The sequence below is a fragment of the Melitaea cinxia genome, chromosome 8 (genome assembly GCF_905220565.1).
Source record: "Melitaea cinxia chromosome 8, ilMelCinx1.1, whole genome shotgun sequence".
Lineage (NCBI taxonomy): Eukaryota > Metazoa > Arthropoda > Insecta > Lepidoptera > Nymphalidae > Melitaea > Melitaea cinxia.
The window spans coordinates 5,831,926-5,904,014 of NC_059401.1; the positions used below are offsets into that span (position 1 = coordinate 5,831,926).

The 72,089-nt window shown below is 36.4% G+C and overlaps 2 protein-coding genes across 2 annotated transcripts; one reads left to right on the top strand and one right to left on the bottom strand.

Moving 5' to 3' along the window:
• Positions 1–20,716: 20,716 nt before the first annotated feature.
• Positions 20,717–45,191, top strand: LOC123655874 (cadherin-86C). Its single transcript, XM_045591620.1, has 13 exons — positions 20,717–20,837; positions 21,148–21,392; positions 22,153–22,236; positions 23,365–23,490; positions 23,704–23,968; positions 39,296–39,488; positions 39,695–39,938; positions 40,024–40,609; positions 40,699–41,053; positions 41,148–41,295; positions 41,387–41,517; positions 41,866–42,192; positions 42,337–45,191. The coding sequence occupies exons 1-13, from the start codon at positions 20,732–20,734 to the stop codon at positions 44,804–44,806; spliced, it is 5,280 nt and encodes a 1,759-aa protein (XP_045447576.1). The 5' UTR covers positions 20,717–20,731; the 3' UTR covers positions 44,807–45,191.
• Positions 45,192–46,216: 1,025 nt separating this feature from the next.
• On the bottom strand, positions 46,217–54,303 carry LOC123655827. Its single transcript, XM_045591581.1, has 2 exons — positions 51,844–54,303; positions 46,217–46,372 (listed from the first exon to the last, which is right to left on the bottom strand). Exons 1-2 carry the CDS (start codon positions 54,301–54,303, stop codon positions 46,217–46,219), a joined length of 2,616 nt encoding a protein of 871 aa, XP_045447537.1.
• Between the last annotated feature and the right edge of the window lie 17,786 nt (positions 54,304–72,089).

Sequence of the window (72,089 nt, forward strand, 5' to 3'; positions counted from 1 at the left end):
TTTTAAATGCATAAGTGATTACAAGTCAAGCAAGATAAGCTGTCCTAAAAAGTACTCTATAAGAAATCGAGCCACCAATATCTTCGCTTCTATTTTGAAATAATCTACATTCCGTATCTCAAGCTCATCGACAAAAAACGCTAACAAAAAATCACTTAACACAACGATAGTTGCTGGTAATACGATAATACAAGTAATCCTCGACATCCGGGACTATCCCCTGTCATGATTCGAGTCCTTTACAATAAAAATGGCAGCATATTTACGATGAAATTTATCTTCCTTTATACATTTTAAAAAACGATTAGGGATTAACAACAAACATCCATTGAATCCATTCGAACTCTTTTAACCTGTATCTGACATGCTTTCAACCCTTTTTCGTACCTCACACTTCACACACAACACAGTGTTTATACATTTTTGTATCAAATATCAGTTATTAGTTCAGATAATGTTGAGAAAATCTCGCCCGGAAATATAGACAATATCCATACAATATCCCTTTATTATACGGCGTGGGTCGGCCACAATTCAAACTCGTTTAAGACATTCCTTAAACGAACTTAACATAACGATATCGGATGAATTACTGACGCAAGTCCTTTAATAAGTACACTTTAATGATCTACTAGTAACCACCGACTAATCATTATAAAGCTTTTCTCAAATTCCGAAGAGCGTGTGGAATGACACAAAATATAAATTACGTCGGACGCCATTTCAATATTTTGGAACGTTATTAGATCAAACTGTGAACCATTAATGTCATCCGAATGAGAAATGTAACTCCATTCCATTAACTAAAACATTCCCACGAGGGTTTGTATTAAATGTCAAATAAAATTAATGGAAGTATACCATTCGAATTTTAATTGGTATTTCAGATTAATCCCTTAGAAATAAATATTTTAATTTAAATTTCTTTTTAATTTACCAATTTATGTCTCACTAAACTAAGCGCAGTAACACCTACACCGATGTTAATGATTCTTCCCCTACTTCCTCTTCAGTTTTTATCTACGATCTTGTTTATGTAAAATACCTTTAACAATAGGCGTTTTACTTAATATATTTTGGTAAAAACATTTTACTGTACAGCCTTGTACGTAATCTGTGAAGAAAAACTTTCATGTTTTAGTTTTTACAGCCAGTACGTGATCTAGTGCCTGATCAAAACGGTGTCAGTTCATAAAAGCTTGAATAACTGTTATACAATTGATAAAAAAAAACGAATAAATTGCTTCATGATAATATCGACTTTTCGGCTTTTGAAATAAAGATGATGTATGCATGTAAGATGTACATCTCCAATTAGTTGTTCGAGAGTGTAAAAAGTATCTAGTTAGCATCCCATAATTGAACACATCAAAGAGCCATTGTAAGCGACCGGCCTACCCTCGAAAACGATTCCAGCATGATTGCGTGTATCGATTCTATCACAAATAAGTTACGCACTGTTTGCTCTTTTATTCGAGTAATTTCTACGTTTTATTAAATTTTTTGCTATTTAGTTTATTCTAGTAACAAGCTCGAGGTTGTTATTAATTTTAGGTCAGTAGGTACGATTACATATTTATTTTTTGTGAAAATTTATTATTAAATATTTACTACGTGTTATTGTTATATTTTCGCAATACTATGTTGGTTTATATAAAGTAACTTAAATTAACTTAAATTGATTGTTATTGTACTTTTCATACTGTTGTATACGAGTACGTCTTGTACAATTAATTAAACTTTATTTTTTAACATTTAGTCAGCAGTAGGATGTTTTTTTTTTTTTTTTTTTTTATTTATTTATTTATTTACAGAAGAAAAAAAAGATACAATTTATGTGATAAACAGTGCAGCAAAAACAATGAATAGTTTAACAGTGCACTGTGTTTCTAAAGTAATAATACTAAAGTACATACTATATTATTTACTAACATAAAAATATTATATAAAGCTATACAAATATAGATTATTATACATGTGAATATAATTGGAAAGAAAAAAAAAAATAACATTAAGTGGTTAAAAAAAAAAGTAATAATCATAATAAAAATAATAAATGTGGTCATGTCAATCTATCTCTTTAAGTTGTTCTAAAAAGAATTTTTTAAATATGTTTTTATAGTTATTTTTTTGAATTTTTTTTTTAAATTCGATGGCAGATTATTTATTAGGAAAGGAATAATATATTCAAGCGTACGTTTTCCATAAAAATTACTATGCCTAGGTATTTTTAATGTGTGATTTGTAATATTTCTTGTTAGTTTATAGTGACTCATTTTTATTTGAATGTTTGAATTAAAATATTGTTCTATTAATAATGTATATTTTCTTTTAGTGTGTATTGGCATTACTTTGCAGTAGTTAAATAATTTCAAGGCGTTGTTTTTGTATTTATTTCTTATGTATATGGGTACGATTGTTTTTAAGATTCGTAATTGGAGATGATAGATTCTATCGAGATGTGATTTAAATGTAAGACCGTAGGTGCTTAGTCCATAAGATATAATAGATTCACCTAAAGATTTATAAAACATTAATAGTACTGAGAATGGAATTTTGGATTTAATTATGGTTAATTTGGCTAAAAGGGCACGTAATTTGTCACAGACATTGTTTATATGTTCTTTTTTTTTCTTTTTTTCTATGTTGTAGGCTGAATTCCAATATAAAAGCTTGGAATTTACTAAGAATATTTTCGAATTAATATTCGAATAAATATAAATGAAACCCTAAAAATACACCAAGAAAATTACTTTCTTTTTCTAAGTTATAACTTAACTTGAACATTCTCCTAAATACTATGGCAACGTGTAAGGTGCTGAAAATATTTGCTTTATTATAAGAAAATTAAATAGGTACAAGGTCGTAATATATAAAATAACCCACGTACCTATGATTACTTCTAACACAAAAAAAATAGTAATAACAAATCCGAAGAAAATTCTTAAAAGTTGAATAATTGTGAAAATAACTCACAAATAAATAGTTCTGTATTACTATATATCTCTAAGATATGGTAAAGAAGTTACAAATAAATAGAGAATCTTGTTTCAACGGCGTATTCTTTGCATAAATACATATATGGTATTGTTTGTCTTCTGTTCCAGCTTAGTATCAATAATGCACCAGTACTGAAGCGGTACGGAACCATGAATAATAAGTGTCTTACTTCTCTATACAGTTACGACATACATACAACTGTAAATTAGATTACTCGTTAGATAAGCAAAAACGTAAATACAAAATGGACAAAGTTTTCATTGTTTCTGATTCGAACAAAGCGGCGTCTGAGTGGGCAGCGAGCAAAAAACCTTACATAATTATATGGTCAAACTGATTGTGTAACTGTTTAGAACTCGTTTAGTTTTATAGAATTAACACGAAGTGAAGAGGAATTCTGTGCGAACAGTGCGGGCGAAGCTCGAGTAAATACCAACTATGTACTCGAGAAATTCCTTAGTAAAAAAGACAATTTAATCAAACAAGTCAAACATCGTTATGATCCTAGTACTTGTAATGTCTTGCTCACTCTCCATTATGTTACATACATCACATTACGTAGTACATTGAGATATATTTTGCAAAACGCAATTATAAGACAAATCTACACTCATTCATGTCCCCAATAGTGTCTGGACCTTTTTATTATTAATTTATTGTATTTGATATATTTGTACAGAGCCAGAAATTAATTTGTTTTGCGTCGACATTATCTGTTATCCATTTTAAATCACACAAAAAAATAGTTTTAGTGATATATAGTGTGAGAAAATCGTAAATAACATCAAAATAACATCAATTAACGAAATAAGCACCTCGATTTCCTTAAACGGTTAAACGAACAGAAAATGCAGATTATTTTTGAGATAAAGATTTTTAATTGCATTTAATTGCAGCTAAATCATTCCATTTACCGTAAGTGTAAAATTAATTGGTGCAAGTATAAATTATTACAAATCAATTTAGTTGTAATTACTATATCATTTATTTATCAAGTTTGGCAAATATAATTACAATAATTTTGCGCTACCGCTATTGTCATTTTGAAACTTCCAATATTTCAGCAACGTTGCGGTCGCCATTGTCTAGGGTAAATAATAAAGAAATAAATAAACGCTTAACACTCAACGGGAATAAGGATTTTCTCCTATGTCGGAAGTCCGGGAACACACACAATAAACAAGTACAAACGCCCAGACCACGACAAAAATATATATGGCCAATACAAATATCTGTCGTGAGAGGGGATCGAACCCGCGGCCTCCAACGCAACAGCCAGTATTGTGACCGCTGCGTTAACGTCTAATCAAAATAATAGTCGCGGTAAGTCCCGTACTATCAAAAGTGTTCATAGTGATCGTGAAATTTCTAAAAACTTATTCTCTGCCCGAAAATATTAACAGCGAAAAGAATTATTTTGCTAAGGGTTAAGGTGCCGCTTTGCAGTTATTCGTTCATTAGCACGTCTTCAGTATTGTATTTTTAGCATCGTAATGGGTTTCGTTTTAAAATGTTTCTGATGTAGCCATTATAGCAACAGCTTAAAATTATAATTTTGTTTATAAAAAATTAAAGTTTTAAATTTCAATAACTTTTACCTATTGTTTGACTTTTGCTTCAAATTCCTCTAGTATATATATGTGTCACGTATTAGGGCAATTTTTAAAAGTTAGTTATACATATACTCGTAATCATTTTATTCTTAGTCGTTACCTCGTGTCTCTGCTGTTGTACAATATCCTTATTTATCTTATTTATTGACTTTATAAGATTTGATTTCATCTAGATATCGGACGTTAAAGAAATTTTGTCAAATGTCAATAAAACAATCAATTTTATTAGAAACTAGTAAAAAAAAAAAAATAGCGTAGCTATTACTTCAGTTAGGTATATTATTAACATTACACAAGCAGGGCATTTTATCAATAACAGTTATTAAAATTATTAAATTGCTTTATACGGTTTTAGTCACGTTAAAACTTACATATTTTGAAACAGCATGTTTTACACAAGAGTGTAATAAGTGGGTCGGTCCGTTCGTGCAAAATAAATCGTCTAATCAAGAGGAAACATTCCAGGTAGCGTACGCAACGTACGTCGTATTTAGAGAGACGTCATTAGAGAAAGTGGTCCAACTGCATGCATACAGCAAAGTAACAATGGTCATCTATACGAATACTAGGATATTAAGAGCACCATTTGCTTGTAAAAATAAATTACTGTTCTTTATAGATGTATGGCGAAAGACCCGTATCGTTGGTCAGTATGTTACATTTAAACGAATGCAATAGTTTACTTTGTAACATGTGCTTTAAATATATTGCGTTTCCATAAAATTTTTACATTTTACTTGTGATGGTCATTTTTGTGGTTTAGGTACATATAATCATCTAATGTATAAAAATTTCGTGTCACAATGTATGTTACCGAAATCCTCAAAAACGCCTGGACCGTTTTTTTTTGAATTTTCTATACATATAGTAGATCTGAGGATAGGTCTTAGGTTTATTTTGTACCTCAAAGTGACGCTTGTGTCCAAATCTGTATGGCAGAATAACGTTTCCTGGATCAGCAAGTAAAAATATAATATTTATAGCATAATCTAAAACTATAAAATTGTGATATGTTACGAATTTTTAATTTATCAAAAGTAACATTCAATGACCAATAATGATCTAAATATACATAAAAACAAGAGTAAAAACATTTTATCTAACAACTGGAAAATATTTTAATTTGCAAAAGAACTTATCAAATGTGTATTTTTTTTATTTTATTCAATTATACTTTTTATTTTTATATATACTATACCATCTAAATTTTCTGTTTAGATGCTACTATTTAACTATCATATTCAATTGAATATGATCTGTTAGGGTACAGATAATCAGAAGTAAAATAGGTGGCTATGAAGTAACATTCAAAAGCTGGTCATTATTGATGATAGGCTTTTGTCCACGATAATTTATAAGAACGATCGCTTCCAGCACAAATCTAGAAAGTAACAAGGCAAGACAATTAAGAGATCATATCTCGGAGTTCGTGACAAAACTGACGAAAGTTGGGCTCAGTGGGATAACCAGTTCGTTATATCAAGATTATTCTAAAATTTGCCTACTACGTATGCGTAGTGTGCGCTTTATTAAAGCAGACTTTTTGTAACGTAGCTTAAGAACCTCCTTATTAGTTTTTTTATATACTTTCTTATTCTTATGTCTAAATATGCTTGAAGGCAGTTCAAAGAGGTTGTTGTGTACTGTCAAGATAGACATAGACACTTTAAAAGACGTGAACGCCATTGTTGGCATTAATGGAGTAAAATCGTTTTGCTTTTGTTTTTTGTTATTTGTTATTTAACTTTTACTTAGTTTTGAAAAATATCACACAATTTTAATATAGCTTAATTACCCCGATTTATTTGAATATATTTAAATGCAACGGCCTACTATCGTTGTACTTTTCTCATTTCCTCCCTGATATTTATGTTAACACTGATAAGACCTTTTATTTAAACTTTAGAAGAACGAAAATAGGACATTTAGCAAACAATGCAATTAAATAGTTATACCTAACTTACGTTTACATTATTATAAGAGTCATAACATAATAACAAAAAGCATTTATAAAAGTTTCGAACACACTCATTATATATTTTTATTATTAACTAATTTATATTAAATTAATTTTAATATAAATTAGTTAGAGTTAAGTAATTTCAATTCATTTATATGTCTAGACTAATAACTCTATCAAATATTTCATCTATTTATCAATAGCAAAATAAAAATTACAATTTTAAAATAATAATCGTTATATTCAAGCGATCATAAAAGTCAAAATTGTTTAAATTTTATTATACAAGCAATCAAAGATTTATAAAACTGCTGGCTCTAATACGAATGATCGAAAAACTAAATTAACTGGATTAATAAAAAGTCACAGTTAAATGCAATTAAACAACCGTTTGATTTAGTATTCATGTACATTGCATTAACTTTGCATACAAATATTTAACTTAATGTTATTGATCCCATTTCCGGATGAATATGTAAATGTGTATTTTGTTTTTTCCTAAATAATTATTTTATTGACATTTCTTTATCACACTCGTAATTTAAAAACGTCGTTAATGACCCATTTGTGGTCACAAACTTTTTCCGCTACGAAATATATGATGACACGCAGTTTCCGCCACGTTTTATTACGAAATTTTTAGTAGGTAGTTTATCGTTACCACACTCCTTTTATCGGTAAATAGTTCTAAGCAAGACGTTTATTATAGGTTTTCTGTGGATAAATCATAGATTTTTTTTTTATATCACTAGTTCAGCAAACAAGCGTACGGATCACCTGATGGTAAGAGATTACCGTAGCTTATAGACGCCTGCAACACCAGAAGCATCGCAAGCGCGTTGCCGACCCAATCCCCAATCAGGAGCTCTGGTCACCTTACTCTACTACTATTTAGCTGTGGTCTACTACTATTTAGATGTGGTGTGGTATTTAGGTGTGGGTGTGGTGGTGGTGGTATTTAGGTGTGGTGGTTAGGTGGTTATTTCTACTATTATTTAGCTGTGGTCTTCTGTAAGGTCGAGGTACTACCCCAGTCGGGCTGCTCCATATTTTGAGTAGGAAATTCCTGCTGTGCCCTACCTCAGTTAAACTATACACAGAAATAGGTTTCCAAAGCAGAAGTAACTAGCACTAGTTGCTCGTTAGAAATTAAGAGAAGAGAGCTATTCAGTATTAAGTAACAATTATCCTTCGATCTAAACAAACATGAAATTTAAAACGTAGAGCAAAGATAATCTAAGTTAAAAACACACTTCTTATGGTGATAAAATTTTCGGTTCCGTAGCTTCCATCCGTAACCGTAAAATTGGAAATGTCACATAAATTAATCTATTTAATGCATAAATTGGTATCCATCATATTTGATCGCTAAACTCGAAGCCGTCAAAATTTGCATAATTCTCATTTAATTCAATCCGTAGTAACGCCAAGCCGACTATAAACTACCGTGCCTAATTCTAAGTAATATATAAAAGCCGTCTGGTTTTTAGAAACAATCTTGATTAAACTTTTTAAATTGCGTAACTGTAACACTGGAGGTATTATCGAAGATTGATATTATATTACAATGGACCCTATTTACATAAATTCGATATAGTTGAAGTGGCGCCGCTACGTAAATACAATTAACAAGGTTGTGGATAATAAATTATTCTTTTTTTTTAATTATGTTAAGGTTGATTAATCAAGTTTACTCAATCTATTCGCACTTGGGTTTTTATTATTCATATGTTACCTGCTGTTTATAAAATCATTCGCTGCATCAAAAACAATAATTATAGGTTTATTTACATAGTTTGTTCGTGTTGTTTACTTAACTCAGTAGTATATTTGAAATTACAAATTAATTTAAAAATTAATTCTTATCGCAAAATATGACCTCAATATTTTGTATTATACATGAATTTTTAAACTAGGTTAGAACAAACAACAATACTTCAAGTGAACGATATGAACTTATTTCAAGATGTTATAAACGATTGTAAATTAATTTGTCAAATAATACTTAACAAAACACAGACACATCAATTCACGTTATCAACAAAAAGATTTAGTACAAACGCCATAGGTGTTTATTCAGGTCGACTTTGCCATATACGTTAGCCTCAACGTAACAGAGTCGAAGGGTCAGATCGCGTGATCCTTGCTATAAAACTAAGTTTTTGTACGGATTTACAGCGCCACGATACCACCGTATAAGGGTCACGAAGTCAAACCATGTTAATAAACCTTAATAAGTCTTTGAGATCGAGATAACAACGGCTACTCTATAAACGATATCTAGCTAATTATCTCGAGCGGAGATAAAGAAACTACGAGGAGACGAGAATTAACAACAATTAAAATTTAACCTGGCCAGTGGTTAGAACACCTAAGTAAAAGACGTCAGGCAGACACGGGCTTAAATCCAGATTTCAGATTATTCCAGATATTAAATACAGATAAATAATTTAAAGTACATTACGTCTTCAGCAGAAAAAAAATATTAAATAAAATAAATCTAGGTCAAAAGAAGGAAATTTTGAAAAGTATACTGTAGCTGTAGCTGTCAACCCAAAAGTTATTAAATAAAATAAATCACTTTTCTTATCAGAAATGTAAAACAAAACTGATTCATAATATTCCTTAGAAATCATCAAAAGATTTCCTATTTATATAATCCATGTAAACTTCAATATAAGTAAAAAAACCGAACGTATACATGTAATAGAAATATTTTCAAATCTGTGCAATATATTATTCAAAAAGGTTACTAGTGCTACTACAAAATTAACAAATATTTTAAATACATTGACTTTTACTTCGCTTGTATTATTAATTCGTACTCGCATGTAGCCTACATACGGCAAAATTGACGGAAAATCAATAATGACCAGCGGCTATACGCATAAATACAACGATTGAGTTTTTTTTTATTCGTACTATAACTTCAATTTAACTACTAATGCTAGATGCTACTATGAAGTAAGAAAAAGATTAATGATAATTTGCTACCCGTTATTTGTGTATATTGTTTCTTTTTTCAAAACTATGTTTTTGAAAATATTATTCGAGAAATGACACATTGTTAAGTGACTTATTTTTATATTTCAATGTATAAAATACGAGTACAAGAGTTGGGGAACGTCATATAAAATTAAAAATAAATTTGTTACACGTAAATATATACTATTATACTGGTGCCGTTATTTACTTGGGAATTTAATTTATATTTATGAAAATGAACTAAACACTTTTTAAGATAATATATAAAAATTACTTTCAACTAATTTAACGATTTCGTCAGTTCTATTTTTCATATCAATTTTGTTTAATGGAGTGTCAAAAAGAATTTTAATATAATACTTTATTACACAATACCGAGTTTTTGTAATCCTATCCAATATGGGATTAAGTTAATCTGCCGTATAAAACGATATCTGGATTTCTATGGTATCATTAATTATATGTAGAAATTAAGAAAGCTATAAACAAAAATTCTAATATCGAAAAAATGGTATACCTACACAATCGGAAGTTTTATGGGCTAAGCTACGGTTAGTTATGGAATAAAGCTGAGGAATAGTGTCTCGAATTGATTACTTACTTTACCGTGTCATATCTGACCCGTAAATATACGTGCCCAACATAGGAATTTATAACATTATTTTCTAATAATTAACATAAGAGTAAGTTTTGTTTTTGAATGTTGTGCCCCACCAAACTTTGTTTTCAAAATATTTATAGGCAAATAATTTCTCGAACCAAGTAAAGAAAATGTTATTTTTAGTAATAAAAGTATTTTTACTACGAACACCTAGCTGCATATAATGTAAGGAAACAGGTGCTTTTTATATTTAAAGTGTAAACCTCTTCGAAATGCATACTTGAGTGTTATCCACAAAAAATATTTTCAAACATTAGTGGTCAAATGCTCCCACGATGACCTCGTTTTTAACATTATGATAATAGAGCCGCGACCAAAGGAATGAGGTTTCATTATATCTTGGTTCTGGGGTCAAAGCGACATCGTGCAAAGATCATTGCACCATATCCCGCTGTTCAAGCCCGCAGAAACTTCCAATCACAGAAACTTCATAGATTCGACACTGATAAATACTACGATCATAGGAAATGTAAGAATATAAATGGACCTCACAATGTCTGTTGCCCCTGTTAGTTTGTTACTCAAGTTACGGTGTTGCAGATTACACTTTTGTACTATGACAGACAGTTGGTGTGATTTGCGATTGTTGTACGAGATCGATTATACGTCGAAATGGGTTTTGAACATTATGACAACTGAATGTTATAGTCCGATAGAAAATCATTTGTATATAGAAATAAAATATACCCGTTTATCCTTTGCATTCAAATTTGAACGTAATAAAATTAATGTTCTAATTTTAGTAGTTTATTTCCTTTGAAAGTAGTACATTATGCACAAGATATAAAAACATTTTTGATCGATAAGGACGTCGCTTAAGGCTTAAGTGCTGCAAATTTAAAACCCTCCTAAAATAATATCGCGCTTATAGCGCTAAGCGGCTAAAACAACAGTCGATATTTTAAGAATCGTGTTTGACCGGGACGTTAGGATAATAATTCCTTAATTACGTTCCCTTGGTTTTCCGAATGATCGAATGGCAGTAATTGCTTTTCTGTCGGACCTAAGCGGGTTTAATTGGCACTCTTGCTGGAAATGAACGTTCATAATTTTAGACCACGATATTTTGATGGTATTACGATATGAGAACGTTTAATTTTAAATTAAAATTTGACATTAAAAACTAAGGTATTCATATCTTAACAAAGTTCGGACTGGATTTACTAATATGTTAGGCGAAATTGCAATATTTTTATAATCAGAAGTACCGTTTAAGACATCGACTTGTGCGTATAAATGAATTTAGTCGAAGCTACACGCAAGAAGATTAAGTGACTTGAACGAGTTTTGGGTCATGGAAATATTTTAGCTGGCGCCAAGCGGACCAATTGTTATGAGGGAAAATCGCAATAAATAACGCCACGGGATCAATCTGTATTATCATTACATTATCATTGCAGTATCGATATTACGAATCTAACTAGATTCAAGAATTTATAACAATTGTAAAACTTTACATAAAAATCAGTTAATGAAATAAATAATATTTACTTTGTAAAATAGCTTTACTATTTTCAACTTAGTTTTAAAACTCAGTTTAGCAAAGTGAAAAAAAGAAGAGGACATTGAGACGCATACAGATGATTCCACGAACATTTCATCGTCAACAAATTCAAGTATTTTTCCTTTAATTAATCATTATTTATAAAATAGGGCTATAAAATAGGGGGATAGTGACTGTTATTCCTTCAACAGTTCAAATAGAAACTTTAAAGAGTAAAAAATTTATTACACCTGAATTGAAATCGTAAAACAAACAATTATATGATATCTAATTATGGGATAGAATTTCAGCAACTTGTGACGTTGCCTGATAAGTGTGCTAAAGTAGTACTTTCCAACTTGGCATTCTAGTGCCAGTGAACTTGTTACTTACACAACTGCGGGGTGGGAGATAATAGCCGCGGATTTACCATCTGGATATTATGCTCAACGCCTTCGGCATAGATCACGTTTGTTATCAAAGATAACTACAGTATACGACCTGTTTTCACATCGCTCGCATGGAATAATAAAATGCTCAACAGATGAAGTGTTTGTTTGTGCCGGTGATACAATCGTGAATTTTTGTTCTGCACCTTACTTTTTTTTTGATAAATAAAAATTGTTTTGTGCATACATTGTCTACATAATGTATAATATATATTTCACGTGTAATCTAACTTTAGAACTTTTATATACAAACTATACAATATACTGAGGGTTACATTTTAGCGTTAAATATTTCTAACCTCTATTGTTTACTATGAACAAATAGATCACCTAACATTCTTCTTACCAATATTTTTCCGAAACAATTAAGTTAGATAACGTAAAGCATAATCCGAAGATATTAATAAGAGTGTATAATCAAATGCCCAGTTCGTGCCTTACTTTACGAAATCAACGTCTAAGCATGCCAGACTCGCTTCAATGAGCTATTGCACGTTTATATGTAAAACCGATACCCGAGGTGTCAAGAGAACTCGTGACAGGGTTACCCAACCTTTGGCCCGGAAAATGTGCAAGCGGTAGTACTAGTTTAATTTTCATTTCATACTTCATGGTTTTAGTTATGCGATCGAAACGGATTTCATTTAAAATTCATACCGGTTTTATTGTTGACAAATTGTATCTTGTATTGTATGGTAATATATATTTAGAATATTACCAGTTTAACACAAGGAAATTATGTTACTGGTTCAAGGAGATCCTTTGCATATTTTTTAGATACCAGAACAACAGAGGGCTATCTGCTAAATAATATATTGGGTGTTTTATGTTAAGAGCCATTTCACAAAAATCGGTAACAATCCGCGAAATTGTAATATTTTGACGTCGTTAATCTCAGTTTTGGATGCAATAATGTAATTTATATTCTTGAAATATAATAGAGCAACCTTTGTTGTAGTCCATAGTCAGATCAGAATTTTGATTTATATTATGTGTATAAAATTATTAACCTTTTCATCAGCCTCCTCCCTGGGTAAACGGTCGCAATGTATGCTTTGAAGTCCTACTTTTCAATAACCTCTACGTTGAAACCATTTTAAAAAAATATCATAATATGTGGAATATAATTTTGTTGTCCACTATCATAGATTTTTATTCCATTTGTATCTCTAATAAACGATAAAAAAAAATTTAAAGTTACGAATATTTTCCAAATAAGTACAATTTTAAAAGCGATATTTCTCTTAGAAAACTAAGAAATTTTAACGAACTATCTTCATCAAAGTAAACTTCCATCATTAAGGAATACAAAAAAAATAATTAAAAGATGTAATTATTTTTAATACATTTCATATTAAATAATAAAAAGATAGTATATATTGCCACGCATCAAGCCCGGTAAATCAGTCGAGCGCTAGCGCTCTTAGAGGTAAGGCCCACGCCAAATTCTGCGCAGCCGTCTCTTTCGCTCACACGCGCCAAGCGCCTGTTTTTAGAGCGGATAAAACGCATTTGATACTTTCATAATAAAATATAAATAAAATAAACATATTACGAAAATGACTGTAAAATAATATAATGTAAAATAATATAATGTAAAATAATTAATTTCTGTAAACAAATATATAATTTAATTTTCTTTTCTCACACTATCAATACAAATAGGCATTTCAATCTGTTTGTCTTGTTATTTGTTAATTAATATGTTTGTCGGTGTCGATGTCATTAAATGCTTTTTTATTCATATCGTAAATATTAGATTCATTCGTAAACTTGAAAAACTAAATCAATTTAAAAAAATTGTTTCATAAAATTGATTTTTTTAATTTTATTTTAAATTTATTGACTGTTGTTATATAACATACTTGAAATTTTTAACAAATTAATTATGTAAAAAACATTTTATACCATAGTTATAATTTTTATTATACATCAGAAAATGATCACGATGGTCTTTTGGTTGTCACACTATACGTACTAGCACAAAGATCGCGCGGCTCGTACGACTCGCGCGATGCGACCAAATTTACCTAAACTTGCAGAGCGTAAAATTGTGAAATGGCTCTTAATTGTAAGTCTTTGTTGTTATAAAAATTAAGACCCGGACCCCGTCTATATAATAATGCATTAATCGCACTCCTACAATATTATGTAAATAAGATAAAGTTTTTATTTGTTACATGATTAAATTTATAGAAGTAATAATTGATCAATATATAGATATATATTTATTATATTAGATTAAAACTTCTTCATTTCTAACACTACAGTTACTACACTTTAATATGTTGCCATAAAACATAATTACAAGCTATTATTGATGATTTCACTTCATTAATTTTAATTAAAACGACTTATTTGATTTAATGAAACCAATAAAACGTGTTCAAGGTTAGTTTCGTAATGATTTACTTTAAGGGGTCGTAAAATGGCGATGAACGAGTCAACATACACACATTTAGTGTATAATTTCACACACGAAATTCATTAGCGGGGGCGAATGTTCCTACAAAATTGAATTTTAAAACAAGTTATTACTGAGCTATAAAGTGGACGCTTCCTGGTCGTAACAGAAGCTATTTCGTAATGATTTAGCTTTTCGCAACTCGAATTTGTGGTACGCCGAGATATGAGCAAATTACAATAGATTATGGGTGTTCTGTATTACAAAGGAATTTTTAAGTACCATTTTCTGAAATGATTTCATTATAAAGATAGTACAATAAACGATACGTACATGAAAAATATGGTACTATAAACTATGATATATGAATATCTGGGGGCACGGTAGTGCCCCCGCCAAGACGAAACAAAAAAAAAAAAAAAAAAAAACGAAAAGCACTACCTATCTTTTCTCGAAGCGCTTCGTCGTTTTTTTGAACCCTCATAACTTGGGTTTGGATTATACCAGATAAACAAAATTCTGGGGATATGATGTCAATAGCGGATTTATTAAACATATAAAGTTTCAATTGCATAGCTCTTATACTTTAGATTTTATTGATACCTAAAAAACCCCGATTTCATCACTCACTGATGATCATCAAAATTCATAGAGTACTTCCTGAAGTCCCAGAAAGCTGAAATTTGGTATGTAAGCTAGTATTAGTACACAAACAACAAAAAAATTCTAAAACTTGGAACTTTTACCCCCCAACCCCTTAAACTAGGAGATGGAAGTTTGTATGAGACTTCCGCAAATTTTGATGCTAGAGGTCTGAAAATTGATATAGGGACTCCTTGTTATTAATAATAATAATAAAATATATAAAAAATAAAAATCGGTTATTAGTTTATGTCGAAAATTTACATTTTGTAATTTTGCTATTTAAGTTTTGGCGGAGGTCACCGTTTGCATATCAGTTCAACATAAAATCAAAAACAGCGTGCTTAAACCGAATATTGTGAAGATTGGATGATATTTATGGTATAAAATGTGTCGAAGCTAAAATGCAGCTATAATATTGTTATAAGCAACTTACAAAAAGAAGTGAAATCCCACCAAAAACATTTTCATGTAAAATGTTGCCAAGACGAGATCATATGGCTCGCACTGTCAAAAAGTTATCAGATCTCATGTAGAACCAAGCTTCTAACTCTACACGCCCTAACTCTGCAAACCCTAACTTTACAAACTCTACACCTTAGTCAAAATATGTGGCTTGGCCGTTTCGTTACTACCGGCTGCCGATGTTGTAGATGACGACTTTCCTGTCTCATTTATATATATGTATATTTTCTTTTTATTTTTTATTATATGTATATCAATTATTCTTCTTCTTTTTATTTTTTCTTTAATAGAACTATTGTATAACAGAAACGTAATAAACAGTGAATAAATTTTTCACCTTACGCCCATGTGACGGTAGCGAAACGGCCAAGCCACATATTTTGACTAAGGTGTAGAGTTTGTAAAGTTAGGGTTTGCAGAGTTAGGGCGTGTAGAGTTAGAAGCTTGGTTCTACATGAGATCTGATAACTTTTTGACAGTGCGAGCCATATGATCTCGTCTTGGCAACATTTTACATGAAAATGTTTTTGGTGGGATCTTGAATTTTTATAGACAAAACGGAAAAGCAGAAAAAGTAACGGATTTAGTTACTTATGTTTTCGATTTATTGATAACGATTTGGTTTATTAAAAAAAAATATTAAGATGGCTTAAATCACAATTTTAATTTTTTTTTTAGTTAAATATCTGCTGTGTGGCCACGGCAGTGTAGAATATAGCCTCCCAGTCTCTTCCTGTGGGTGTCGTAGCATGCGACTAAAGAATAACAAAGTTCCAATACCTCCTTGGTACCAATGAAGCCGACCGATGACGGGATAGCCATCCAACTGCTGAATTTCAAATACAAGACCAAAGTCGGGCAGCGGCATCTTCGGTGCGATAATGTTACCAACCCCCCAGCCCAGCGTAGTGATTATTAGCAAAACCCTATGAGTTCGCAGCAGAACTTTCGCCCTCAGTTCCGGGCAGCCCCACTATTCCCAGCTAAGATAGTGGTCGCGGTAACGGTGAAGCGGAGGATGCTAAGAATCACCGGGTTACGAGAGACTGTCATCCAATACTATACCTGACAAAACTGGCTGGCTGGTGATGGTCATCACCTCACCGAACTTAAGGTAGAGCTAAGTTACATTAAGTAGAGCATACTGGGGTTGTCTGAAGTCCGAAGAGAGGGCGAGGACACAATGATCCTGGACTCCATGCAACTAGTTCTACATCCATGAAAAGCTTTCCCAAGGTGGCGTCGGTTTTCTGGTCCACAAGACTTATACTAGCAACGTTATGGAAGTGTATAGAACTAGGCAGCATACCTTGTAATTAAACTCACTGACAGGTACTCACTTAAGGTGATACAGGTATTATATGCTCCATCCTCCGAATAAAGCCTTTTGTGAGAATATAATAGAAGTCGTACATGGCACTACATCGGCCTTCTACAACGTTGTTATGGGAGACTTCAACGCTAAAGCGGGAGTACAAGACCGCGACGAATCGAAATTAGGGCGTAGTAATCGCAGGGGGCAGACGCTTGTTAATTTCCTCAAGTCGGAGGGATTATTTTTAATGAAATGGACATGGCAGAGCCCGTATCCTGTGACGAGAAACGAGATAGAGTTCATCGTAGCGGATAAAAGGCATATATTTAGAGATGTCTCAATTGTAACCTACTAATAGGCTTAACACCAGCAGCGACCATCAGCTACACTCTGATTTAATGCCTCCGTAAAGAGTTGGCCGGCCCTACTTGGTGAAATCTATTCTCCGACCGACGTGGCGGACGAGTAGCTTTTAAAGCTTTTATCCATCGGGAAACCACGCCGGAGTCGTAGTCCAGGACGTGTGCAATCTGTCGTTGTTTTAGGCGACTACCTGCAGTACTACACCGGGGCAGTTGTTAAAAAAATGTAAAATTAAATATTTAATTAGATCTTTGTTTGACAGAACGTCTTAAATACAAAAAAAAAAAACCATAAATAACGTTATTACGTTGTGATAACAGCTTATTTTTACGAATTCAATTTATTACATATATAATTATTTCAAATAATACATTATTTATACCTTGATAGAAAAATTGACTGTAATAACTCTAATATAAAGCGGTGTATACATAAACAGGAAGCTATAATTTTAATATCATAATTGGTAAAATATGGATTAAAAGTAATGTTTGCGATGACACTATCTTTTGTTTAAATAAGCGTAAATCGCTTGCACTTGTATCGTAGGTGGGCAGGACAATAGCCTGGCGGTTCAAAGATCAACCCCGGACACGATTATAATCTAACCCTTAACTTTAGACATTACACTTACATAGGTTCAGAATGGCCAGCGCTGATAACGGTCACAATGAATTAAAATTATTTACATTTTTTGTTTTGTTTTAATGGTTTATAGTAGTCTCAACGTTTCAGTCATTACTTAAAAAAGTAATAAAAATATTTAAGTGAGTTACGTTAGCATAATTATGTGTAATTATGGTGTTCTTATTATTGACTAGCTCTTTGACGCAGTTCCTAGTGTTCCTGCTTTTTGCTCCGAGTTTCGCCTGAGACTGGGTATAAACTTTGCATTTATTTATATATGTTTTATTTATATATATATATATTTATTAAAAAAAATAACTATTACAGTCGGTTGTTAGCTAATATACTCGTATAACACAAGCATTAATTTGCTTACGGTAAGAATAGATGGCCGTGTGTATGTTAGAAGGTATTTATTCATTCATTATTATTATTGTAGTAAATTCAAGGTGTTTTTGTTCACAATTGAGTTAAGTCTAGTCTTAGAACATACTATAGGTATATCAAAAATCAGTTATATATCAACCACTAAGACCGCATCTCGTTTTAATAATTTGTTTTAAAAAGAACTTAAACCTTAACTGATATAACTACTGGATTTATGCATAATTTTATTCTTAACCTGACTGTGTGCATGTAGTATGATTGACTATGTACACCCCGCAGTTTGTAGATATAGGTAATAAACAGCTTCGTTACGATTTTACTACAGTAGTTTATAGGAGTAGTAATTCCATTCTGATTCACATATCAAGATTTAAACTTAGAGCAGAATTTTCGTTTGACTTCAAGGATTACATTTGTGAAAATCACATTTAAAAAATTTAAGCAGATATTGCATGATTCAACAAATTAATATACATAAGTACAGAAAAACAAGCAGAGAGACAACAATTATAAGAAATAATTATTTTCGCTTCTAATGCTTTTGTAAAAACTTTTTTATTAATTTTTAATAGAAAGTAAGACTAGTAATACAACGTAGGTAGACGAAAAAATAGTCAAATAAATACGCATTATCAAAGATTACTTGGTTGATGTATGATAAAGATTGGCTTTCGATTAAATTAAAAATCATCAAAATCTGTACACCCAGTAAAAAGTTACGCGGATTTTCAAGGGTTCCCCCTCGATTTCTCTGGGATCCCATCATCAGATCCTGGTTTCCTTATCATGGTACCATACCTGGGATATCTACTTTCCAACAAAAAAAGAATTATCAAAATCGGTTCATAAACGACGAAGTAATCCCCGAACATATATTTATAAAAAAAATATTATAGGTACCTATACGGTCGAATTGAGTAACCTCCTCCTTTTTTGAAGTCAGTTAAAAATATGTAAAAAATGGTTATCGAAAGCCGACGCATCATAAAAAGAGGTTATAATTTATATTTTACGGTTTACAACGTTGTGCATTAATGTAAATAATCAGTCGTAAAACTCGATAGTATCATGTCTTAACTCAGACTCGACGTCAAGCCGCCAAGGATTAAAACTATCTTCTAGTACAATATTTGTATTTTTGTAACATTAAATGTTTTGTGACTATAAAGTCTAAGATGTTTACCTAAATGTTACATTCTTTGATTTCTTTCTATAATTTTATGGTATGATATATTATATTCTTATGGAAATATAAACAATTATACTTACATAAGCATTATTTAATTGTAAAAGCACCAAAATGTATTCAACAAATACTGACTAAGATTTTGAAAATACTAATTGAACTGAAAAATAAAACTTTCCTTAAATACTTTATGAAACACATTTTTATGTTAGTTTTTCACATCACACATTCACATACGGTTCATTTAAAAAGAACTTTTTTTGCAACATTAAAACAATTAAGCTAATTTTATATTATGATTGTTTACATAATCACTGAACTACTGCATTCCTTATGCATTTTTGTATGTTAGTCCTTTGACTTACATAGTCGTATTTACTCTCAGACGCTCAAACTTGTTTCAACGAAGATTCCACGGGTAGGCAGTCCGTATTAAATTAATAGTTATCTCAAGAGCAGTAATAAAATTTAAATATTGTATCATTCACTAAATTAAATCATCTAGAGCGAAAACCGTGGGCGCTGGTAAATCGAAGAAATAATCTTGTTAATGTTTGTGTTCTATCCACTGAGCCTAACTGGCCCTTTCAAACAGATATGTAAATTTTAACAAAAGGTCGCAAATTTAAACCAAGGCTTATTACAAAAATCTAAAACGTATATAATTCGCCGATCCGCTACAAATGACACTGCTACACACTAATAACAGAAGAGGTATTTGTTCGGTACTGAAATATATTAATATTAAAACATAACTGTTTTAAAACATACCGAAGAATTTAAGATTCTAAGCAAACTCGTCTTACATAATCGATTTTACTAATATATATTAAAATATATTAAAAGGAATAAAAGAAAACGTTTATTTAAGTATAATTATTAAAGTTGGAAAGTGTGGCCTTTTTGGGGCTGTCTCCAAAAAATCCCACTCACAGCTTGTGCTGCATATGTAACGCAGTAGCGTTCTTCCAGCCATGTGCTTAAACTTGGACGACCCACGCAGATTTTATTTTACGATTACGAAGTATTAAATAAATTTGAGAAAAAAAGAGCCTTAAATATCATAGAAAAATGTTATGAATGATTGTAATTATTTTGTCAACCAGGATGACGTTCGCGTTGGCACTGGTGTTGCTCGCGTTGTGCGCGGTGGCGCGCGCCGGCGACCCGGTGTTCGACCCGAGCACGCTGATGCGACTAGTCCTCGTGCCTGCGGATGCGGCAGTTGGGTCCGTCGTCTACCGCGTCCGAGCATCCGACCCGGACTTTGACTATCCACTGCACTTCGAACTTATTGGTAAGTTACACAATCAGACACCATGTTAAAAATATAACTGCTAAAGTTTGAAGTATTTATTCTTTCTATATTTTTTTTCTAAGAATATTGCTCCCATTGAGATGACAGATTATTTTTAGCATATTTCACCCATCAAAGAGCTATAACTTTTATAACAGTAATGTCAAAAAAGTCCAATATGTTGTTAAACAACCTCACCGCTGCATCAATCTGTTGAGTAAGGAACAAACTCATATAAGATGAATGGATGTAGTACCAATCCGTATACTCGTAGTAAAAATAATAAAATATAATTTTTAATATTACACAGGACAAATGGGTCGTTTAGACATCGGCATCGAGACATTACCATGCACGCGTTACAACTCAGTATGTCAGGCCAACGTGATACTACTTCGGAGGCTGGAGCCAGGGCGATACGTGGACTTCAGGCTGTCAGTTCGCAACACCAGAGGGAGAAGTGGGCGGATCGCCTGCTCCATTACCGGCACCAACGCCACCACCCCAAGAGACACTATATTTCCCCACCAGCCTGGCATTATATTAGTTCCTGAGGTATAGTTAGAACGATTTTATTTAGTTTCGATTATTGGTTTTTCTCCGTTACAGATGAAGTGGTATATAAGCGCAACATTTTTTATCTGGAACTCAACTTTATTCATTTTTTTTTGTTGTTTGTTACCAAATATTGTCAATTTTGTTATCACCTTTAATTAAGATACCACTTGCTTTTTTTTTTATTGCACTATTTATGTAACTGCAATGTTTTAGTGTGTATTTTGTTGGTGATCTAATAAATAAATAAATAAATAAATAAATAAATAAATAAATAAATAAATAAATAAATAAACATAAAGACGTAAATAAAGTCTTGATTTTTGTTTTGATATAATCATAATTATAATTTTTAATGTTAATTATAATTACAAAAAAGATGCTTATCAAAAACTGTTACACGTACTGATTGATTGCGATAACATTTGCTGATTTAAAAAGGACCGTATCTATACCTCGTAATATGAATGTCATCACATGAAGCAGCTCTAGCGCCTACGATGTGAAGTGCCGTGATTGATGATGATGACGTGATCCCTCGCTTCCTCGCGGAAACGAAACGGAGATTAACGGATATGATGTTTAATTGTACTTGAACTTAAAAAATAGATTCATATAAATATCTCGTATAATCTATGGTAAATGATTAAAGTCATGTATTCAAAAGCTTCTTTGTCATTACATTATCATTTACGGTATGTAATCAATAGTAACACATGTTGTTAAAATAAAAACTAACGGATTAAAATAATTGTTACAGGACGCAAAACGTGGAACAGATCTTGAAATAGTTATTGCCAGGAAAAATCCATTGTCACCGAAGCCGTTGGAGTTAGAACTTTGGGTACGTTTCATTTATTTTAAAGTGGTGTATATGAGGTGATTTAATGATGTTCCCAGAGTTACGGCGTGTCAGTACGCATTTCGCTTCAACCGCATAATGAAGTTTCGTTGCCACCGCTAATAGGGCTCATTTTCACCGTGATATCGCGTTGACGGAATTTCACAGACATAATTCATTTACCTACCATTTCATTTTCAGTGAAAATTCATTTTGTGTAAAATCTTCCGCAACGAGCTATTATGTTTATTGTTTAAGTAAAGGTTCAAGAACTTTATTAAAATTTGCCACTTTATCATTTTTCTCGTAATAATGGGTTAGATAAGCGGGTATAAAGTAATATTAAAAATTTGTTTCGTTCGTTGGAAGTTTCCTAGTAAAATGATATTACACAATTACGGGGCATTAGAAACTTTTCAGGCGTGTTAAATTTCTCACCAACCGTGCTAAATGGGCGACACCCGTACCCTGAGGTCCGAGTAATATTCTATTGGAAAACAGAAGGCCATATAACCAAAATATAACATCTGAATCTATATTTTTAATTTGTCGATCGCTTAAATACTAAGTAATGTTGGTAAATTAAAATAGGTTAATTTAAATTTTATACGAAATAATTTTATATTGCCTGCTTATCCTACATTAATACATATTTTTCGTTCAAAATAGCTTAATATCTCTTAAAATCAATCTATTTATTAAATCTTAATTTAACGCGAATATTGACACTGTAGCCGAGATGTTATCGCTTCTAACTTTATTTACTGGTTCTATTGAAAGTGGTCTGAGGAAAAACGCTTCTTATCGTCCATTAAATGCTGTAATAACGAGTACGTGTCTTTACACGCACTGTAATTTAAAAGCGAGTTCTACGTGATGAAATTAAATGCTACATAGAATTCAGCTTATTTGTGTTCCAACTTAATATAAACTTTAGACACGCTTAGTTATAATTAAGATAGATACACGTAAACACACTTCAAGAAGGCTCAGAAATTTGTTATTAAAATAAAATTATTTTATCATTAAATATTATTTGCAATTGCTTTTTTCAAATTGTACTAAAACGTTTAATATTTTATACGTATAGATTTTAACATTGTATTAATCATAAAATTTAACTTTGAATAGGGTTCTCCGCTTTTTGCAATAAGACAGCGTCGAGTGTCCACTGAGAACACGGAAGGAACGATATTTCTCGTTGGACCATTGGATTTTGAAGCTCAGTCTATGTACCACTTGACATTATTAGCTGTGGTGAGTTAGTTTATACATATAATTCAAATTGAAATATTAAGTTTTAATAAGACTTTTTTGAATCGTTATATGTGATAACAAGATAATTACTTATCAAGTGCCCTACCTCTTTTATATTTTTCATCTTTAAGCCCCTGGTTAAACAATGTCGGAGTTATTGAAACTGTAAAGCAAATACGAATAATAATTAACAGACTCTAATATATCTTACAGGATCCCTATGTAGAACTGGGCAAAGATACTCGAAATATTGCTGGGTTAGAGATAGTAGTTGTAGTTCAAGATGTTCAAGATATGCCACCGGTGTTCACGTCAGCTCCTCCCATCACTCATCTGCCGCGGCAAGTCGCGCCTGGGGATATGGTAGTAAAAGTTCGAGCTGAAGATGGAGATAAAGGAGCACCCCGACAGATACGATACGGTCTAGTATCCGAGGGAAACCCGTTCACACCATTCTTCAATATCAATGAAACTTCAGGTGAGTTATACTACTTATTCATTAAAAAATATATCCCAAACAGATATTTTACTGAGATTATTCTTAACTTGAACTTTGAACTATGCAATAAGTATGCTAATGTTAAGGTTATTGGGGAAATTGATTTCATTAGAATTATTATGGAATCTAGTTAGGCTTTTCATTTACATTTAATTGAAATTAATTCTTAAACAACTCTGATTTTCTTATCTACGAGTATATGAGGGCTTTATTTACTAAATACAAATTATTTTTACATACTCCATTACGATACTTCAACAAGAATTAGCGAGTATCTAAATCTATGTATGGTTCTCACACAGTTTTGAAACAAGAATAATTTATTCAAATGCGTACATATTATCTTGACCACAGTTCTTTTCAACCGACTTCTAAATAGGAGAAGGTTAACAAATCGAATTTTTTATGTGTGTTACTTCATAACTTTTTACTGTGTGAACCGATTTCGATGAGTCTTTTTTTGATCAAAAGATGGTGCTTGTCAGGTGGTGCAATTTAAATATCATCGGGATTCGACTAGTATTTTTTGACTTATCTCCAGTAATGCGTTTTTACTTGACACATTTTTCGTCGACCTACGTTTATTATAGGTACCGCATAACTTTTTACATTATTAATATTTTTATTATTTATTTAATCAAAAGCTGGTGCTTTTTATGTGGCTATTTTCAAATTTGATTGAGATCTGATGAGTACTTTTAGAGTTATCTCTAATAATCCGTATTACCTTGACTATTTTTTCGCCTACCCACATTAAAAATGTAAATGAAGTCGGTTTTTAACAATTATTAATTTTTTTAAATTAAATAAAGCAACCATTTTTCGTTGTGTACAAGCTAAGCAAGTATAAGCTAAATGTAAACCACAACGTTCAAGAAAACAATTTCTGCACTGAACATAACCTATCGATAACATACATTTAATATTTAATATTGTGTAAGTCGATACTTTCATGTAAAATGCATTACAGTACGCACTTAGAGCAAATCGGATCGAAGCAATATTTGAAATTCAGGAGCTAAGTTATCAGATCTCGACCACGCATTGTGTGATTGTTTCGCCGTCCTAAATATTTATTTTCAGCCTCGGGCAACGTCGAGGAGCTCTAGTTCCTATGAGATATCACACCTTGTAGATATACATTTATTAAATATAATTGAGCTAGATATTTATTAAATGGTGCATTAATTTAAGAACATTAACTTAGAAAATATATAAGTAATATGAAATTTAGTTTTTTTTATACGACACACATGTATATAATACTAGCTGCGCCAGGCCGTTACACCCGAATAATTTCCGATCCCGTGGAAAAGTCGTAATAAAAAGTAGCCTATATTTAATTCTAGATCTCCAATTATCTATTTAATGAGTTTCATTAAAACCGGTCCATAGTTGTGCGTGAAAGAGTAACAAACTATAATATTAGTTGGATTACATCAAAGAATAGCTGACAACTAGTAATACAACTAACGGGGTTTTCAACTCGTTTAATGTACACAAGTCACGCGGTCATAGCCGCCGTCAATTATTTTTTCATCTTTTAGTTATTGGCGACAATTTCATAATACGATACAGATAACAACAATAGCACAAATATAGAAGACGCCGATAATACAAACAATATGTAACAAATTTATATGTACGAATTTCTTATAGCGTATAAAAGTAATTAATAATATTTCGAAGATTACAAGTTAGTTATGACGCTTTGGTGATTGAACGGATAAGATTGGAATAAATTAGGTTAACACCCAAAGCTGTCACGATTGTGGCGCAGCGGTGGACACGGCCCAGCACACCCTCGAGGTGTGCACGGGATGGGCGGTGCTGCGTCGCGATTTGACGACAGTCCTCGGAGGGGACTTGTCACTCCCGAGCGTCATCACCGCGATGCTCGGCGAAGACGATGAGACGGCAATGGTCTCCATCTGCGAGACAGTAATGTCCCAGAAGGAGAGTGACGAGCGGGTGAGACAGGAAGCCACCGACGAGGCCTCCCTCCGCAGGTGACGAATGGGGGTGCGTAGAAGGTGCTGCTTAATGCGCCTCCAGTAACGCCCCTGTGCCAGTGTCGGGCCGGGATAGGAACCCGGTCCTGCTAGACACGACGTCGTCGAGATTCTTCAGAGGTGAGCCGTACAGTCCCAATGGAGGAGAAGTCTGCCCTTTCGCCGAGGACGGCCTCCAATTAAAGCGGCTGAAGGCTCTCCGCAGGGGTTTTGGTCGGTATTGCACCCCCAAGTGCTGAAGCCGACATACGGTCTAGGACTGCCTACCCGGGCGTCCTGGATATCACCCGTAAATGGGTTCCCCTGCGATACCAAAAAAATAGGTTAACACCCAAGGCAGCTTTTGATTTTCTCTTGGATACAATGGTCGAGCTCATCATATATAGTCTTAGAATGGTTTAATAATAAAATATCCCACGACTTTTAATGTGTAAACCTTGCGGATGCACAACTGTTATTTTTGTCTGTGTGTGTTAACAACTCTTATGTTAATATAGATCAGATTTAAATGGAAATAGAGTGCATAATCTTTGTACTTCTTAATAACATTAAATAACCAAAAATACATATCTAATTAAAAAAGTTGCATCAAAGAACAGGTTAGTCTGCTGTCTTTTATGTTATATGTTTATTTAAAATCACTTAACGAAAGAAAATTACGGTTATATTTTAATAGCAAACGTAAATCTTTTCATGTTAATTTAAATTTTCGATTCAAAGAGGAACATATTCAATACATTTTTATGTGAGTAAATTCAGACATAACTGTATATATGGATATGTTTATTACGCTTGTTAGTTTGTTTATACTTAAAATTATTTTTATGAAATTTAAATAAATATATATTTAAAACTAATAAGTAGCGTAAAGGGCTAGGAGTAGATTCTTACATTGAATGAACTGACACTACTCTAAATAGTTTGATAATAAATTCATAATTTCTACAATAATATATTTTCATATTTACATACAAAAACAGACAAAACTCTACATTAATACTATAAATTTAAATGTCTAAGTTGAATTAAACAACGTGAATTTTATAATAATTGTTATTTCTATCTATCCATGTGTATTGAAAACAAACGGTTTGAATATAAGGCACATCAGCTTAGTTATTACAGCTATAATTTACGTCTGGTTTTAATTTACATAATAACATCCAGTAATACTTTTTAATCCGGAAACTCAACTACTTCCTAAATGACATCAAAGTTTAAAAATCAAGCGCGAGTCTGATTTAAAAACAAATGTATTTTTAAGATTGGACTAAAAAAGCTAAAAGCATTCAAATAATTAGTAAGAATTTGAAATGTCTAATAACCAACTATGAGTTTTAGTGCTGTAGATATATTTTCAGAACTACAACTGTTAACACTAGAACCCTGTAATACATGGATTGACAAGGCCACCACAAGTCTGGCTGCCGTTGATCACGGAAAATAAATGTTATGTATATGTAAACAAGCGTTCGGCTCACCTGATGGTAAGCGATTACCGTAGCCGATAGACTCCTGCAACACTAAAACATCGCAAGCGTATATACCCTATCCCTAATATCCTCAAGAGCTCTGGTCACCTCACTCCCCACATGAATACAACACTGCTTGAAAGCAGGATTATTTAGCTGTGATCTTCTGTAAGGTACGTCGTGTCGAGGTAAGCCCCAGTCGGGCTGCTCCAGATTTTGAACAGGATATTTCCTGCTAAGCACTACCTCAGTTAGAACAAAAAACTAAATACTGTGCCAACGAATTGTCAAAAAACATTGATCATTATTTATTTGTTTATACAAACTCAAACTCACTGCTGAAATAATACCATAAAATTTTAATCTACTAAACCAATAATCGCTCAACAAAGAAGGCACGTGCAATCATTGTAGGTATCTATGAGTACAGATTAGCATGTCGAAAGCCACAACTTATGAAAGTCCATTAGAATAAATTGAATCTTCAACGTTTATTCTAAAGGTAATGGATTACCACATTTCAGTACTTCGAGACTTCGATTTGCATTCAAAGTGTATATAAATAAACTTAGGATCATTTAATCATGAATCACATCCACGCAACTTCAAGACAGTGGTCGTAAGGAAACTTGCTACGTAAGTACGTTGAATATGGTATATGTATATTATAGGCGCTCACAACTAAAATAGGTACCATAGTATTAAATGTTTGTTTATTTTTAGGCAAAAATACCAAAATATTTATTTTTTTATATTATTAAGATGCAATTGAAGCGTGAAGATGCAATTTGTTTTTTTTTTTTAACTATTATATTCATTGTTTTGTAAAATAATTTTTAAGCACCAAGCAAGCATATTCAATATAATACCTTGAAAATTGCGGAAGAAAAAAAAGTTTCTATATTTATCAGAGATGCGACGCCGTTTACTTTCTGTTTGTTTCAAAGTTGTAAATGTTGGTGGGATATTATGATTATAAAAATTTAAATACGTAAAATTACATAACATGCTGTTGACATAATATGCAAGTGCACAAACAAGTTAAACATATGTTCTAAATTGCCGATCTTGTTTACCGTGACATTACCCTTATATTACTTGTGAAAACATTTATCGTTCAATAATTAGGTTATTTCTAAATAATTACTATTTCCTTTCAAAATAAAATTCTAGGCCGATTTAGATTTAAAAAAATATGTTCGATAAATAAGTCCGGCCTTTGCAGGCTTCCGTTGAATATTCTTCTTGCTTATCAACATTGGCGCCACCCAACTTGACCCGAGTTCAACCACATCGCGTGACCTATTTCACCTACTATTTTATACAAAATAACTTCTGTCATTTTAACAGTTTTAAATCCAACTCTAGCCGCAAACTTTAACAATTAACTACTAAGCCGCGCTTATTTCCTGGTACCGACAGACGAAACTCAACGAAAATTTTAAAACGATTCCACTCTAAAACAAACCCTATTTTTAATTTTGTTAAATTAGGTTTGTGTTATTCTCTATACAATGTCAGATTGAATTATAAGGTTTTAAAATGAAATCCAGTACGATATTATACCTACTCGTGTGAGTTATGTATTCATTAGAGCTTAGCTAAAGATGTTCATTGATGCAAATACATACCGTATTATTTTACTATTTGATATCAATATGGCGAAAATATGCGTGGACCAATAATGGTTCGATTTATAAGTTCAGTGCCTTGGAATTGAAGATCGTATTATGCCTAGCATTTCGACTAGAAGTGGCATAATACCTCATTAGACCATACCCGTGATGTCGTTCTACTATTGTTTGTAAAGATTACCGAGGCATTTCATAATATCGCGCTTGATATTGCTTGGTTTATTTAGCCAAAATGACTGGGTGTAAATAAATTTCTTTACCTTAGGAATATCCAAAATCTGAAATAAACAAAACTCTAGAATAGATTATAGACAGGAATTTATGTATAGTTGACACCCCAAACGTTGTTTTGCCATATATGTTATTAAACTCCTTAATCCCCCCCCCCCCAATAACATAGAAGTATGAAAAATAAATGCTGGCCGATTCTCAGACCTACCCAATATGGACACAAAATTTCATAAAAATTGGTCAAGCCGTTTCGGAGAAGTATTGTAACTAACATTGTGACACGAAAATTTTATATATAAGAATATAATCATAAAACTCTTAATGACAGAATTAATTTGAATAATTCTTTCAATATTATCTAAAGGTAGCCACAATTGTCAATGGGTCAAACTGCGCGCGACGTCAATTGTTTTTAAGTATATACATCAAAGTCACTTATCGATGCCAAATCAAGCAGTACATTATTTTCCCTACCCATGCATACCAAGTTTGCTATTGTAAACAATTCTGCTGTCTTAGCTTACTTTTCATAATAAAGAGGTACTTAGTTTGAATAGCATTCTGGGAGACATGACAATACACACTCCTACTCCGACTTCAGACAATTGCACCTCACAGATTCGCTTAGGATTACCGTTAAATGGTAATGATATAAAATGTGTATACCACTCAACAGGTACCTATAGCATCTTTTGCTCATTACACAGTAAGTGAGTATTACTATTAATTATTTATGTTTATATCTGAAGAAGGCTAAACTTATAATTTCCGATTACAATAAAACAGAAGTATTGGTAGCCCTTATAAAAAAAAATTAAAAAAAAATATTGGACAAAGATTTCAGCAATAAATATGATAATTCGATTTCAACCGTAATCTTCCAAACTTCAAATTATACGAATCAAATAATAAAAACGCTTTTATAATTCCTATATTTTTCGCTTGAACAATTATTGAACGTATCGCATGTCAAAGACAAACTTCCGAAAATTTTCGGGAAAAGTACGATTTACGATAAAGTAAACATTTTGTCGTAAATGTTTTAGACAGCTAAGTATTAACTTCACACGTTACTTTTTAAAGATACCTAAAGTTACAACTGACACAACATTTTAGTATTGAATCTGTGTCACATCACTCTCAATTATATCATTCGTCCCTCATTATATGTTGTTATATTTATTATTTTCTCCAATTTAGGCGCTTTGTATAAAAATATAGATACTTTTATACAAAGCGTATTTAACTAGTCTGGCCATAAATACTGTTACATAAAAACTTTTCTTTTTTTCAACTTTTTAATTATTTATATTATATATATTGAAATTGGAACAAGTATATTATTTTAAAAACTTATTTCGATTTTGCGTCATTTCACATATTTTTTCGTGTTCATTATCAAATTACAATATCGAATGGAGTGTTAAAGAAAATAGGATTGCAGTGATCGCCTTGCATAGAGTGGGTATGGTGCAATCGATCATATTCCAGACACTTCAAAAGCTTGGTATCAGCCGTATGTTCGTATATCGTACCATCAACAGATACAGCAAGACTTCGTCTCTCGAAGACCAGAAAAGATCGGGGCGGCCGCGTGTTGTTGGAACTACAAAGGCTGGTAATGTTGTTAAAGCCAGAATTCGTCGAAACCCCATTAGATCAAGAGTGAATAGGCATCTTCTAGGCAAGCGCGCACCACCTTAGGCTGCATCTTCACTTGCCTTCAGATGAGATCGCAGTCAAGCGCTAGTCTATATATTAAAAAAAAAATTAGAAAGGAAAAAACTTATCGCGAGAAATGAAGATTCCCAGGACAATTCCTAGGACTCTGTCGCGTATTATAAAACAAGACCTGAAGCTCGGTGCTTATCGCTGATATACATACACATACACTAAATCAATCTTTACAATTAAAGAGAGTGGATCGATCAAAACGCCTTCTGTCGCGATACGAAGGCGAAAGGCACAGTAATATCCTCTTTACCGATGAAAAATTTTTCACGATTGAAGAACACTACAATAAGCAAAACGATAAAGTATACGCTCACAGTTCTAAAAAAGCTGCTCAAGTTGTCGGAAAGATACAACGTGGTCATCATCCTGCGTCAGTGATGGTTTGGTGGGGCGTGTCTTATCAAGGAGTCACAAAACTACATTTTTGTGAAAGCTGAAACGACTAAACGGCACAAATATTCGTCACTAATTCCAAATTACATCTTTGTGCCGTTTGCAGTCGAAACACTTGGACCTTGGAGTAGCAGTGCTAAAAATTTTTTAAATGAGATAACACCTCGCCTTATTGCCTCCACTGGTGACAAGAGGGCTGGTGCATTTTTTGCCCAGAGAATCGGCATAGCGATTCAACGGGAAAATGCTGCCAGCATTCTTGGCACCATTCCACGCGGACATGATTTACACCAAAACTATCTGTAAATATTTAGTTCTTAAGTTGTGAATTGTAAATATGTATAATATTTTGTATAAATAAAGCTGTTACTTTTTGTGAAAAAGGAGTGAAAACTTCAGCCAAAGTGTATCAAGATACAGCCTTGGATCATGTTGTGAAACCTCTCAGCAATACACTTTTTAAAAATATACCGTGGACTTTCCAGCAGGACTCTGCGCACCTGATCACAAGGCACGAACTACGCAAGCCTGGCTTGAAACCAACGTTCCGGACTTTATAAGAGTTGAAGACTGGCCCTCATTTAGCCCAGACTTCAACCCTTTAGACTTCAAATTATGGTCAGTTAGAAGAGTTTAGAGGACATGGCCTGCTCTAAACTACACGGCGACATTGACTCTCTTAAAAAATCTTTGGAGCAAGCAGTGGCGAAATTTCCCTTGGAAACAGTGCGAAAATCCATAGATTCGTGGCCAAACAGATTAAAGGCCTGTATAAAAGCTAAAGGTGGCCATTTCGAATAGGATATTTCGCTAGTGACTATTAACATAGTCGGAACTGCAAAATCGCGTTTTTTTATTTATTTCATAAAACGTTCCCAAATGACCAAGTCTATCATCAGCTGAAGAGAAAATTTTTATTTTATGCATAGTTTTTGAATTACTTAATTTAAAAATGTCGGATATTACCTGGCTAGCTCGCTAACAATGTCAGATGATAACTACCAACGTTGTTAGCGGTGCGCAGGAGCGCGTGAATGCGTACGATCTCCCACTTCAGACTATGTTAGCGGAATTATTAACTGATGTTGCTTTGACACTTGTTTTTAGGACACTTTATTGTTAATCCTTTACTTTATAACAACGTACACAATGTCTAGTAGATAAGCACGTTTAATCGAACAAACTACTGGACGTTGTAAAGAGAAACATAGTAATAGAAGTAAAAATGCCGATGAAAACATTTTGAGCAAAGCAAAACCTAGTGAGAAACAGGTATTAATTTTTACTTATTATATTACTTTTACGATTTCTAACAATAAAGTTCATAGTTTAATACTATTGCAAATTTAATAATAGATAATAGAAATTACACGAGTCATTTACAGTAAGTAATTTAAAATTGTAGGATGTACCTCATCCAACTTTGTTAACCGGTTTTTGAAAGGAGTAAAATGTCGTTAGTACCATATCCGACATTGTTAATCGGTTTTCAATTTAAGTTAAATGTCATTAGTACCACATCTGACGTTGTTTATCGGTTTATCAAACGGATTCAATGTCGGTCGTACCATATCCGACGTTTTTAACGTTTTTTTTTTTAATTAATTAAATGTCGGACATTTGAAGTTCTTTGAGGTTATGCAGATCACTTAAAATGTCTTTAGTACCAAATATAACACCCAAACATATAAAAAAGTTAATATTAACTGTTTTTTTATTATTTCCTATTGAGTTTCTAATATCGAGAACTTTTCAAGATGAATGAACTCAATTTTTTTATATATAACTAGATCACCCATCAAGCGTAAGGCTCACATAGTGGTAAGCGATTACCGCAGCTTAAAGACGTCTGCAACCTACTCACTAACAGGAACACAAAACTGCTTGAAAGCAGCGTTATTTAGCTTTGATCTTCTATAAGGTCGAGGTACTACCCCAGTCGGGCTGCTCCATATTTTGAGCAGGATATTTCTTGCTGTGCCCTACCTCAATAACTACTAAGTATGGTCATAAAATTTTACTATTTCCATCCAGACCATAAAAAGTTATAGTGTGTAATGTTCTTAACTACAATATCTGCAGGTAAGCGCATCATCTCACTACATAATGGAAAAAATTTGAGGAACGAATTTCAGTTTTAGTAGATCAACGTGGCAAATATTAGCACAAGAACTGAATTATAGATAAAGAGATGACGAGAAGTGTGTGTGATGATGTCAAATCGTTTTCATTGATAGTATCATATTGTGTCAGCAAAAGTTCAAAGAAACTATATTTAGAAGGTGTGGATAGTGCTTCTCGAATGTATAGCATATACACGGAATGGTTTGATTCTAAAAAAATATAGTGACAAAGCAAATAAATAGGAATATACTTAACGCAAATTTTAATATTGGCTTTTATAAGCCTAAAAAAAGATCTCTATGATACTTGTCACACATATACGAAAGTAAAGAATTACCTACAAATGAAAAGTAATCAGTAGATAAAGATGAAGCTAAGTCGAATTAAGAAGTATTAGCAGCTACTTTTGATTTTGAAAACGTTTTGATAACACCACATATATAATATGTAAGCGTGTTTTACTTCAAAATGAAATTGTCTACCTTAAACTTTACGTCCTATAATTTGTCTAACAAAATAGCTACATGTTTTATGTGCCACGAAGCTATTGCAAAACGTTGTGCAAATAAAGTTTCAGGATGACTTTATCAATATATATATAAGAAAACGCATATAGTCTAGGCAGAAATTTTGGTCCAACTATAGCCCGGGTCAGAACAGGAACGGAAGGAAGGTTTTTTTCTCTATACTTGCTTACAGTAAAAGAATTTGGAGTCACGATTACTCACTATTTCATGGAGAAGGGTCATACTCAAAATGAAGGGGATAGTGTGCATTCAATCATCGAGCGCGTAGTGAACGCAAGATGCTATATTATGTACCAGAGGAATGGTGCTGCCTCGTTCGCTGGGCCAAAGCTGAAGGTGAACCTTATGAAGTTAAAGTGATGACAACTCCAGAAATATTGGATTTTAAATCCTTGCTTTGAATTATATTAATTACACTGGACACATATGAAATATGTAACAGTTATGACACAGTTTTGACAGAATTTAATATGAATATAATGTTTAGGACGCATTTAAGTGACTAATCCCCAAAAGATATCACAATTTTTATTAGAATCCTATAATGTATCGGAAAGAATCTTCTTGGATGAAGAAGACTGATTTTCATTGATTAATCTAAAACATATTAATATAAGTCTTCGATTTAACCAGATCTTTGATTACTACCCAGGTGTCTTATTAAATCTAGATAATTATTATAGAACATTTTGTGTTTTGTTTAGTAGATTTTAGTTATGCCACCAATTAGTGCTCTTTGTTGATTGTCAATAAGAAGATAGATTTTATTTAGTTAATCTGAATATTAGTTTAAAAAAAACAAAAGCTGTAATTATTTGTTGAGTTATTTCATCATCTCAGCCGATCACAGTCCACTGCTGGACATAGGCCTCCATAAGTTCACGCTAAAAATGGCGTGAACTCGTGTGTTTTGCCCATAGTCACCACGCTGGGCAGGGAGTTGGTGACCGCAGGGCTGGCTTTGTCGCACCGAAGACGCTGCTGCCTGTCTTCGGCCTGTGTATTTCAAAGCCAGCAGTTGGATGGTTATCCCGCCATCGGTCGGCTTTGTTAGTTAGTAGTACTCTTACGACACCCTCGGGAAGAGGACTGGGGTGAGAGAGTGGTATTTAAGTCAAAATAAACATTTTGTATTTATTTTGACGATTGCCTTTATTCAACAAACTTTTCTTTGTTATTTCTCATTAAATATATTCACTTTTTTAAATTTTTGGTGTTTGTTTTTTAGTAATATTTACATACGACTTACATTTGTTATAAATACTAACGATGAACAATGACGTAAATGGCATTTCCGACAAGCAATCATCAATTTCGTACAAGCAACAATGTCGGTTATGGTACTTCTGACGAGTAAAAAAATACACGCCTTTTACACTTTGAATCGCTCTCCTGTAAAGTTGCTGTTTTTCACATCCGACGTTTTTAATAGTCATGGGCGATTTTTTTATTTTTTGCTGAGACATTAATAAATATGTAGGTATAAATTTTAATAATATCACATTACTTCATTTAATAATTGTGTTTGCTCGCAAACGAAAAAAAACCGACTTCAATTACAACGACAAGTAATACAACGTAGATCGACGAAAAAATAGTCGAGCAACTACGCGTTATCAAAGATTACTCAAAAATTAGTTATCAGATCTCGATAAAATTTATATGTGACCACATGATAAACATCAGATTTCGATTAAATTAAAAATTATCAAAATCGGTACACCCAGTAAAAAGTTATTACGGATTTTCGAGAGTTTCCCTCGATTTCTCTGGGAGCCCATCATCAGATCCTGATTTCCTTATCATGGTACCAAACTAGGGATATCCCCTTTCCAACAAAAAAAGAATTATCAAAATCGGTACATCCAGTAGAAAGTTATGTGGTATAATACAACGTAGATCGACGAAAAAAGCGTCAAGTAAAAACGCATTATTAGATATAACTCGAAAAGTAGTTGTTAGATCTCAAATAAATTTAAATAGGACCAATCGGCACACACCACCTTTCGATTAAAACAAAATTTGTCGAAATCGGTCTACCCGGTCAAAAGTTCTGATGTAACATACATAAAAAAAAAAAAAATACAGTCGAATTGAGAACCTCCTCCTTTTTTGGAAGTCGGTTAAAAAAAATGCATTTTCATTTGTAACAGAACTTATGGCTGGACTAGGTATATATTTAGATTTGTGACACGAGATTAGAAGGTATACCAAAGTATTAAAAAGTTAATAAATTGACAATAAATAATCGATTGTCGTTATTTGAATTCGTTTTTTCGGGATTTATACCATGTACCTTTTTGTATTTGAGTTGTTCTTCCGTGACCATGGCGCATGCAACTGCGCCGAAATATCGGAGCCTCAAATACAAAAAGGTACATGGTTTAAATCCCGAAAAAACGAATTCAAATAATGTTAAGAACCATGGAAATTTAAAACGATTGTCGTTATTTCATCATCATTTAAAATACTAATTCAGAACAACGGATATTGTACGTTATTTAATTCAAAGATTTTAACAAGTAAAATACTACCCATCGTTGTACTTGGCAAAAAAAAATTATGTTAAGTGTACCGAAATTTACGGAATGTGTTCTTTCTTTAACATTGAACTTAGTAATACTCGTACATTAGCTACATATACTTTTACCTAGGGTGTAAAGACAAAAAAAAGCCAATTTTATTTAAAGATCTCACACGTCAACAATGACACCAGTGCCTAATAAAACACAGTGCCCGTCACTACCTCCCTCAAAGAAACATGCGTGTAATGTTTTATTCAGTATCAAATAGAGACAGACGACTGGAGATCTATCTTTTCTGCTGTGCCTCAAAACAAATGAACATCGTAGATGAGAGGCGACAATGCCCTTATATTTTAAGATAAAATCATATCTTTTTTAATTTACATACGTCATGTTTAAATTTTATTGATTACTAGAACCATATCCAATTATTAACTTATTTATTATTATTAATCATTAAACTTTAACTAAGGTGTTCAAAAGAAATATATTATATTTGTATACTTCAATGTTATTTTTATACAATCTCTACTAATATTATAAATGTGAATGTAAGTTTGTTTGTTACGCTTTCACGCGAAAACTACTTAACCGATCATCATGGAGCTTTGTAAACTGATTATTGGAAATATTAAAAGTAACATAGGATACTTTTTATTAACAAAAAACTTCAATGCGAGCGAAGCCGCGGGTAAAAGCTAGTATGTAATAAAATCTATGTAAGTTGATATTACAATACCAGCCGTAGATTAATGAATTATAGTATACCTACAATTCGGCAATTTGAATGCTTAATCTATTTACTACATGCTATACTACACGAAATGAATATTATAAGTAACAAATCTAATGAGAACAGCTGTGGCACACTTTTTGTTACGTAACACAATGTAAGTCACAATAAAAAACAATAAATACAATAAACACAAATAACTGCTAATTCAGTCTTTAATTATTTCTTATCTACCCATTTTTTATTGGACGCAGCAGCTGGTGAGAAAAGAATAGGTGAAAGGCACAAAAGATACTGATCACCAAACGTTAAACATACTGTTTGTACATAATATTGCTATTTAATAGGTGCAGCAAAAAAGTAATAGGTACAAAGTACCTCTTTTTACGAAAATTGAGCGAACGGAGGAGTATGAAAATTTGCACACTAGTTTATATAGAAAACGAGTGCAGAATGCTAATATTTTTTCAAATTATGTATAAAAACTACATAAAATCAATAAAAAAAATTACACACAGTAGCATGTCATGTCGACACATACACACATATTTACTGTTTATTTTATTATAGAAGTATATATAGTCTTTGACAACAGAACCTTAACAATCTTCAAACTTTTAATATTCGACCACTGGGCGGCCATTATGTAGTAGGTAGCAATAAATATTCGTCAAATATCAAGTTTAGTCCAAATAACATTTTTATTAAATGTTAACATACCAAATCCTTTAGCGCTTGGTTATTATTTTTAACTAAAGTAACTTAAGCAAAATGAACTTACATTGAGATCGTAAATGTAAATTTATGTGTACGCCACGAGTTCAAACTCTTCTATTTCACATAACGCCTAATGCCCTCAGTAAATGACTCATTATAATTTCCTTTTGTGGGTGAACTTGCGTGGGCGGTTACTGTCATTCATACATAATATAAATATTAAAATATCAGTACCTACATACTCTAAACCTTGTCTATAGAATAAATTATGAATAAAATTGCAACTAACAGTATAGAATATTATTTATTTCGTTAATATCAATACAATATTAAAACTAATCTCTATATCTAGGTAAGAGTAAGAAATATGATACTTTTTTATTCTAAGCTGGAATTGTCACACAGCCTAGCCATAGGTACTGAAAATACTTAAGTGCATACTTATTCAAATATTTCTTTACTGGTTCTATAAACAGTATATCTAACCTTAAATAAAATAATTATTAAATTATAGACTTACAGTATCTATCTCCCATAACTATGAATCTTATATAAATAATTAAAATGAATGTTGCTAAGCGGATAACTCGAGTGGCTCGACCAATTCTGCTAATTTTTTTTGTATGTTCCTTAAGGCGCACCGAAGGTTTTAATACAAAAAAAAAAAAAAAAAAATACATAAAAAGTCTAATTTTTACTATTAACTTTTGACAGAACGAAGTCTGTCCGGGCAGCTAGTTACCAAATAAAATAATTACATGGTAACTTTTTCTTGTACAGTGCCACCTAGCGGTAATAATTGACACTATCTATGTAACATTCTCGTTTTAGGTAAGATTGGGTCTTTGGCGAATAAATGAAGACCTAGAATCAAATAGCTTTCTAAAACTGGTAACAGATGGCATAATATAAAATACTGTTCGTTGTGTGTTACTTCTTTATCATTATTTTTTTTTAAATAAATAAAAAGTGTGCACTGTTGGAAGCCATTAAGCTGAATGAAATAAATAAATAAAAAGTGAATGAAAGTAATTACTTAACAAAAAGTTAAAATGTTTTACTATCTGTAATGCTAAAAACATCGTAAGTTAATACCTAAATCACAACATTAAAAATATCCAATTTTTAATTGAAATGTTTCTTTGATGAATAATGAACACGCTGCACAAATGTAGGTATTGATTTTTTTAATTTTCAATTGCAGGTGAAGTGACTCTAGAGCGACCGATTGAAGAGATAGCGGCGATATCTCACGCAGGAGCTCCAATTCTTCTCACAGTGGTAGCAGAAGAGGTACGGCTGTCAAGAGAAGAACCAGAAGCAATGTCGTCAACTGTGCAGCTCGCCTTTATATTGCCAGAACGAGATAATTCACCTCCATATTTTGAGAATGAGTCGTAAGTTAATTAAAATCTGATTTATATACCTTTATTAGAAAAAATTTTAGCAAAAAACTTTTTTCGTTGGTATAAATGATTAATCGATTCATATTCTAACGATATTTGCATTATACGTCAAAATGATAATCATTGTTCTATTTTTGTGAAATTTATTACTATTTCATAGAGAGCACATCGAAAATGTATATTTTCAAATGTTACAGTTACATCACTTACTTGGATGAAAATGCACCTCAAGGAACAGCACTGGTATTTAATGATCCTTACATTCCGCAAGTTAATGATAACGATGCCGGTAAAAATGGCGTATTCTCTCTGTCGTTAGTTGGAAATAATGGAACGTTCGAAATATCTCCAACGGTCGCGGAGAGGCACGCACAGTTCATCATCAAAGTGCGAGACAATACGATGCTGGATTTCGAAGCTCGGAAATCAGTTATTTTTCAGGTAAAATATAAAAAAACTATTAAAAATTACTTTTGATTTTAACTTTACTTATAGACAATGAAATTATAACTACGTTTTTTTCTAGATTTTAGCTCAAGAGCTCGGTCCAGCTACAAACTTGTCTGCAACAGCAAATGTGACTGTCTATTTGAATGATGTGAATGATAACCCTCCTGTATTCTTGGCTCTTTCTTATGATGTAGAGGTACCTGAAAATGCGACAGCTGCTACAAGATTAGTACAAGTTGCGGCTGATGATGTAGATACGGGAGCGTTTGGAAAAATTCAGTATACTGCCATACTAGGATACTTGAACACATCTTTAAATTTAGATCCTATATCGGGAGTAATAACTATAGCTACAAATAATCATGGTTTCGACCGCGAAGCAATGCCAGACTTGCATTTTTTAGTAGAGGCTAGAGATAATGACGGCGTAGGTTTAAGAGTAACAGTGCCATTAATTATTAAGTTATTAGATGTAAATGACAACCCACCAGAATTTGAAAGGTCGCAATACGAATTCGTATTATCGCCAAGTTTAAATAATTTTACTTCAGCGGCTTTCGTAAAGGCAGTTGATAAAGACGCTGAACCACCAAATAATATTGTAAAATATGAAATAATTGAAGGGAATCGGGAAGGAAAATTGACGATTAATGAAGATACAGGTATTATTGTTATTATTGGTAACAAATATTTTACCTTAATGGTTTAATATTTATAATACCTTAATAATTTAATATTGTCTTTCTTGCAGGTGAATTATATATATTAGAAACCTTAAAAAAGTCAAAAAAACAGAATGTTTATAGGCAGAAACGTCAGTATGATAGCGAAGATGAAACTGAAGTTTTCATGTTAACCGTTAGAGCTTATGACCTTGGTGTTCCAAAGCTATATTCAACGACGACTGTGAAAATTTACCCCCCAGAAAGTAAGACACGTACGATGTCTTTTATCGTACCAGGAGCAAATCCAGATCGAAAAAAGTTAGAAGAAGTATTAAGCACATTATCAGGGGGAAAAGTTACAATAATAGATGTAAAACCATATCGAGGAAATGACGATAAAGGAACAACAGATCTTAGTGGCCGAGAGTCTGGTCAAGATAAGTAAGGAAATTAAAACTTTTTTAAACTTAAGAATATTAATTTATTTTTAATATAAAAATATTGAGGAAATAAAAATATGCATTTATATTCGCAGAAGTGTGGTCACTGCAGTGGTTCGAATGGCCGGAAACTCAGCAATTAATGTTGCAAAATTACAAGAACAATTAGCGAAAAATATGACTGTGTACACTACAACAACCGTGCATAAAGATCAAACAGCAACAGCAGAAGATAATAACTCAGTGTGTTATTTTTTATAAAAAAAAATCAATAAGTTATAAATTGGCAATGATTTGTCGATCTTGACCTAATATTTTTTACATTTTGTTTCAGGGGGTGTATAGAGCAGAAAGCCGATTATTATTTTGGCTCCTAATTTTACTAGCAATATTGATTGCTTTAGTTTTACTGTTTCTTATATGTTGTTGTATATGTGAAGGATGTCCTCTATATATGCCACCAAGGTATTATCATTGAAGCTATATTAGCGCTTTTTATATAATTATGTGTTATTCAAATATTTTATATATGTATTAAACAAGTATTTATTAAAAACAATTTTATTAGTATTATTATTTATTTCTACAATTTATTTTTGATTAAAATTATTCTGTCTTTGTTAGCATAATAAAAATATATTTTTATTAAAATGATACAATCAATTAATTCTCAATAAGAAGGCACTTTATATCTACACTTTTTTATTTAAAGCTAAATTTAGCACTTATACACTCATTCATTTTTACTTTGTGTGAAAGAACTAATATAAATAAAATCAGATAGGTACATAGAAATCCATTAATAAATTCTAGGAAAAGAGTGATACGTGTCAACTCCACAGAGGACGACGTGCATTTAGTGGTTCGCGACAAGGGAGTTGGGAGGGAAAACAAGTCGACGCAAAATATAGAAAATAAATCAATTCAAGAACCTGAATGGAGAAGACGGGAAGCATGGAGCGCTGAACAAACAGATTTAAGGACGAAACCAACACAGTGGAAATTTAATAAAAGGAACTATAGATTAAAAGAACCAAGTAAACCGGCATCAACACCTGGTAATATTCGACAGGAATTCGTACACGCTGCCACAGACAACGATTACAAATACGATGATACTAGACATTCTATCCGCCGCAGGTGATTATTATGAAAGAGTAAATAAAATAAGAATAATAATAAAATTTTACATTTTTTTACATTTCTTAATCTTATTTGAACTTATTATTTATTATTGTAACTCATGTTTATCATATTTATGTAAGAATTATGTCTTTGTTATAGGGATGGACCAAACATAATTTATACTAAAGAAATGCAACAAAAAGAAGCCTTCGCAAATAAACACAAAGAATATATTGAAGATTTGGAAAATGGTTATGATAGAATTGCTACGCTACACCATCATCGTAAGGAACAAGATAACGATTCCATAAGAAGACATGAAATAGACAGAGGTTCTGAAGTTGGTGGCTATGTTGGATTTGGTGCAGACAAAAACATACAAGATAACGTTGAACATAATTTGAAGCGCGAGTCTGATAAAAATGCCCCCTCTTCTCTTGGTAGAGATCAATATTTTATTAAAGAAGGGAACACTGAAATTTTAAGATTAGTTACTCGAGGCAAGACGGAAGAAGAACGATATGTAAACCTTCCCATCCACACGCAGAGGCCTGTTACATTAATACCACATACGCAATATGTTGTAGTAGACAATGGGAAAGAGTTACTAATGGAAAGGTTTATTCGTGAACAAGGTGAAGAAGCCAGCAATATAAGAGAAAGAATGGACAAAATAGTGACCGATTTAGATGACATTTCAAACGGTAAAGATAGCAAAAGCGTTGGTCAAAGATTTAAAGCCGACATGGAAAATCAAAATCAATCAAATGAGTATTCAAATTTGCGTTTAGATGTTCCCGGTGCCGTACCCTTAAAGTCTGATTACTTACAATCTGCTTTAATAGAAATACAAAACAAGTCCTCTATTCATCAAGAATTGTTAGAATCCTCTTTGCGCAAACAAAATGAGCTCCTTCACCAAATTTTAATAGAGAGAGATAGAATGTTACAGAATCAGGAAACAGCATCACAAGTAGAAAGCAAATTAGAAACTCAAAGTTTGCCAGGACACTCGGTCATGGCTACTCAAACAGAATGTCACATAGGCACACAGACAGAAGGAGATTTCACAACTGAGGTAAAAAGAAAATCACGAAGTGATAATGATTCATATAGTGAAGACGAATCACAAACTTCAACAGACCAATTGAAAAAGATAGCATGGGTCAAAAAGAAAAAACCTAAAAAGAAAATGAAATATAAAAACCCCAGGCGTAGCATACGTATTTATGAACTTAAAAGAAAGATTAAGACTCCCATAATCGAGGAAAGTGATGTGTCTCCTTCTTTGGAAAGTGAGAAACATATAAAAATTAGCAAAACAAATGAAAGAGAAGAACGAATAAAACACTACGGTGATGTCACCAAAAGCACAATAACTACGTCAAAAAATGAGACTATGAGTTCTACACAAATAAAAAATTCTGAAACAGATAGAAAACCTAAAATACGACGAGAAGTCTTAATGGAAATTGCCGATTCACTAGATGAAAAAATCGAAAACGATACCGTCGACAAAAAGATGAAACTGGAAAAAGGGTCTTATACTACAAACGACAATGTTACAAAAGACGTTCAGGAAAATGATAGTAGTCAAAGTGGAGGTAGTTTAGCAAGTAAAGATGAAAGAAATTTAATTTTTTCAAGACAAGGATCTTCGACAGAAGAAAAAGATCGTTCTGTAGACCAAACCACCGCAAAATTAAAAACAAAAGTATCTTTTCCGAATGTATCAGAAGAATCTAGTAAAACATTATCTGCAAAAATAGACCCCCAAAATGAGTCAGTTAATGTCAATGAATCTGCTAAACCTTCACAGAAAAGCTTACCTAGGTACATGCAGTGGTATAATAAAAAACCAAATACAACAACAAAATCAACATCCTCTGAAAAAACTGTACCAGACAAACCTAAACGGCCGTCGAAAACAAAGATAGAATCTGACAAAGAATTAAAGGAAAAGAATGGAAGATATGGTAAAATAATTAACAAAGAAAATCAAAACCAAACTACAGAAACAAAAAAAAACTTCAAAGAAAAAGAAAGTGAATTCATTCACCCCCGTATATTAAAAGAAGGAAAAGTCACGCCTGTTCCTGAAGGGCCACTACCTGATGTTCATCCATTATTGCAACATTCAGAACATAGATATGAGCATCAATATGAAAACCAAAACCCTCTTTGTTACATTCAACCAACCCATATCCCAAAATACCTTGGGGGGTCTAACATTCCTGTATTGCCACGACGTCAGTCTTTAGAACAGCAACCGATTTATGTTAATCAAGATGAAGTTAAAAATAAAGACAAACAGCAAGAAATTTCAGAAAGTGCTTTAACACATAGTATATCAATTTTATCAAACTATGAAGAGGGTAGGAAAGCTGCACATGAAGTGCATGTTTCGAAAATAAATATTGGTGGAGATTCTGTTGTAGATATTAACCAAAGGAAACCGATATCAAAAATTGATGATAATGATTCAGGTATTGCTATGAGCACGCTTGTTCAACAGGCAGGAAACATCAAACGATTACCAATAACGGAGAAAAAAAGCGTTTTCACTATTGCCTATGACGATGTTCAAACAAAGCAGCTCAGGCCTGACAGTAGTTCAACATCTTATTAAGCAAAACTTATAAAATTTTATTACCCGTAAACAAGAGTGCCTTATAGAAGTTATTTTTCTATTAACTGTAGAGTTTGTTCCGTCCTATTTATTGAATTAATCAGGTTTTCATAACGTTATAACCATTGTAAATAGTATTTTTTAAATACTTTTATTAGGTAATATTATTGAATCAACTGCCTTTATTTATGACTGGTTTATAAATAAAATTACCGTAAGAAACAATTTATTGTAAATAAATCATAATTAAAGACCTTGTATTACTTAAATTAATAATAGCTTTAATAAATCTATTGTATATAATATCTTCGTCCATTAGCCGTACAGTTTCAGTACGCAATTCTATATTTGTTATAAAATATAAAGTTATATTATTATACACTTATAATTTTGTTTTATTTATTTTTGTACTTAAGAATGTGCACATAATAAAATGATCTCATAACAATTGACAAAAACATATTTGATTATAAAAATATATATATTTAAATAACTTATGACGTATGCTCAGGAAAATAAATAAGTATAAAAGAGATGTACTAAGTTAATGCTCAATGGAATAACTCAAACAAAATACATAATCAGCACACGAGATATTATGTACCACTACATGAACGCTCAATGTAATGTACTCATATATGCACGCAATAAATTAGAGATTAATATATATATTTTCACTGCAGGCACATCTGTTTAGTTTTGATTTAGTACGATGTAAAAAATAATAACTTTCGATTTTCAATTTAATATTTCTTACGATGAAAGCTTATATCAAATTTTACTATTTGAATTGTGTAGTGTGTGTTAATTAAAAGAATTAATTGTTTTTTTTTTTTAATTTAAGAAAGTATATTCGTCTGTAATCTTTAATCTAAAATGTCTGAATCGATTTTTATCGTTGTTTCATCAGTGGAATGACCGCTTTCAGAAGTAGACTTTAATGTTAATATAATGTTTTGCATTCCAACAATCTTATACTATTAAACGAACAATTCTATATATACATACAAATAATCACGCCTCTTTTCCGTAGGGGTAGGCAGAGACCACTTCTTTCCACTTGCTACGATCTTTACACACTTCTTTCGCTTCGTCCACTTTCATTATTCCCTTCATACATGCTCTTCGGTTTAGGGTACTCTTGGACCTGGCCTTTTTTCAAGACGTCCCTTATTTGGTCTCGGAACGTCCGCCTTTTTTTTATAGATGGGGAAATGCTATTTACGCACTGACCCCGCCACCCCAGAGTGACGGGAGTGTGGAGCTCTCGGCGTGTGGTGCAATGCCAAACTATCCACTAAAACCCACATCTTTTATCCACCGGCACCTTAGTGGGACGCAGTGTGACCGCTTGCGCAAACTACCACCACGCCCCCGGTGATGGCCTTTCGGCCCCGTCGGAAGGGACGCTCAACCGTTCCCAGTCAATCCCACCGCCGTCTGCAGGAGGGAGACGAGGTCCAGGAACTGCCCGAACACCTGAGTCCAGATGACCGTGAGGTTAAGCCCTTCCTCGGCCACCAGGCCGCACCTAGCAGCCCCGCAGAAACTGCAGGGCGCCCAGCGCTACCCGGCGACATGCGTTTGCGCGCCTTAGAGCGGGCGAGCGACCCCGCCCACTCCATCCGCCGCGTGGGAGAAGGAAAAAACCCGACCCCCACGTCACCGCGTCGTCTCAGCGCCACTCACACCGCCGCGCCTCTGCATCAACACACCCGCGCTCACAAGTCCACTCTGATGACCAGAGCGGTACCCGGAGCGCATCGTCTGGTTTTGGTCCGCGGGGGTCCGAAGACCCCTACCACCCGCAGTCGTTAAACCGCAGGTGGCGTTCCCCTATCCGCCAGCCGGGGGACGCGCCCGGTAGAAGTCCAGCAACTCATCCCCTTGGAGCCTAGGTCTCAGAGCTCAGTCTGAGGCCCAGGGTCCAAAGGCCTGGGTCGGAACGTCCGCCTAGGTCTACCCCTTCCAACCCTTCCATCCACACTTGCCTTATACACTTTTTTCGTCAATCGTTCTTCACTCATTCTCTCGACGTGACCAAACCATCTGAGCATACCTTTCTCAATTTTTGTCACTACATCTTCTTTCAGACCACAACGTTTCCTTATCTCACTATTTCTTATCGTGTCACTCAGTTTAACTCCTATCATACTTCTTAACGCTCTCATCTCAACTGCACTTATTCTGCTTTCATGTTTCTTCTGCCATACCCAACCTTCACTTTCGTACATGAGTCTCGGAACCAACACCCCCCCATGCACAGCCAAACGAGCCTTGTTAGACACCTTCCGCCTGCTCATAAATGAGTGCAAAGCTCCATTCACCCTGTTTCCTGCATTCACTCTTCTTTCAATATCACTCTCACACTTACCATCTTTTATAAACTTTGAACCCAGATACACAAACTCATTCACCTGTTCAATTTGTTCATCTCCAATCACGATATTGCAGTATGTCACTGCCTCATCTCTTTCAAACACCATCACTTTCGCCTTCTTTACATTCATCTTCATTTCCTTTCTTACAAAGGCTCCACTCATATCAGTTACCATCTCCTGCAACTCCTCGGGCGAAGACGCAAGTAATACTTGATCATTAGCATAGAGAAGACATTTGACGAGTAACTCATTCATTCTCAACCCATTTTCATTCTCTTTTAAATATGTCAAACAATTTTCCATAAATAGATTAAACAGCCACGGTGACGCTACACATCCCTGTCTAACACCTTTTTCGATATTAAACCATTGAGTGTATGCTCCATTTATCCTCACACAAGCACTAAAATCCCTATAAAGAGATTGCAATGCTCGTATGAGGACATTGCTCAAACCATTTACTGACAATGCTGACCACAACTCATTCCTCATCACTCTATCATAGGCCTTTTTTAAATCCACGAACGCGCAATAGACTTTTTTGTTTCTTGCCAAACACTTTTCGGCTATGCACTGCAAAGAAAAGACCTGCTCCGTACATCCCGTTCCCTTTCTAAATCCCGCTTGTGCATCCCATACTTTATCGTCTGTTTCATTCACAACCCTCTCAATCAACACTTTTGCATACAATTTACCGACGACGTTGAGGAGGATTATACCGTGGTAATTTCTGCAGTCCTGCCATAACACTTTTCCCCTGTTCAATGGGACGATTACGGCTTTGCACAAATTGAAAAGGCGGTACAGCTGACTAGCCACTATGCCATGTCCAGCCTTTAGCATTTCGACGGTAATCCTGTCATACCCTGCAGCCTTACCTAATTTCATATTTTTCAACGCTTTCACTATTTCATCCATGCTTATCTCACTTTCATCAACATTTATACTCGCTTCCGTGGAAGGTGCTGTATGTTGTACCTGCACTTTCTCTCTTTCGAACAAACTTTCAAAATACTCTTTCCATCTCTTTAACACACTTTCTTCTCCTTTTATAATGCTCCCATCTTGACTCCTGATTGTACTCAGTTCCGAGGTAGAAGTTTCTCCTCTGGCTGTTTTGATGGATTTCCAGAAAAACTTGACGTTTGACTGAAAATCTTCAGTGAGCCTTCTATCAAAATCATCCTTTCGTTCTTCTTTCTTTCTAGACACAACTTCTTTCGCCGCTATTTCCAATCTTTTATACTTCGTTCTTGCTTCCTTTATCTCGTCATTCGTTGCCTTTTGAACTTTTTGGTTAGCTTTTGTCGCTAACCAATACAACCACGCTTGCTTCTTTTCTTGCACAGGCTTTTGTACATCTTTATCCATCCACACATTATAGTTCTTTCTTCCTTTCCTTCTTTTAGCTACTCCGCATACCTAAATAGCAACATTCACGACCCCTTTTTTAAATTTATCCCACAAATCTTCAATCACACTTATCTCTTCTATGCCTTTAAAACTTTCTTTCAGTTTCTCTACATACTCGTCTTTCTTTTCCCTTTCTTGTAGGTTTTCTACTTTCACTCTGTCCAAAACACTCATAGGCTCGGCCCTTCGGTGTCGCCACCGATTAAAGAGGCCACGCATTTGGGCTACGACCAGGAAGTGGTCTGTGTCGAGGCCTACACCGCGGTATGCCCGAGTGTCTAGCACTTTCTTCCTCAGTCTTTCATCCACTATTACAAAATCAATCATACTTCTAGACTCACCCTCATCTCTTGTATACAAATGGATTTTTTGTGGTCAAACATTGTGTTAGCCACGCAAAGATTCCATTCCAAGCATACTTCAAGCAGGCTTCTCCCATTATCATTCATTCTCTCGTCCCCAAACGTACCCAGAACTCTTTCATACCCATCACGCCTCACTCCAACCCATCCATTAAAGTCCCCTAACATCACGATCCATTCATTTTCTCCGCACTTATTCAAGACATCTCTCATGCTATCCCAAAACTCCTCTCTCTCTTGTTGGGCTTTTGATGACCCACTTCCGCGCAGCTCTGTCGGTGCATAGACCTCAAGGATAAAAAGGCGAGTGAGTCCAACTTTTAGCCTGATCCAGAGGAGTCTTGGGCTTACACATTCATGCTCCATGAAACATATGTATATATATATAATCTGAATCTCGGAAACGGCTCCAAGGATTTTCATAAAATTTAGTATATAGGAGGTTTCGGGGGAGATAAATTCATCTAGGTAGGATTCATTTTTAGAAAATGTCATTTTATCCCTGTTTTTAGGGAGTGAAAAAATATCGTTAGAATATGAAGGTAAATTTCGCAACTGTCAATAAAGTTGTAATAGCTTGGTGGGAAATCGGCCAGTCGGGATTAACCGAGAAGATCATGGTTCAAATCCCCATGTTCCTGATCAAGTATTTTTCCTTTTTTTCCAGTTGCACTCGTTATTTTTTATTTAAATAGGCAGTTCTTATTTTTTATTATGTTGGTAAAATCGAAAAATATTATTTGTATTTTATCATTATTATTTTTTATTTTTGATTTTTTATATTTATTTATATTTTTTTATTATTGTCGTTAAAAAAAATTATTCATTTTTTATAAATAAGTAATTCGTATTTAAATATGATTTCCAAAAAACACGATTTTTTGGAGCGCCTATCAGTTTTTGAGAAACAGTTACTCTCAATCTTGTAATTGTGTAAATTGTATCAATTTTTTATTTATCGTCATTTTTTATTTTTATTTTATAGACTGCCTTTGTTACACATCGTGCGTTAATTCATTATTAATAATTGTATTTGCAGGCAAACGAAAAAAACCTACTTCAATTATATCGACAAGTAATACAACGTAGATATACGAAAAAATAGTCAAGAAATACGCATTATCAAAGTTGGGTCATTATCATTGTTACGTCCGACCTGGAGTATATTGAAAACGAGTGGAAGCGTGATCTCAGGTACGAACGGGACGAACAATTGTCTGCAGTACGCAGAGCTAACACTTAATGTCTTAAATAAAAATCCTACCTTAGTTTCACTGAATACTGTTCGGTGAAGCCTCGCCAGGTATAACTTAATTAACATCAAACTATAATTGGCCAATCATTACGTCTAATGCTAATCAATTATACTTAACTGAAGTGGCGGGCTGAAGCAGGAACCAGCAATCAAAATGGCCGTTGTTCGGCGTAGTTCCCTCACGTTTTTCACAATAATTCAACAAGGAATACAAGGAATACAATTTGCTATTAACAATTAAATTACTTCAAACAACAAAGGATGGTTCGATCAACAAAAGGCGATAATTTTTCGCGAGAACGAACAAGTACAAACAAAAGCGTAACTTTTATACGGAGACCGGAAAAACGATGCAAACTTTAAATTCAAAAGGTGACGAATGACAGCTCATAGATAAAACCATTTCGTAAACTATACTAACTGTCATAGATAATATAATAGTTTAGTGTTGCTACATTTGGTTCATAACATCTACCCGCCTCGGCCAGGACTACCTGGCCGCTAATCAATTGGCAGTCGTGACAAGGTTGATACCGCTCTCTTCAGAACAGAACCGTCCACCCGAACCTCAGCAAAACGGGGCACTCCATCTGCTCCAAAGACGAGGTTAAGAATGCGCCCTCTGCGCCAACACAGTGGCGGTGAGTTAGCGTCCTTAACCAGAACGAGGTCACCAACATGCGGTGGATCAGTCTTGTCAGTCCACTTAACGCGCTGCTGGAGAATATGCAAATATTCCAAATTCCAACGTTTCCAAAAGCTCTGAGTGAGTTGTTGGATCAATTCAAACCGCGAGAGACGATTGAGTTTCACATCAACATAGGGGTATTCCGGCAGGGCGTTCAGCGGCCGTCCAATCAAAAAATGGCCCGGTGTGAGGGCTTCCAAATCGTTAGGGTCTGAAGAGATCGGGCACAACGGGCGTGAATTCAACATGGCTTCAATTTTGCAAAACACAGTTGCGAGCTCCTCAAATGTTAATACGGACTCGCCAATTACTCGTCGCAAATGTGTTTTGGCAACCTTTACAACACTTTCAAAAATTCCTCCCCAGTGGGGGCATGACGCGGGACTGAACTTCCAAGTTATTCTGCGACTAGCTAGTCTAGACGCAATCTCAGTCTCATTAGACGCCAAAAATTCATATATCTCTTTTAAATAGTTATTTGTGCCTTTGAAGTTGGTGCCGCAATCCGACCGAATCAAGGACGGTAGTCCTCGTCGTGACACGAATCTATCTAACGTCGCAACAAAGGCCTCTGTCGAGAGGGCTGAGACTAGTTCTAAGTGTACCGCCTTGGTGGACAGGCAAACAAAGACGCACAGGTAGGACTTGACCGTTTTACTGTTCCTGAGGGTCGAGGTCTTAACCGAAAAGGGACCTGCAAAGTCCGTCCCAACTCCAGCAAAGGGCCTTGTCTCTGTGACCCGATCCGACGGCAGGTCACCCATGATAGGCTGCATGGTAGAGGCCTTGAGTCTATAACAAGACATGCAGCGAAAGACCACACTACGGATCGTCCTTCGGGCCGATAAAATCCAAAATTCTCGTTGTAAAATGGCCAATAAGGCATTACAGCCGGCGTGGGAGTTCTTGATGTGACGATCAGTCACCAACAAACTCACTAAGTGGCCACTTTTGGGCAACAGGAGGGGATGACGAGCTCCATACGGGAGGTTTGCGTTCCTTAGACGCCCTCCGACTCGCAAAAGACCCGCACTGTCCAAAAAGGGGTTCAGTTTGCAAATGGCTCCAGACAGCTTACATTTGCCTTTTCTCAAAATATCAATCTCATTTTCAAAGTTCTCTTCTTGCACAGAACGAACCCAATGAAGAAGAGCATCCTGGAGCTCTTGTGGCGATAAGAACGCCTCCAAGCATTTGTTCTGTGGGTGTCTACAATTTCTGGTGAAGCGCTTGATCCAAGCGGTGACCCCCAGTAATTTGTCTAATGAGCTGTAGCGATTCATTAGGAAATCTGGGTCGAACGGATGGTCCCGCCGTTCCATCGCAAGGGTTCGCAACCCAGGCAATGTGACAGTATCCAAGGCCGGTGTTCGCGGCCAATTAGATTCTGACCTGGTCAACCACTCAGGTCCCCACCACAGGGAGTGCTCAACCAAAAAGGGGGCCATACATCCCCGTGATGCGCAATCAGCAGGGTTGACTTCGCCAGGCACATGCCTCCAGATTAACGGGGTTTCCGATTTCTGGATCTGAGAGACCCGATTTGCAACAAACACCTCTAAGGTGTGGACTGACGTCTTCAGCCAACATAGGACAATTTGACTGTCAGTCCATGCATAGACTGTCTCAATGTTAACTGACGGGCACAAGGTGGACATGACGTGATTCAAGAGGCGAGCAAGAAGGGCCGCCCCTGACAACTCTAGCTTGGGAATTGTCAAGGTAGTTCGAAGAGGCGCGACCTTGCTCTTCGCCATGACCAATGACACCTTCACTTGACCATCCATGGTCACGGTGCGCAAATATACGGCTGCTGCGTACCCACGTTCCGAAGCGTCCGAAAACCCATGAAGGGACGCTGTATGCTTCCCTGGTGGAAGCATAGCACGGGGCAACGATATCATATTGATAGCAGGCAATGAGGAAGCAAACAGGAGCCAGTCCTTCAAAATAGCTTCGCGGAGTGGCTCGTCCCATCCAAGACCTGCAGTCCAAAGTCTCTGCAGGAAGCATTTGGCCCAGAATATGACTGGGCATATCCAACCATTGGGATCAAACGTTCTCGCGACAGTCGACAGAACCAGCCGTTTCGTCCAAGTGCGAGGCGAATCCAAATCGACGTTGAACGTGAAGATGTCCTGGACTGGTCTGTACTGTATTCCAAGGACTGTCATCATGGTAGGATTGTCACGGTTCTCAAATAGGTGAGGATCCTGCTGGTGGTCATCAGGTAGCCCATCCAAGAGCGCAGGTAAGTTGGAGATCCATTTACGCAATTCATATCCTGCGGAGGCTAGGATGCCAATCAATTCGTCACGCAAAAGGAGAGCCTCTCTCTCCGTGGACGCACCAGTGCATATGTCATCAACATATAGGTCCTCCTTCAAAATGGCGGCTGCGCGAGGAAACGACATACGCTCTCGATCTGCGAGCTCCCAAAGCGAACGTATGGCCAAAAAGGGGCTAGACCGCAGCCCGTATGTGTTTGTGTTGAGTTCGTAGACAAGTATGGGATCTTGCGGGTTTTCCCGCCACAATATCAGCTGGTATCGACGATCATCAGGGTGGATTACCGTTTGCCTGAACATCATCTTGATGTCAGCTACGAAAACGAATTGGTGACGCCGAAACCGCGTGATGACGTCACAAAGGTCCTTAAGCAATTTGGGACCAGAATGAAGACACTGGTTCAAGGACACTCCCGATGTGGTCTGCGCAGAACCATCAAATACTGTGCGCAGCTTGCCACTTGACGGCTTTATCACAGCATGATGTGGGAGGAAAAAATGCTCCATCGAGCGCCAATCAAATTTTGACACAGACATGTGTCCCAAATCTTCATACTCCCGCATGAAGTCAATATACTTCTCTTTGAGTAGCGGGTCCCTGCTCATGCGGCGTTCCATTGCCAACAAACGCTTCTCTGCAGTAGGCCGCGAGTCGCCAAGGGGCGGTCGTACGGCAAGAAATGGCAATCTTGTCATGATCCGGCCAGAACGAAGATAACTGGTGTTGCTCTTGTAGAACCGTTCACACTCCTCGTGTTCCGGATCAGAGCGGGGTGCTTGTGGTGGCTCTTCCACTTCCCAAAATCTCTGCACGGCGTCAGAGAGGGCGGAGCCCACCATCAAAGCCGTTCCAGGTTCAGCAGGAGGGGGAGCCCTCAATACAGGCCCCATCAATGCGAACCCAAATATGGTCCGGAGGGCTACTAAGCCACCTGGCTGCAAAACACGATCCTTACCGAGTAATATTTTGCCCAGTACATCGGCGCCAAGCAACAAATCGACCGTGCCAGGTAGGTCGAATTTAGGGTCAGCCAAGTCCAAATCGGCGGTCAATTTTACCGCATCCGCAGACAACCGAACTTGCGGGTGACTGCCCAAGATGTTCTCCATCACAATGGCCGACGATCTCAGCGTCGGGCGTGGAGAATTTGAAGGCGAGAACTCAAACGAAACGTGGCCCTCAACCGTGGTTACAGGGGCGTTCCCGACACCTCTTATTACATCTGAATACTTTTTAATATTCAGGCCAGTCTGCCCCACCAACCAAGACGAGGCTATGCACCCCTGTGAGCCTGTGTCCAATATTGCTCGGACTACAACCGAGGCGCCCGTCCGTCCCCAGACCCGGACATAGGCCGTGGGCAAGAGGACGGTCTCAAAAGGGGGTGGTGCATAGCGGGGGCAGACGCCAACATCCTAATGTTGGCGTGGCGGCGATCTATCGCCGCTGTCCCGGGACGGCACGTCAAAACGAGGGAGTGGTTTAAACTCGCCCTCCTCTCGATGGCGACTGCCACGAGCCATAGTCGGCGGTTCGTAGCGCCGGGAGCGTCCGTACTGAGGGTTGCGCGGCTTCAAACGGGGACGCTCCGCCAGAGGGGGGGACGGCAATCGTACCGGACGTGCGTCACGGTAATCGTGGTAAATGACTGGAGGTGACCGTGATAGGTCACGAGGGTGCGGTGAGGGCGAACGGGGCACAAAGGTGCGGGATTGAACCCGAGGCCCCCTCCCATACCCGCCCGTGGGGCTGCGCGCCGAATCATGTCGGCGATCCACAGCAGCACAATCTGCGTGGCGGGGGGGAGGTGAGCCGGACTCCAAATTGCGGGACTGAGCCCGGTGTCCGCTCTCATACCCGCCCGAAGGCGACCCCGGGTGGTCGCGGCGGCCATTTGCGTTGGCGCACAGCACCTTTAAATGTTGCCCTCCACAAACAGGACACGGGTGCATGTCGGGGCAAGCGCGCTGAAAGTGGTCCCCCAGGCAGGAGAAACACCAGCCTCGGGCCTTAGCAATCCGCCTACGAGAGGCCACATGCAACGCTACAAAGTCCGGGCACTGCATCGTTCGGTGCCCCCGGGACTTACAGAACCGGCAGACCGGTCGCGCAGCCTGCGCGACTGCAAAGCGGGGGGACGCCCTTCCCTTTGGCGCCATTTGAGCAGTGCGCCGTTTGTTGGTGGGTCCGGAGCTTGATAGTCCCACCGGCGCATCCATAACGTCGCCCATGCGACACTCATTCTCCAGGAACGCCAACAATTGCTCATAACTAGGGAGAGGAGATGCCTCATCCCTAGTGTGCGCCTGTTCAAAACGTGCTCTCAGGGACACCGGCAACCGCTTGAGCATAATACGCACTAACCAGTATGACGACTGGTCAACCGGCAGGCCCAAGCGGCTAAGAGCATTGGTAGCTGCAACGAGGGGGTTAAGCATCTTGGTCCTCAACTGGGCGGTATTACTCACGACAGGAATGTCCATTATCTGGTCGATATGAGCATCGGCCAGACAGCGCTGGTTTTGGTAGCGCTTGGTGAGTAATGACCGCGCGACCGCATAGCTCCCTTCACAAATCGGGAGGTGCTGCACCAATTCTCTTGCCTCTCCATCCAGCACTGAGAGCAGGTAGGCCAGCTTTTGGGACAGGCTCAAATCCTCCCTAGAGTCCACAAGGCTTTCGAACAGGCCGATGAAACCCATCCACGCGTCGAGTCGACCATCGAAATGGGGGAGATCCAGGTTAGGCAGTCGGGTCAAAAGGCCCACGGGAGTCTTCAAAGAGGCCCTTGTAGGCGGTACTCCGGCGCGCGAGGCTAAGATCTCCCGGGCGCGTTGGGAGATTTCATCGGCGAGGCCCAAAATTTGGACGTAGTCCTCGTGGACTTGCTCCCGTCGCTCCTTCGGAAGCGACTCCATTGGCACATCGTCAAGGTGCAGAAGGAGGCGCTGGTACAGAGTCTCGACCTGTTCAAGTCGAGCCGGGCATTTCTCGTACCTGTCTATTAAGGCCTCCGTGCGGTCTTCCCTATTCACCAAGGCGACCGCTGAACTGAACCATCTCAGTTGAGCTGTGATTCCTGAACAAGATTCACGGACCATGGTGACCGCGGTCGAAGTCATCTTCAAAGGCACAGATATAACAACAGTAACAACAAACAATAATCAAATTAATTCCAATGAAACAACTGCTATCACTGAATTGAAATCAAGTATCAAATCTTAAATAACTTCAGTAATAATACAAGAAAAAATTAAAACTAAGTTTTTTAATCTAATATTTCAACAAACTAGATTCAAAGCAATAACACAATTTACTCAACAAATTAATGAATTTACTGATAAATACCCATTTAAACAGCTATTTCTAATCTTATACTAACAAACAAGAGTATTTATAAGAAATTAACCTTCAATAAAGCATAAGACAACAGCTGTTATTAACTCAAATCCAAATATTAGACCTTAAGTATCTAAATATAATATTTTAATAAAGAAAGAATTAAACAAATTGTGACCTAACTTATTCATACAATATAATAAACTGAGTAACAATAAGTTAACCACGCTCTGCTACCAAAACTTGATACGTCCGACCTGGAGTATATTGAAAACGAGTGGAAGCGTGATCTCAGGTACGAACGGGACGAACAATTGTCTGCAGTACGCAGAGCTAACACTTAATGTCTTAAATAAAAATCCTACCTTAGTTTCACTGAATACTGTTCGGTGAAGCCTCGCCAGGTATAACTTAATTAACATCAAACTATAATTGGCCAATCATTACGTCTAATGCTAATCAATTATACTTAACTGAAGTGGCGGGCTGAAGCAGGAACCAGCAATCAAAATGGCCGTTGTTCGGCGTAGTTCCCTCACGTTTTTCACAATAATTCAACAAGGAATACAAGGAATACAATTTGCTATTAACAATTAAATTACTTCAAACAACAAAGGATGGTTCGATCAACAAAAGGCGATAATTTTTCGCGAGAACGAACAAGTACAAACAAAAGCGTAACTTTTATACGGAGACCGGAAAAACGATGCAAACTTTAAATTCAAAAGGTGACGAATGACAGCTCATAGATAAAACCATTTCGTAAACTATACTAACTGTCATAGATAATATAATAGTTTAGTGTTGCTACATTTGGTTCATAACAATCATTACTCCAAAAGTTGTAATCAGATCTCAATGAAATGTGACCACATGATAAACATCGGCTTTCGATTAAGTAAAAATCATCAAAATCGGTACACCCAATAAAAAAGTCGGATTTTCGAGAGTTACCCTCGATTTCTCTGGGATCCCATCATCAGATCCTGGTTTCCTTATCATGGTACCACACCAGGGGTATCTCCTTTCCAACAAAAAAAGAATTATCAAAAACTTTTCATAAACGACGAAGTTATCCCCGAAAATACATTAAATATATATATATATATATATATATATATATATATATATATATATATATATACCTACGGTCGAATTGAGTAACCTCCTCCTTATTTGAAGTCGGTTAAAAAATACTTCATCCAAACCGGCACCGAATCATTTTAACCTCGGTCACACAGGCACTATAATTATTAAGTGTTGAATAAAACACACAAGAAATATGAAGCATTATGACACTAAATAATAAAAGAAACTAAGATTCAGCTTGATATCTCACTGGTGATACCCACGATGACAGACATCTAAACCAGAAACAAATGTTTGTAAATACATATATAACATATATCCATTGACCATTCCGAGCGGGAATCGAACATTCAAACCGTCGACGTGTATGTAAGCTTCGACATGGCACACGCAACACCACACCGAAGGAGCTGTTTACACATCATTAATATTGAAATGATAATCAACGAACACCAATACTAAAAGCGCATTATTTTGTTCGTTTTCGTGCGCATTAATATTAGGTAAAACACAAAACAAAACACATTTATTCAATAAAAATTTAAAGTATAAATAAATATGTTCTAGAAAATTCTATTTTCATCAGGTTTTATATTAATAAAAAAAAATCATATATTGCTACGTTATCAGTTCAGCCTATTGCAGTTCGCGCCAGACATCCTAGTTTTCCGCAATCTTTATCTAGCCTACACCGGCAATCTTTCGTCGGTCCAACGGGCCGGAGGACGGCCCACACTGCGTTTATCAAGACGCGGTCTCCACTCCATGACCCGTCTGCTCCAACGGCCATCGGTTCTGCGATACAGATGACTAGCCCATTGCCGCTTCAACTTGCTAATTCTGTGGACTATGTCGGTTACTTTCGTTCTCTTGCGGATATATATTATATAATTAATTTCGATAACCCAAAAGAGTACAACGAACAAAATATAATAAAAATATTTGGTTTGTTAAATAAAGTTTATCATCATAAAAGAAAATATAAATTTGTTTGCTCGCAAACGAAAAAAACCGACTTCGATTACATCGACAAGTAATACAACGTAAGTAGACGAAATAAGTTAACAAAAGCACTACTCGCTACAAATACGCACTACAATTTTCGAAGGTTTCCCCTCGATTTCTCTGGGATTCCATTATCAGATCCCGATTTTCTTATCATGGTACAACACTTGGGATATCTTCTTTCCAACAAAAAAAAGAATTATCAAAATCAGTTCATAAACGACGAAGTTACCACCGAACATTATTATATATATATTTTTAATAACAATAGTTTATTTTAACACTGCTACTCGATGGTCCAAAGTGTTTCGACTGCAAACGGCACAAGGATACATAATTTGTCGTTTAGTCGTTATAGCTTTGTCGCTGCGGCTCCCGCTTTTAAGGCTGTTTCCCTGACATGAGACGGAGCAAGTGTGTCAACGCAGTTAGCGTCCCACAAAAGATAAGCTCCTCCTTTTTCAAAGTCGGTTAAATATTATTCCTTTAAAATTATAAAAATGAATTATATTGAAGTTTTTTTTTCGCTGTATATTATAGTTATCTAATTAAATTAATGTAAAATGAAATAAGTAAAGTTAATAAAAATTAAAGCAAGAATATATCATCGTTTTAAAAACAAACTGGCATTGACGACTTACGTTACGCATGAGTGAGACCAAATAATCTTAGTTCCCTGAGCACACCACGGTACGGTGCGCACTCTTAACCGCCGCCATTACGGCCATTTTGGCCCAATAAATACCAGGCTCGCAGAGCTCGATAAGATGTCTGCTGGTTCACTTTTTAAATCATGTTTCTACTCTCCGACAGATGTCGTTGTATAACAGAAAGTAGGAATGTAATCGATATATTATGTAAACACATATACAGTGGCTTAAAATAAAACATTAATTAGTTGAATTTCTGTAATAAAAAATACGAAAGAAGGTTCTAAAATGATATTAAAAATTTAAGATTGTCACTTTCTACACTATTCACTACTAACAGTGAGCGGTAATTTATTAAGTCAGTCACATTTTTTCCCGACGACGCTAGATGGCTCTGAGAGCTATGAATATAAACGTTATTTTATCTATAATTACATGTAAATAAAATTGGAGTGTCTGTTTGTAATATTGAAATAACAGCTTTTTACTAAATGCGTATGCATGTATATACGGTACATATACCAAAATAACATATTTTACAATGTTTGTCTATCTGTCTGTTTGTTCTGGTTACTCTCTCTGAAACGGCTGAACCGATTTTGAGGGGACTTTCATTTTCAGATAGCTGATGTAATAAGGAGTAACTTAGGCTACTTTTATTTTTGAAATTTATTTATTTTATCTGCGAACAGAACAATAACTTTTTTTGTTAAATTCCACGCGGACTAAGTCCCGCAACTTAGCACAGCTAGTAATTATATAAAAATGAAACAATAATAAAACTATAGTAAACAAAAATAACGCCGCGTTGGCGCAACGGTCACAGCCATGGATTGTGCTGGTTGCGCTGGCGGTTGCAGGTTAGATTCGTGACACACATGACATACATTTGTATTGGCCATACAGGTGTTTGCCACGGTCTAGATGTTTGTGCAGTCCTTGTGGGTCTCCCCACCTCGGCTTCAGAGAGCACTTTAAGCCGTCGGTCCCGGTTGTTATCATGTACACCTGATAGCGATCGTTACTCATAGTAGGGAATATATCCGCCAACCCGCATCAGAGCAGCGTGGTGGATTAAGCTCTGATCCTTCTCCTACACGGGAAAGAGGCCTATACCTAGTAGTGGGATATAACAGGCTGAAGCGATGAAACAAAAATAATATGTAATCTATATAATTTCTTACTTCTGTACATAGTATCAAGGGACTATGTTCTGATATAACGAAATCGAATTCAGTTTAAACTATAGATGCTACAGACGCAATAGAAAACTGGAAGTTAAGGTGTCCTAATGGCGATGTACCGAAGGATGTTACAAAACTGGGCTGTGCCTTTAGTCCATATGAGTATATATAAAATTGACGCTAAATCTAAAAAGTGATAAAAACCGTGAAAGACTTCTAGCTGTATCAAATAAAGAGTCAGGTCACTGGTTACACGCCATGTCATCAAAAAACCTTGGGGCACGTTTAGATAATGAAAGTTTTAGAATTGCTGTCGGTCTCCGGTTGGGAACTGCACTGTACTTTGAACACATATGCCCGTGCGGAAAAGAGGTTGATTTTTTCGGACTTTCGCATTCTTCCTGCAACAAGAGATCAGGTAGGTTTTCCCGTCACGGTTCCTTTAATGAAACTATAAAAAGAGCTCTAGCCACCATCGAAGTTCCTGTTCTTGTCGAGCCTACTGAAATTAGTCGCAATGATGGCAAGAGTCCTGATAAATTGACGTTGGTTCCCTGGGAAATGGGGTGGGTGCTTTTATGGGACGAAACTTGGGTTGATACACTTGCTCCGTCTCATGTTAGAGAAACAGCCTTAAGAGCGGGTCCGCTTCGAAAAAGGACACGACGACTAAACGGCATAAATATTCATCACTAATTCCAAATTACATCTTGTGTCGTTTGCAGTCGTAACCCTTGGACCTTAGAGTAACAGTGCTAAAAAAAAATTAAAAGAGATAACTCCTCGTCGTATTGCCTCCACTGATTGTAACCAGTAGAAGTAATTTGAAATATTCTGTTTTGTTTATAGTTTTGTTCACATAAGTTCGCGCCACTTTTGGCGCGAACTTGTGGAGGCCAAATGTCCAGCAGTGGACTGCAATAGGCTGAAATGATGATGATGATGATAGTTTTGTTAATTCTTCCGGTAATATTTCCTTTGTATATATACGGCAATATTTTTTATTTGCAGGATATTTAAACTATCATATTAAATAAAACGTATGACTTTTCACGATTAGTTGATTACTTTCCGGTATGGGCGATTTAAGTAAGCTGAAGTAAGTGACGTAAGCTTTGTGATTACGGCACAATTCCACAAGCACCTAACTAAAAAGCTGATCAATGGCGGGATAACCATCCAACTGTTGGCTTTGAAATACACAGGCCGAAGACGGGCAGCAGCGTCTTCGGTGCGACAAAGCCAGCCCTGCGGTCACCATCCTGCCTGCCCAGCGTGGTGCATATGGGCAAAACACATGAGTTTTGAACACGCCATTTTTAGTGCGAACTTGTGGAGGCCTATGTCCAGCAGTGGACTGTATTAGACTGAAATGATGATGATGATGATGGGTGATTTATAATTATTTTTTACAAATTTCATTTCATATATCAAAAGGCTGCTATTTTATTACCCGACTTATTAGTTACCGTGACGTTGATTATTAGTACGAATCAAGCTCCGTCTCTATGAGTCTTAACGTCATGTTTTATCTTCTTCTTCTATAATATAAAAATGAGTCGCTGAATGTGTTGCTAAGCGCAAAACTCGAGAACGGTTGGACCGATTTCGCTAATTCTTTTTTTAAAATATTCCTTGAAGTACGAGGATGGTTCTTACGGAGAGAAAAATTCAAAAAAAAAATTAAATTTCTTGAAAAAGTCTAAAAACACCACTTTTCTATACTCCCATACAAAAGATTTGTGATAATATTTACTTAAAAGTCAATTTGAACTTTAATACCATACGATAAAGTTTGTGTTAGGCGATACGAAGTTCGCCGGGTCAGCTTGTAGTTTATAATATTTCTCCGCGAACTGGATTTTCTTAGTCCCTTAAAAAAGTGACTTGAATGAGCTACTTTTAATTTAACATTAAATTCAAACATAATTAGTTCAGTTCAGCCTATTGCAGTTTACTGCTGGACATAGGCCTTCCCAAGTTCGCGCCAGACATCCCGGTTAACTAAACTGGAGCGCTACATCGTTACCGCAGCGCGAAATTATGCTGCGGGCATTATATTAAAAACGTTGACAATTTTGGCAACGAATGGCCACTAACAAATGAACCATTAAGAAATTGGAACTGCTCGTAAATACAATGTAGGTTCTCAATATGTAGAGAACGTTCAAATAAGTTATAAAGACGGTAATATATTAAAAGTCTAACCGCTTAAGGAACATACTAATAATCTCGCCGCGTACGCATCGTTTCCGCGTCGCTCCGCAGCGGAAAATCTATGGTTTCGGCAATTTGCGTCCAAGAAATCCGCAAAGTGTCTCAAAGGTTGCGCGCTACCACCAGCATTCTGCTGGTGGTTTTAGTTTTCTCCTACGACAAAAATTCGATTTTTAAAGACGATTTAAACGAATTTTACCAATAAAAGTGACACAAAAAACTTTAAAAAAATTCATATCTCATCCATCTTTAAATTCAGTGCAAAGTGTTATATATCATTAGATCCGTATCGTTACACCCTTTCATTCGACATACTTTTTATAAAAATCGCATAATTAGTTTATTTTTTACAACAGTTTTCACCCGCGAACCGCAAAAGTTAAAGTTGTAAGTGCGTGCGCCGCTGAAACGAAAGTGACGACCCCCCCATATTTTAGTGTCAAATTGTTCAGTGCAGTGTCCTACATCTCCATGTGAAATTTCGGATTTTTCCATTGAGAGTAAGTGGGTGTTTTTGACAATTTTATCCGATTCAGCTGAAAAAAACTGTTAGACTATTTTTCAAAATTAAAGTGATATAGACCATTTGTGTAAATTAATAGACTTCCCGGAGACCCTTTAAGAGGAATCCGACGCAATAGTGAACAATTTTTAAAAAATATAGTGTATTTCAAGCAATTTGTGGTTTACAAACTTATCTTAAAGTTGTACAGTGTTTATCTCAAAATTTTAAGCGACAGCATACACTTTTTATTAAAGTACACCAATCAGTGCTTCAATACCTTTCATTTGAGATATCAACCATAATTTTCTAGCCAAAATTGGAATTTATACACAAAGACACAGACGGGCGCCTCGTATAGCACGCTCGCGAAACTAAGCTTTCTCAAATTATTTAAATTGAATCTGAACCACCTCACTTCACCCTTCAAAACGAGGAGTCGCAAATTATTCTCCGATTAGTAGTTCATCAGATATTCCGCATTTGCAGAAATTGGTTTCACTCCCCTCTCTTCAGGGCTCTGCTGCTCATAAACCAACCTCAAGACCCCCTTTTTTTTTCTCACCTGCAACATATACTCCGTCTATTAAAGGACATAGTAACCAATTTTCAGCCACTTCCGTCAACTAACTTCCAGCCGATTGCAATTCTACCAACTTCCAGGGGAATAACTTTTTCCCTGGAAGAGCTAACCTAAAAATCATCATGGATCTCCATAATAGAGAGGAAGGGGCTCCTCCCTCCCCCACTCACCCCTCTCTCCCCTGCACCGTCTCTGAGATATCCGACATTGCATCTCTTATAAATGTTACCAAAACGCTACTAACACTCGTATCGGACATCATACGCAACAGAAAAAGCGTCACCAAGCCCAACAAGGAACTAATCGACGCCGCTGCAGTGGAGGCCAAGCACGCTGTCGAAATGCTCCCCCTGATCATCGAGGCCGAGCATGGACCTAAAGCAGCCGACTTGAAGACTGAAATTATTAGCGCCGTCAGGCAGGAATTGGCCTCCTTCAAGAGGCAAAGCAACACCGCCGCCACCACCAACCAGCAGCAACAGGGGCTACAGCCCTTGTCCTATGCGCAAGCTGCACGAACGGCCTCCAGACAACCACCACCACCACGGACTACGCCTCCGGTCAGCAAGCCGGCGCTCATCATCGCCTCCAAAAAGGAGGGCTCCTCGTCGGCGGACACGCTGTCCTCTTGGAGGTCATCCGTGACCTTCAAGGACACAAACTTTACCCCGGCCGGAGTACAATTCGTCTCCAACAACAAACTGCGCGTCGAATTTGACAGCGAGGCACACCTCCAAGCCACCCTTGAGAAGATTGGTGAGTCAAACCCCTACATCTCCGTCGAAGTATCCAAAAAGCTCAAACCAATGTTCATTGTAAAGGGAGTGAATTCCGACATTTCTACAGATGAGCTCAAATCTGTCATTATAAACCAAAATGACTCCATTCAAAACTCTATTAAAGACCCCAACGACCTAATCTTTAAATTCAAGCGCCCCAACAAAAATGAAAAATTATACAATGCTGTATTCATGACTGCGCCATATCTATGGCGCACAATTCTAAAATCCCAGAAACTAAATGTCGACCACCAACGAGTATATTTTGAGGAATTCACTCCCCTACTCCAGTGTTACAAATGTCTCAGCTATGGTCACTTCACTTCAGCCTATCGCAGTCCACTGCTGGACATAGGCCTCCCCCAGTTCGCGCCACACATCCCGGTCTTCCGCAATCCTCATCCAGCCTACACCGGCAATTTTACGTAGATCGTCGGTCCAACGGGCCGGAGGACGTCCCACACTGCGTTTGCCAAGACGCGGTCTCCACTCTAGGACCCGTCTACTCCAACGGCCATCGGTCCTGCGACACAGATGACCAGCCCACTGCCACTTCAACTTGCTAATTCTGTGGGCTATGTCGGTTACCTTCGTTCTCTCGCGGATAGTCTCATTTCTAATCCTGTCTTTGAGAGAGACCCCAAGCATAGCCCGTTCCATTGCACGTTGAGCGACTTTAAACTTGTGGACCAGTCCCTTGGTCAGTGTCCACGTCTCGGCTCCGTATGTTAACACAGGCAGGACGCATTGCTCGAAAACTTTTGTCTTCAAGCATTGCGGAATCTTCGAAGTGAAGACTCGACGAAGTCTGCCAAACGCCGCCCAGCCCAACCGAATCCTCCTATCGGCCTCCTTCTCGAAGTTGTTGCGGCCTAGTTGGATAGTATGGCCTAGGTAAATATAATCCTGAACAACTTCGAGAAGGGTACCATCGACCGATACCGGTATCGGTATGACTTGGTTGTTAAACATAACTTTCGTCTTATCCAAGTTCATACAGAGACCGACACGTCGGGAGGACTCGTTTAGGCCGGCCAGCATTTGGCCTAACTCATCCAGCGTCTCCGCAAAGATGACAATATCGTCGGCGAACAGCTATGGTCACACCAGAAAATTATGTAAAAATAATGACACCTACTGCTCCCATTGCTCCAAATCTGGACATGAATTTAAAGATTGTCCAGTTAAAAAAGATCTATCTAAAGTTACTTGCCATAACTGCAAAACACTCTCAGAAAAGAGCAAAGGGAGCAGTGACATCAATCACAGCGCCACATCTGACTCCTGTCCGAGGAGACAATATATGATCGACCGTACTCGCTCCAGGGTCGATTATGGATCTTAACTGTTCATCGGACAGTACACACAACACTCTTCACACACCTCCACCATCATCTCATTATCATAACACCATTCAAATCAACCTCGGACGAAGCAGAAATGCACTACAAGAACTAGCCATTTTCATTAACGACCACAACCCCAACTTCGCCTTTATGACCGAACCCTACACCAGCAACCAGGACCGCATGAAACTCAACAATACTAACTACTCCCTCTACCAATTCCCCACCGGACGCCCCACCCGCGCCGCCATCGCCATCAGGAAAAGCTTCTCATCTACATTAGGCATGTCCAACTACTCCAACTCCAACCTATGCATAGTACAAACCAAAGACCAAGTAACCAACCGCAGTATTTACCTCATCTCCATCTACATCGAACCCCGCAAAGACACCCACAATACCCTCGACTCACTCCAGCTGTTCCTACATCACCACCCTAACTCCACCTTCATTATCTGTGGCGACTTCAACGGTTGGCACAGCCTGTGGGGATCTGACACAGACAACCGCAGAGGCAACGAAATCGTTGACTTCGTCACCACCAATGATCTTATCATCCATAACTCCGGAAATGAACCCACATTCAACACCATCACCCATGGCTCACCTCGCTCCTCCATCATCGACCTTACCATCACCAGCAACCGCCCTTTCATTCAAGTACAAAACTGGACTGTCGACCCAAACATCACCCCCAGCTCCGACCACAACTCCATCACCTTTGACTTATCATTCCATAATATACGCTTTACAAAAAACAAAAAACTCACAACCTTCAGATACAACACTTCACACATCGAATGGAACAGCATCATCACTGACTTCACTGAAATGATTGAGGACAAACTCCCACACACTGACCGCATTCACGAAGCCGACTCTCATCAACTCGACATCATCATAGACGACTTGACCAAAGCTATTCAACACACCTGCGACCGACTACTCCCCCGTGCCCGCGGTAGACCGAGTAAACCACCTTTTTGGAATGACCACCTACAGTTACTGAAACAAAACGTACTTAAAGCTCACCACAAACTCACACGCTATAAACGACGCGGTCTGCCCCTCGATAGCTTAATCACTGAAAGAAATAACGCCAGACGCGCATATTCCGACGCATTCTGCGCCACCTCCACAAACCATTTTAAGGAGTTTTGCAACCGACAAACCAAAGAAGACGTGTGGTCCGTCACCAATAGAATTATACAAACCAAACCCCTCTCACACCCCCCCTCCACCCTCCTCCTCAATGACGGTAGTTATACCACTGACAGCCTTCAGACCGCCAACGCCCTCATGGACAACTTTTTCCCTCCTGACACTCCTGACTACACTCCCTCCCAACAATCCATCAGAACCCTAACCACCACGCCCGTAGACACACCTTCAGAACCCCCCTTCACCTCTATTGAAATCCTCAACAGCCTCAAACACATGAGCCACAAAAAGGCACCCGGTATAGACCACCTCACCGCCGACATCTGCCTCCACTTCGCCAACCAATTCCCCGACTTCCTCACCTCACTCTATAACAGATGCCTCGAACTCTCCTTCTTCCCCACTGCGTGGAAACGCGCCCTTATTAAAATCATTCCCAAACCCAGCAAACCCAACTACTCCCTCCTCTCGTCCTTCCGACCCACAGGCCTAATAAACGTATTCGGGAAACTCCTAGAAAGACTCATCATTGACCGCCTCAACTCCCACCTCTACACCCACAACCTCCACAACTCCCGCCAGTTTGGCTTTAAAGAACAAACATCTACCACACACGCCATCCTCACCGCCCTGGATCTCATCAGATCCAGGAAATCCGCAGGCGAACATGTAATCGCCCTCTCACTCGATATCAAAGCCGCTTTTGATAACGCATGGTGGCCTGCCATCCTCAACAGACTCCGCTCCTACAACTGCCCGAGAAATATATACCAAATCCTCCTCAGCTACTTCACCAATAGAACTGTAGAACTTAATCTCTCCGACTGCAACCTTACCAGAAGCATGTCCCGGGGTTGCATACAGGGCTCCGTCTGCGGACCCACCATGTGGAACCTCATCCTGGACGAGCTGCTGGACCTTTCTCTCCCCCCCAACTGTCACATCCAAGCCTACGCTGACGACGTTCTCCTTATCCTTCATTCGCCCTCCCTATCCACACTCCAAAGCACCACCAACACTGCCCTCAGCCAAGTCAGCGCCTGGGGCAGCAGTGTCAAACTGCTCTTCGGGCCCGACAAAACCAAGGTCACTGGCTTCACTAACAAAACCTCACAGCTCAATATCTTCATGGACAACACTAAATTGTCATTCTCCAACGAAATCAAATACCTTGGGATCACTATCGACAATAAACTCAAATTCACCAGACACGCTATCCAAGTCATCGAAAAATCAAGAAAACTCCTTCATAAACTCCTCCTATTTACTAGACCTACCTGGGGTATACACTCCGATAATATTCGCATCATTTTTGAGCAGGTTATCACACCTATTATCACGTACGCAGCCAGCGTCTGGTCCAATGCCCTCCGATATAAGTTCGTCGTCAGAAAACTCCTCTCCCTACAGCGCTTCTTCCCCATTAAAATCATCCACGGCTTCCGCACCTGCAGCACGGTCACTTCCATATCCCTGGCTCGACTAACCCCCCTCCCCGACAAAATCAAGGCCGTCGCTGACATCGAAATGGCGAAGCTCCGTGGCTTCTCTGACCTCCTTCCTTCTGACATCACCCTTGAAAAACCCGCGCACCCGTCTTCTTTACTCCATCCCGCCCTCAGGCTACCCATCTCCTTTACTGAAGTCCATACGATAGAGGAATATCATGACCTAATTACTCATAACACCTGGCGCATATTTACTGATGGCAGTCGCCATGATGACGTTGTCGGAGCCGCATTCGTCGCCACCGACCCACATGGTAATTGCACCACCAAAAAATACAAATTACATGCAACATGCTCGGTCTTCCAAGCCGAAATGTTGGCTATATCAAAGGCCTGCCAGTGGATAACACAACTCGTAGGTAGAAGTAACCCTCCCTCTTCCGACTCCTTCCACATCTTTTCCGACAGCAAATCCGCTCTCACTGAACTCTTAAACCCATACAGCCACAACACCCTCGCCGTTAATATCTTCCACTCCCTTCACACCGCCAGAACCAAAAACATCCACATCCAATTCTCCTGGGTCAGAGCACACATCGGCATCCCCGGCAACGAGTTGGCCGACTCGGCTGCCAAAGACGCGGCCTCCATGCACTCCCAACCAGTGTTCTACCACACCCCCATCTCCTACCTCAAAACAGAAAAACGCAAACAGCTAGCCATCTCCTCACAGTCCTTTTACGAAAACTCCTCCGGATCCTTTTACACCAAGACACTCCTTCCCACCTATCGCAACCTCTGCAACTTCACCGACACCACCAAACTCACCTTCCCGATCACCCAATTCCTCACCAATCATGCCTTTCACAAAACATACCTTCACCGCTTCCACATCACAGACAACGACACCTGTCCATGCAACAATACAGACCCCCAGACCTGTGACCACCTCCTTCACCACTGCGTGCGATTCTCACGCACCAGACTTGACTTCTACACAACGTGCAACAACGAGCTGATCACCCCTAACGACCCACTCATACTGACCAAAATTACTGACAAACCTGAGATACTTCACACGTTCATCAATCACCTGACTGACATCATCAACCAACTCAAACACTTTAATGGCACATAACCAGTTACACCTACCCACCCACACACTCACCCACACACCTACAGATACTATCTGATACAATTAAGTTCTATAATTCTGCGCCCACTGTCAATATTGTAAATACCCACTGTAAATATCCATCCATATACCAGTACATGGTATATCTCATACTAGTTTATCTCATGTATACCATGGTTTAAAAAAAAAAAAAAAAATATATATATCTCACATTATAGCATGATACACCACCATACACCATACATGACACTAACAGAAAGCGTAAACCAATAGCGCTACTGTTATCGTCAAACACTGAAGTCTTCATTATAAAAAAAAGACATCCCGGTTTTCCGCAATCCTCACCCAGCCTACACCGGCAATCTTACGTAGATCGTCGGTCCAACGGGCTGGAGAACGTCTCACTCTGCGTTTTCCAAGACGGGGTCTCGACTCTAGGTCCCGTCTGCTTCAACGGCCATCGGTCCTGCGACACAGATGACCAGCCCACTGCCACTTCAACTTGCTAATTCTGTGGGATATGTCGGTTACTTTTAAAATATAATTTTAAAAAATAAGTTACAATAAATATATAATTAATAACAAAAATGTGCTGATCAATATACTAAACCTAAAGTTAATACTATCTTTTGTCAAACATTTTATGATTAGTAATATTATTTATCGTTATAAAGTTAAACATTGTTTCATTGAGCACTCAATCATTCGCATGAACTGTTCCTTCAGCTCATTTGCACAGACAACTCGCGCGGAAAATTATTTCTTTTCATATTCCCATTTTTCACGTCTTACTTAAAGTTTTCATCCAATGACTGGGGAGTTTACAATTCGTCTGTTTATTTTGACTTTTTTCGGCTGACGGATTTTTTTTTCCGGAATCGTTTGTTTTCCTTAATTACTAAAATGTATTCTTAAGGTTCATGGTAATAATGCTCCAATAGGATAGTTTGAAATTATTTTCAATGCTAGTAATCCATCTTTGATTTATAATATAATAGTTATTATTCCTTTTTGTAATCAGTAAAACAATTCGATTAGTGCTTGAAAAATGTTATGAATTATATTTTAACTCATAACACATGACAATAATAGTAATTAGTGAATGTGTTATAAATACTGATTAAATTATAGTTTCATAGCTATGTGAATGAAATGAGCAAAAAAATGACATAAAAAAACTTTAAGTAAAAAATAAAAAGTAAAAAAAGATATTGGTGAAACTGGACGAACTTTTATTAAGAATGTACTAGGGCGACAGAAACAGACATGAGGTATGGAAATTACGTCTCCCCGCGGCGACTTGCTTTTACAGTCCACTGGGTTGATCATAATAAAAACTCACGCCGTCGCCTTCGCGCGAAGTTTGACCATAAATTCGGTGGTCGCCGTAATCGTCCGCTTGCCGACGGCGAAATTCCATCCCGACCCTAGATCTGCTTTTAATATAATAATAAATATTACAGGATACACTACTTTTTTGTGAATTTTTTTGTTTCCCGAGGGTGCGCCAAGACCATTAAAACGGTAAGGGCGGGCGGTATTTTATGTAATTTTAAGTGTGTAAAGTTCTTAATAATAGTCTTTGTATGCCAACGTAAATTATACTTACTTTTTATCCTGTATTTGTATTTACATAATAAGTTTATAAAAATTAAAAATTTTACTACCTATATGCACTTTTATTTTTAACTACACAAAAATATAAATAAAACATTTCGAAGTACGAGTCTAATCTAATTATATAACTTGTTTATTTCATTTTTATAATTAATTAAAAATGTGATAAACTAGTAGAGTTATTAGATAACAAAGACGTGCATCGTAAGTTGTAATAATATTCTTGTAAAAATTTTATGACACTTATTTTTTTACGTTTAATAATATGCACAAAAATTGTGTGATTATTTTATTATAATAAAAAAATAACAGTTTTAAGGTTATTTTATAATAAAATCTACTACAAATAGTTTTGTCACATATGCTTTTACGAAATTCAAATGATCAATCCATTAAATTCGATCGTACAGATTAGATGGATCGCAGTAGAGAGTTATACCACTCATTTTGAGCCAGAGAGGGTTAACTTTGAAGTATCATTGCGTTTATTAATGGTCAAGTTCAACCCTGCCGCGAACGCCCCAATTGAAACTGATTGCTTTAAATGAATTATTAAATTGACACCATTTGTTACGAGTTGCCGTATCTTAAGTAATTTGTTTCATAAAGGTTTTGTTTGTCATAATTTGTGATAGGTACAAAAAAGTTAATTTCTCTTTGGTTTTACGGGAAATAAAATAATGATTAAGCGATATTATTAGAATTTGTTTTAGAAATTAATGACTAAAGACGCGAATTATTTGTTTTGTTACTTGTAACTTAAAACTTTTCTCGTATTTTATTTTCGTAGAACATAATTGTTGTAATTCTATATGATAATTGTGTTTGCTAGCAAACGAA

What these genes read in the sequence shown, in the direction of transcription:
- LOC123655874 (XM_045591620.1), top strand. Translation starts at nt 20,732, where the DNA reads ATGCGACTAGTCCTCGTGCCTGCGGATGCGGCAGTTGGGTCCGTCGTC. An exon ending in CGTTGGAGTTAGAACTTTGG is followed by an intron (nt 22,237 to 23,364) that starts GTACGTTTCATT and finishes AACTTTGAATAG; the next exon opens with GGTTCTCCGCTTTTTGCAAT. An exon ending in ACTTGACATTATTAGCTGTG is followed by an intron (nt 23,491 to 23,703) that starts GTGAGTTAGTTT and finishes TATATCTTACAG; the next exon opens with GATCCCTATGTAGAACTGGG.
- LOC123655827 (XM_045591581.1), bottom strand. Translation starts at nt 54,303, where the DNA reads ATGGAGAACATCTTGGGCAGTCACCCGCAAGTTCGGTTGTCTGCGGAT. An exon ending in TGCCCAAAAGTGGCCACTTA is followed by an intron (nt 46,373 to 51,843) that starts GTGAGTTTGTTG and finishes GTCGCCGGGTAG; the next exon opens with CGCTGGGCGCCCTGCAGTTT.